The sequence below is a fragment of the Fistularia commersonii genome, chromosome 25 (assembly GCF_037954325.1).
Source record: "Fistularia commersonii isolate RoL2024-O1a breed Wild chromosome 25, RoL_Fcom_v1.0, whole genome shotgun sequence".
NCBI lineage: Eukaryota > Metazoa > Chordata > Actinopteri > Syngnathiformes > Fistulariidae > Fistularia > Fistularia commersonii.
This window is the reverse complement of record NC_141308.1, coordinates 8835914-8890313: the sequence shown is the minus strand read 5'-3', so window position 1 is coordinate 8890313 and position 54400 is coordinate 8835914. Positions and strand designations below refer to the sequence as shown.

Here is a 54400-nt window from a genome sequence, read left to right as displayed (position 1 = left end):
ACAACCCACATCCTCGAAATCAGTTGGTTCATTCCTCTTAAACAAAAAGTCATGTCACATTTTGACATTTTCCATGTCTGGAATGCATTCTTAATTATGATTTACATAAACCCCAAATTCACCCCTGAGCAAGCACAAGAGGATACAAATGCCTTTTCCGCATACAGGAACCTCAGGTGGTTCAATGTGGACGGCCTTCTGTTTTGACCGGCTGGGGTATTGAAATCTTTGAGGAGACAAATTCCCAAATTATAAATATGAAATATAATATTCCCTCTTCATCGGCGGGCCATGAGATATTCGCAACGTGAAAAAAGAGATCTCTGTATCTGCTTGTGTTGGTGAAGAGAGTTTAAACGCCCACCCTCTTCATTTTTTTGTTTCCTTAAATGAAGAATGTTCTGAAGTACATGCAGCCACTTCAAAACATCCTACACCAAATACATGCGGACAAGGATTTGCAGCCAATAAATGTGTACAAAAAATTGCCATGGGCCACGTGTACAAAATTTAAAGGCCGATGTCACGCCGCTCCGGCAAAGCACCGTATGCACGGCACGTCCTCGGAGCTGACCCGAATATCACCCGTCGCAAAAAAAAAAAATGTCCACACGATACGAGATACGATTCGTTTCTTGTCGTCCCATCCTTATTAAATTATCATGAATGAACGCGTATTGATTTTTCACTGCCCTCCAGCTTTCATGAGGTGATACCAAAGTGTCACCGTTCACCCTCTGTAACCCCCCCCCGCCCTGCAAAGAGGAAAGTCTAACATGCACATAAGCTTCTGCACTCCTGCACTCAGATCTGCAGGCAGATCTCATCAATGCCTGTAAAGACCGAAAACAGTCCGATATGAATCCAGACTCTGGGCATTATTTCCTGTTTTTCCTCCTCTTTTGCTTCTCTCTCATTCTCTCCTGCCCGCTGTATCAAGGAAGAGAAACTTTCCCTGTGTCTGGGAACCATTATTTGACATATGTTTGTATTTGTGGCATTTATTGGAAAGAAAAAATAAGAAAACCCCAATTATTACTGATTATTATTCAGAGAATAGGGAAGGGTATGCATTGGAAAGGGGGAATGAGACTGAAGACTGACCGACCTCCAGAAGAAATGTGCGTATTACCGAGTACGACCGCTCACAACAACAGATGTTTTGACTTGTGAAAGCAGCAGAGGCCCAGTTGGGATAAATAACATAAATAGACGGCTGTATTACATGTAGGTGAGCCTTTTTCCCGACTCCTGGTACGGTGCAGCTGACACGGCCCGCCGGGACACTTAATGGAGTGAAGCCACCGTGGCGCTTTTCCTGTTTTTAAGTCAGATTGCCGCCATGAATAAGGTCCTTATTTCAATTTCTCCTTTACACAGGAAGGTGGAAACACACTGGATGCCTAATACTGGGGTTACGCCTCATGATTTTTGCACTCATAATGGAGTCTTACTATTAGGGCAGTATGTATAAGAGTAATGCTGGATTTACACCTTACAATTTTCCAGTCGCCGACTTAAAACTCGCAGTCGTAAGGAAATCATAAAAGTCATGGGGCAGTCTTCGTAGAATTCAAAGATTCAAGATTCAAAGCGTTAATTGTCACATTTACAGTGTAGAAATGTGCTTCCCTGTACAGTGAAATTCCTGCTTTGCTGTTGGCAGTGCATTTGGATATGTACTGATAGGAAGAGTGTAAACATTATTATAAATATGATTATCGATATGAATAGGAACAGTGCAATAGAGCAGTGGCAGTGCAATAAGACATTTGAGTGCTGCTTGGTGTGCAACTCTCAAAGTGCAGGTGCAAGGATGAGTGCAGTTTAAATGGGCAGTAGTTACATGTGCAAGAAGAATGAGTGTCAGCTGTTTAGGAGTGCACTCCCGTCATCTCAGTCGTTAATTGTGAGCTGGTAGTCTCAAATCAGTCTTTTCCTAGTCTTAGGGCTCACAACAATATCAAACGTTTGATATTATTGCAAGCGTTGGTGTTAAGTCAATGTAGAGGCTGCATCAACAACCAATAGATGAGCTTCAACAAAAACGGAAAAAGGAAACCTTGTCGACAAACAATCACCAGAGCGGGTTTGGTGGCAGAGATGGTATTTGTTAGCGGTTTGGATGAACGGTAACTGCGGGATATCTCGATCAGTATGGAGCATCAAGAAAAAGAAGAGGATAGTGGAGCTGCGGACAGAACAGCCCAGTTTGTGCGACGTCAACTCTCCAAAATATCATGATTGAGTGGAGAAGGAAAAGCACTAATAATAATAATAATCATCATCATCATCTTCTTTTTCTTCTCCTTTCGGTTTTTCCCTTCAGGGGTCGCCACAGCAAATCAATCTTCTCCATCTAACCTTATTCTCTGTATCTTCCTCTCTAACACCAACTACCTTCATCCTCTCACTATGTCCATAAATCTTCTCTTTGGTCTTCCTCTAGACCTCCTGCCTAGCATCTCTAATTCCAGCATCCGTCTACCAGTATATTCAATATCCCTCCTCTGTGCATGACCGAACCATCTCAGCCTGGCTTCTCTGAACTTCTCTCCAAAATCATCAATCATGTGTGGTTTCTCTGATCAACTCATTCCTGATCCTATCCATCCTCATCACTCCCAAAGAGGACCTTAGCGTCTTCATCTCTGCTCTCAGTCTAGTTTCCACTACTCTTTCCCATAAATTCATTGTATGGCGAATCAACTTTATCCCTCTATAGTTGCCGCAAGTCTGCACATCCCCTTTATTCTTAAAAATGGGCACCATCACACTTCGTCTCCATTTTTCAGGCATCATCTCACTCTCTCTAAGATCCTGTTGAATAATAGCCAGAAACTCTACCGCAGCCTCTCCTAGACACTTCCACACCTCCACAGGTATATCATCAGGACCAACTGCCTTTCCACTCTTCATCCTCTTCAATGCCTTCCTCACTTCAATTTTACTTATCTCTTCTACTTTGTGGTCTACAATAGTCACGTCCTCTACCCTTGCCTCTCTTTCATTTTCCACAATCATCACCTCTTCAAAGTACACTTTCCATCTTCCCATCACTCCTCTAGCATCTGTCAATACATTTCGCTCTCTATCCTTAATCACCCGGACCTGTTGTACATCCTTCCATCATTATCTCTCTGTTTCGCCGACCTGTATAGATCATTCTCTCCCTCCTTACTGTCCAACTGAGCATTTAAGTCATCGTACGCCCTTTGTTTTGCCTTTGCTACCTCTATCTTTACCTCATGCTATAATGTCTGGCTACGCTCTCGCCTACAACGACTTTGCAGTCACTGATTTCTTTCAGGTTACCTTGTCTATACAAGATGTAGCCTGCCTGCGTGCTCCTACCTCTGCTCAAATAAGTTACCCCATGTTCCGGTCTTTTGTGGAAAAAAGTGTTCACTAAAGCCATTTCCATTCTTTTTGCAAAGTCTACATCATCTGTCCCTCTGCGTTCCTATCCTGTATACCAAATCTGCCCATCACTTCTTCATCCCTTTTATTTCCTGCACCAGCATGTCTATTGAAGTCTGCACCAATTATCACTCTTTTATCTCTGGGGAGATTCTGCATCACTTCATCTAACTCATTCCAGAACTTCTCCTTCTCTTCAGATTCACATCCCACCTGCGGGGCATAGCCACAAACAACACTGAGCATCACGCCTTCAATTTCCAGTTTCAGACTAATAAGTCGATCTGACATTCTTTTCACCTCCAGAACATTCCTTACAAACTCCTCCTTCAAGATAACTCCGATTCCATTTCTCTTCTTGTCAGTACCGTGATAGTGCAACTTAAAACCAGCTCCTGTGCTTCTGGCCTTACTACCTTTCCACCTGCTCTCCTGGACACACAATATATCCACCTTCCTTCTCTGCTTCATGTCGACCAACTCTATACCTTTTCCTGTCATTAGTCCCAATATTTAAAGTTCCTACTCTCAGTCCCAGACTCTTGCCTTTCCTCTTCTCTCTCTGCTTCCGAACACGCCTTCCTCCTCTCCTTCTTCGACCCACAGTAGCCCGATTTCCACTGGTACCCTGTAGGTCATCAATACTAACGGCGGTCATTGTCAACCCGGGCCTCGACCGATCTGGTATGAGATTGTTAGGTTTGATTTTGGCAAAAGTTTTACGCCGGATTCCCTTCCTGACGCAAGACCTCTGCATTAACCCAGGCTTGGGACCGGCTCAGCGAGGCAGTGGCCTGTGCCCCACTGAGGCTGGCTCAGGGAGACACTGGCGTGCCACCCTGAGGCTGCATTAATAATAATAATAACAACAACAACAATAATAATAGGCTCCAGCATCCCCTGTGACCCTGAGTGCAGGATAAGCGGTAGAAGATGGATGGATGGATGGATAATAATAATAATACATTTTATTTGAGGCGCCTAACTAATGCTACTTCATGTTATTTATATCTCATTTTTATGCTATCTTTATTTTGCATATTTCTATATATGCTACCTTTTGTGCCCTCCAATTGCCCATTGGGGACAAATAGAGTTTCTCTCATTCTGATGACTGGACTGAAATAGCAGAGGCTCTGCACATACCCATTGAAAACATTGCATGGTGACAAAAAAAAAATTACTGAAATAATCTAGTTTCAGCCTTGTTAACAGTGTTTGTTAAATCTCTGTCTGAGACTAGGTTGCCACGAAAAACTTTAAAAACTTGTCTTTAAATGAGCAGGTGTGAGATGATAGTTTTCCATGAGTCTTTTCCAAATCTCTTTTTATTTTATAGCTTGTAACACTTAGATAAAGTTGGCAAAGACTCTTGAACGTCATCAGATAATACACATGCACACGTGCGCTTGCGCGCACACACACACCCACAAAAAAAAAACACAAACAGGAACATCTCGGTAATTATTATAGACAGATAATGTCAAGGTCAGGGTGAACGTTTTCTAGGTGCAGATAACGGAGCCATTTAATGCAGCTAATTTTCATTCAATACATCACGTCTGCTCTGAATACTGGCCCTCGAAATATGGGAAAGGGTGTCGGGCTGACGCTGGGAGGGATTTGGGGGGTAGTCATGGCTGCCACCATTCATTACTGAATGCAGTCCTTATAACATAAAAATAACATAACAGGTGGACCAGTCACACGCGGCTACAGTGCGTCTGAAAGTAGCAAAAGGGGAGTTCTCAGTACCTCCATACAATACTGCTGGATTACAAAACACCGAGTTAAATAATAATATATTCATCACAGAACCAGTTTGACATACATATCACCGAAGACGTAATCCCTGAGGGGAACAGGAGAAAAGAAATAGGGAGGGAAATTAAAAGAAAAACACTTGTGAGTATAAAAAAGATGAAGTTATAACTGCTCGGGATTGTATTTCTGAACTTTCGTATTGACGTTCGCTCTTGATGTTTGAAAGCGCTGCGGTTCAGAATACAATCACATCACGATGCGATCAAAGGCCCAACCCCTGCTTCATTTTATTCATTTAATTGCAATCTTTACGCTTCAAATCCACTTCATTTCAACCTTTATTTCAACTTGCTACTCACCGAAGTTTCCTTTGTTTGCGGAGATGACGGGGGGGAAACATAAAAGCTCTGAAAAAGACACAAGTATATAATGAATGAAATGAATAAATAAAACAACATATCCGACGAATAACAGAAACAGGTTGACGCGCGTTAATCGCAGCGAAGAAAATAAGAGGCTGTGGTTTCAAAAAGGAAAACCCAAGAGTTGGAGGAAATGGTTGATCTCCCTGGTTTAGCTGAGGATGGAGGCAATGTTGGAATGATGCAGTGACTGGAAACCGAAAAACCTGCAGTCGGTCATTAGTTATGGTCACAACGATAGTTATTCGGTTGTATATTCATGAGTAACTAACATTTTAAAACCGCCGTCAAAAAAAAAAAAAAAAAAGATGTTTTATTTTGCATTAGTTTCCCATGCCATAAACTCTTTTATCCGTGACGGAGACATCGAACGAGCGAGGCCTGACAACTACGAGCACGGGTTCAGTGCATTCCTGTAAGATTAACCAGGAGAGGCTGCAGCACAAGCCGTGCACGCCCACGCCTGTTCATGTTTATAACACACACATGCACACGCTGTGACATACAGTTCACGGGCGCTGGACAGACTCCACGATTCTGAGAGCACTTTCCCAAGCCGTAGACAGTCTGGCTTGGTGGAGATGTTCTGTCAGCCCCTCTTGTCAGCTTAACGCTGCTGCTCCACAGAGCTCCTTCACACACCCCCACTTCAAACCCCCCCACGCCTCCCCCTCGGCTCCCCATGTCCCTTCTCTGTAAAATAGGCCTCGAGAGCTGCTAGTCAGATGAGATGACTCTCCTGAGCAGCAATTCTTTATTCCACCTGTCGCAGAAACCAACGAAGACAGTAGGGATTCCCGGTGCAGTCATTGTGAGTGTAAAGCTAGGGATTTGTCTGGACGCTGATGTGCGTGTGTGTGTGTGTGTGTGTGTGTGTCAATGGCTGACACACCTGAAGGGTGAACTCGAACTCGCATGGTTGTGTGGGGCTTCGGTTACCGGAGAGCTTGGATCTGAGTCCATCTCCGAAAAAAAAACAAAAAAAAAATAAAGAAGCTCAATCGCTGATGTTTGGGAATATTTCACCGAAACAGAAAAATGCAGAAATCATGATGGATTTTTTTTTTTTTTTAAAACCATTAGCAGGTTGAACCCCCACCCCACACACACACACACACCGTCATACTTTAAGATACTGGAGGGGATTCAAGGACTGCTGAAGGGATTAATTCACAAGCAGATTTGTAAATTAGGTCCAAAACACTCTTTTCTCTCAGGACCCTCTTAGAAAACAAACACAAACAAACAGACGCCGGAGTCAATGAGGCATTTTTTTAACAAATAAAAAATAAGCCCCGTAAGTGGTGGCGGTGGCGTCCTCCGATCTCCGCTCCGTTGCATGCCGTCACTTACATGACCCGCTCGAGATGACCGTACCGCCGCCACCGCCGCCGAGGACGCCAGGTGTCCCATCCCTTGTCTCAGTTTGAATATAGCTGGTCAAAGAGACCCGTCCATCATTGGCCCCAATCCCGTGAGTCTGACCGAGGCATGCTGGGAACTGAACTGTAGTTAATTAGTGCACAAAGACAGAAGGACAAAGGAAAGTTTGGGGGTGGGAGAGGATGTGGGTGCTTGCTGGAGTCGCAACCAAAAGAAGGGGAGGGCGAGGGTTAAAGAGAGGGGGGATGAAGTAGTGGGGATCTTGAGCTTCTGGCACAGAGAGACTTTTGGAGGGGAGAAATGTGTGTGTGTGTTCCTGTGTCGGGTTGCAGTGGGGGGTGGGGGTGCGGGAGGGCCGTCAGACAGATGAATTGGGAGTGTGAAGGGGAGCCTTGTCCCCGAGCGCCGGGGCTACAAACACACGTGCACACACATACATGCACACACACACACACATATCCCTATTAGGTCATAGCATTGACTTGCATTCATTTCTGACAACCTAACCCAAACACACGCCTCACTCCTAACCATAACCAGGACCTTTGAGATGCACTTTGTCCCACTGGGACCGACCAAATGTCCAGGAGTCTGAAAGAAAACTGTGTGGCACCAAAACATACACATGCACATGTACACACATGTGCACCTTCTGTGTGTGTGTGTGGGGGGGGGGGGGGGGGTGCAAAGGGAATCTGCTGTATGGAGGAAAAAAAAGACCTAAAATGAGACAGTCTGCAGAAAGGTCAGAGTGTGACGGGCACTAATGAGGTCAGGCAGTGTGTCAGGGCACACACACATACACACACACACTCCTGTCCTGCACTGGAGCTTTCACCTTGATGGACATTAGGCAGGAGGCTGCACATCCTCCCCGTGAAGCTCCTGCTGCACGACGATTTCACCACACCTCATGAAGATGTTTCAATAACACAATTCGAATTTTTGTTATAATTAATGAAAAATATGATATTAACACTTGGATTTACCGTGAGGTTAACTGAACGGTAAAAAAAAAAAAAATCTAGACGTTATTACGCATTATCAGCGTTAAAAGGCCACTCAATAACCCGCGGGAGGCGCTGTCTATCCTTTGTGCGCAAAGCTCGTATTGACGCCCGACCACCGCGCATTTAATGCCAGAATTGATCGACTTTTAGCGTCGGTGAGCGGAGCGGAAAGGCCGGTGTCATTTGACGCCGTGCCGGACAAACAGTGCGAACCCGGGGGCCGCAGAGCAAACCCACCTCCTCATCCTCTCATCCTTTCTCCGCGCCGCCGGCCAGAACCGTCAATCCTTCGCAGACACTGACAGGAAAGCGATGAGTCTGCAGCACCTCCTTTCAAAATAAGAGTCTCCAGGAAAGAATTATCTTTAAGTAAATTAATTTCTTGCTGGATGACCCTAGAGCAGTGTTTGGGTTGTCGATCATTCCTGCGTGGGAGGCAAAGGCTCTGCGAGCATTATGTCACGAGAGGTGAGGTCATCGCCGCGGGGTTGTCGTGCCGATGACTCACCTTTGACCTTGAGTCAACGAGGTGATTCACAACAATCAGTACTCTGATTACACACTGCGGACCGGAATCCCAGCTATCTCGCTTGGACAAGAATAGGCTAATTTGTAATCTATCGGATGAAAATTGAAGGAATAGAAATGATAAGATGTTTAGAGAGAGCAGTCGCATTCACTCTGTCCGGTCCTGAAGAATGACACTGTGACATCATAATACTTCCTGGTGCTTCGGGGATGTTGCATGACTGTCAATTAGGATGGAAACATCAGACGCGCAAATCACTTAATATATGTATAATGTTCTTTGACAGCCGAATATCAACGTGAAGAGTCCAGTGGTCCTGCTGTTCTCGCCGTTCCTGGTGTTCCTGCTGTTCCTGCGTGGCGACATCCAACACCGGCAACAGCTTGACATTCATTAGTTTTTTTTTCTTTTCAGTCCTGCATTGGAGTTTTAACTAAATTGACTCTTTAATTATCAACTCAAATTAAAAATGTGTCCAGGTTCACGTCCGACTTCATTTGGATTGGAGACTGATGACAATTGTGCCCTTTTTAAAACATCCAATGCTGTGAGACTTCTCTGGACTTGGCACATTTTTGACAGCTGGTCTGCACAAATAACATTAAATTGAGTGATAAAGCTTTTACTTGCAATCCTTTTCTTAGTCTCTCTGTTCCAATAAGCTCCCGGCCACTCAAACGCCTGCAGGAACTTAACGGCGGAGCTGATGAAGCCTAATTTTCCCTTTCTTAACTTTGGACGGCATCAAATTAAGGAAAAAGATCAGTCCTGAGGCTTTTATTAATCTCTAACACTATGAGAGAAACAGCGAGAGTCCATCCTTGAACGAATATAATTCTATCCGAAAAAAAACACACACTTTCGGACTGTTGTGTGTGATGTCTTTTTGATAGCTAATGTAATATTCTTTCACTTCCAGTCACTGAGTCTCCCCTGAAACTGTCTGGAGCCTCCCTGGGGAGGGGTGGGGGAGGGGGGATAGTCTCCTCCTCATCCCCCTCTTCCTCCCCCTCACACTTTGAAAAACCTCTGCAATGGCACATTTAGTTCTTTCTTTTAGAAGAAGTAACTTTGGAATAAAATTATGACCAGCAACCCTGGCATTGATCTGACAGCAAAGGACTCTAATTGCATGCACCCTTATTGTGTGTCTGAAGTTAAATAGATGAAACATATACTGTAACAATTTAGTGTTTAGAACCCGCACACACACACACACATGCATGTTTGAACTATAAAAGGACACAAACAAGGAAAATTAGCAGTTTATGTTTTCGGCATTATTTTGAAATATGACTTAATTTAGGTATTTATTTTTAATGAATATGGTTTTGCGATTTGTTTGAAAATGGCCACTGAAGACCTAGAGCTAAAAATGAATATTCAAATAATTGGAAAATAAAGTTAAAAAAAAAAATCTCAAATTAAACATTTTGTAAAAATTCTGGATTTTTTTGACTTATTTTTTTGCACATGTTTATATTTTTCCTTGTCTATTTTTTTGTATTTTATTAAATTTTGTCCACTACTTTTTTTAATGTATACTATTTATAACCTAACTACCTCTACTCCATTGTTCAATTTCTGCTGTGAGACTGAAATTTCCCCATTGTGAGTTGATCAAATATCTGCTCTATTCTATTCCATTTTATTTGATTCTATTCTAATAATAATTATAATAATATTAACACATTTTATTTAAGGCACCTCACTCGACACTCAAGGACACCATACAGTCATTCTCATGCAAACAAAATACAGATTTAAAAGAAACAGTTAAAACAATACAATTCTACTCTGTTCTATTCCAATCTATTTTATTTTACTAATAATAATGATAATAAGAAATTCTATTTAAGGTCCCTTACTCAACCCTTGAGGTGCTAGACATATACATATACACAAACGACCAAGAAATAATACATTTTATTCTATACAATTCTGTACTAGTTTCCAAAATGTAACTTACAAAAGATGGAACAAGGGCGCCTGGGGAAGATTAGCAGGGGATAATATTCACCTCTCATCCGAGAGGCTTTTTCATTTCTAATAACCTGTGGGGAGTTTTCAAATATAACTTCTTTGATATACTTCGAATATAACACAATACGTGCTGTGCAGCCCCTGAAGATCCCTTCATCATCCTCAGTTTTAAGCGTCTTCAAGTCCAGTTGCCACAAGAAGATTTCCACAGGCTTTACTTTGTTTTATTGTCAAAACCCTCAAGTCCAATTACAAGGAGATTTCGACAAGAATTCCCCATGACCTGGATGACTGAGACCCTCCAGATAGTGACACTTTGTTTTATTTTGAAAATCTTAACCGGAAACTCCTTGTTGATGAGGTGTGCCTTGACGCAGCCGTACCCCCCCCCCCCCCCATCTCCCCCCAAATCTCCCCCCAGCCCCCTCTGTGTCTCTCGGTGTTGCCATTCCGACGCACATCCCCGCCAGAGGAGCAACAGCCACACGGAGTTGGCTGGAAGTGGACTACAACCACCGGCAGCAGCAACCACCTCCTCCCTTTTCTGCGGACCCCAAGGCTTCCTCGGATCCGGGTCCCCCCCCCTACACACACACACACACACACACACACACACACACACTGCACCGGGAGGGCTGCAGCCGGGAGATGCGCCCCTGGTCCAGCGGCGGCGGCGGCTGAGCTGGCGAAGTCTCCCAGAGAATGAGCCAGACGAACGGCTGCGCATCCGCAACCCGCCAGGAATAACTGGACATGAACGCTTGGAAAACGGGAGGTGATCGGACGCTGGTAGGGAAAGGGGCGGTGGGAACCGTCCCGGTCGTGAGGGTATGAGAAGCGGCAGCGAAACACAAAGGTCCGCCGCGGCGCCGCGCGTCTGAGGCTCCGTCTGCGCCGCCGGGCGTCCGTCCTGCGCACCTTCCTTCATGCTGCAAGCGCCCGTTTTATGACAATGGATTACTTGCTGTGGGTGTGCAGCCTCATCGTGCCCGCGGTGCTGGCTGTTGAAGGTACGTTTGCATTTATTCATATAGAAATTGATTTTTTCATCCCCCACTTTTTGTCTTCCGCCGCTGAACAATGGTCGGTGGGGGAACCGTCAGTGGAGAAAAGTATGTGCGCGCTCCTGTGCGTTCATCTTCCAGACGTATTCGGGCCAGCGCCGGCCGGTCACTCCATCTCCCTGACTGGCTCATTCGGACTTGGCCGGGATCCGGAAGCTTCGGGCGAGATTTAATTGATCCCTCTGTTAACTGAAGTTGATCACATAATGCCAATATTAAAGAAAAAAACAGAGGGTGGGAGCTTTACGCAGGGAAACCAATGCGCCTTTTTTCTGATCCATCCGCACATGGAAAAGCAGATCCACCCCCCCCCCCCCTCAACAACCACCACCCCACTCCTCAGTGTGTTTTTGAATGCGTGTATCTGTGTGTGTGTCTGTGTGTGTGTGTGTTTATACATCCGAATACATCCTAGTGTTTCCATTGCGGCTGAAGGGCTGCCCTGTTGCTATTGTCCTTGTTGTTGTCACACCCACAAAAGAGGGTGCCCACCCACCCTCCCCTCAGAGAGCAGACCCCCTCCATCTCCCCCACTACTATGCAGAAGCGACCGAGGCCAAATGGTTGATCGGAACCCGGTGTTCGGGTTCTGCTAACGATTAGACGCGTGGAGGCTTCAACCCGGGCCGGGGCGGATCAATGGCGGCCCCCCTCCCCGGAGCGCCGCTGGGACGCCCATGTGAAACATATTAGGTGACAATTGTGAATTAAAGGTCAACGGTTTAACAAGTGTTGTGCAGCCCCTGAAGCTCTCTTCATCATCCCAGGAGTGCTGGGGAGGGGAGAAGCCCACCCTCGCCTCCACAGCTCCTCCTCTCTCTGAGCTGTGGCTACATTTCTCTGCTCCTTCTCCTTTTCTCCCTCGTCCAATCTGCCTCTCCTGGACTGTGGCCAGCCCGATCCCTCATCAATTCTGCTGTCAGCGAGTAAATCAATGCAGCGGCGGCAGCCCTCCAAGTCCCAGTGGGCTCTCGCGCCGAGATGATCAGGCCGTTTCCCAGGCCGGCCACTGACTGTTACTCAAAGCTCAAGGGTTAACTAATGTTTGTCCTCTGAGGATAAACATGAAGGGCACATCATGGGATGGGTTTAAATGAGGGGAGAAGGGAGGCCTTTTTCCAGCCGGTTGCAGGTCGTTATAAAGCCGTTACCCTCTGCGATATTTCCTCGGAAAACCCGGCGTCTTTGGGGTTGATTGGCATCTTCGCACCGCTCGAAGTGCGTGGTTATTTACAAAAGGCTCCGGCGAGAATTTATCTCTGAATCGCGCCATCAGACTGCAGTAAAAGCCTCCGCAAAGTGTGACACTTTTATGCTGTGTTCCTCTCATTTACACTCTACGTTTACTGTACAGTTATTTTAAAAGCTCATAAACCGGAGTGATGACCACTTAGAAATCCTCCCACAAAATCATCTAGAGGAAGTGTGTGTGTATGTGTGTGTGTGACTATAGAAAAAAAAAAAGCATCTTCTGTCGAACACTCCATGATTTTCACCTTAATATGAGAATACAACCATGGTGTTATATGAGGCCCTTGCCAGAGGAGAGGAGCTTTATTTATATCTAGGGAGTCGTGAAATAACATTATTGACAATAAATGTGCTGCATGATATCAAATAAGAAATCAGGTTAATGATTATACGAATCCCTACCCTTTTCACGCAGCAACCACAGGAAGCAGCACTGCTGGCTCCCAAAGTAGGAGTGAAAATCAGATTCAAGGCTAAACTTGAGTGTCGTTAGTATTTGTTTGGGTTTCTTTTTTGGAATTCGATTTATTCGGGTCGTAGTAATCACCCAGGGGTGAAACAAGGTGGCGCGGCTGCTGGAAATGAGAAACAAATGCATAGTGGAGCTGAAAAATCCATCGTGGTATCAAGTAAAAAGTGACCGGTGATTAAAAATAATGACACAGATGACCAAAAAGCGATGCAAATTAAATAACCCAAGGTTTAAAAGAAATGACCCGGAAATAAGAAATAGTGACAGTCTGATTGTTCGCGCAGGAAAAAAAAAAAGCAAAATACAAATTCTGCACCAGAAAGCAGAAACTGCTTTTCCAAACTGTTGCTCCCGAGATCTCCGCTCACGTTTGAAATATCGCTACAGCATCAAACTGCGAGACTGGGATCGGCTGCCTGTGACGCCCCCCGGCGGTCTCCGACATCAGCAGGGCCCTAATTCTCTGCTCCCTGCAGATCAGAGCGTCTCCAGAAGGAGTATTTGTTGCCCTGCACACGCAGACGCAGGCAGCCCTGAGCAGAGAGTGAATTAGGTCAGCTCGACTTGTTGAAAAGCTGCTCATCAAGCGGCAAATGAAGCATCGCGCTCATCTGTTATCAACGATTCTATAGAGAGAAACACACACTCATATACAAATCACTTCGAGGTGTAAGTTTTTTTTTTTTTTTTTTTTTTTTGCTTTACATCCCTCAATAGCCACGTATTTGATGATCACTCCGTCGCCGATGACGATGCCAATGATGATATTTGGCTGTTAATATTTCATATGTTTGCTTGTTGGCAGCGAGTGTCAGTGTACTACAAGATGAGGCCTCCCTTTCATGATGCACCCGCAATCGCAAAGTGAATAAAACATTAGCATGTATGAGCTCCCAAAAGCGTGAGCTCGCAACGCACGGACGCGTGGCATTTTGGCTCTGGCGATCAAAAAAAAAAAAAAAAAAAAAGAAGTAAATGCCAAGGGTGGTGATGTTCTAAAGTCGCCTCTGTTGCGTTGTTGTCTCACCCCGGGGGGCACAATGACTACACCACCAGAGCGGTTTTATGGTTTTATTAGCAGGGAGGGCTGGTAGGAGGGCTGGAGACAGGGTGGGGTGGGTAGGGGGGGGTCAAGATTTGAGTTATGACACAAAAGCAATCTCAGACACATTGTAAATTTAACGGGGGGGGGGGGGGGGGGGGCTAATGGGGTGTTTTACGGTCTTAACTGGGGTTTTGTAGCGATAACACAATCCGGTATATTATGTATCCAAAACAGATCAAGTCGGTACCGTGTCGATATGCGATATCGATATGTAACACAATGTGTGGTCGTGCGTCTCATCTTTCTTTTTCTTTTTAAATTAAAGTGATACTTTTCATGCAGTACCTTGATTATTCAGTTTTTTTCAGATAGTGTAGCGATGGTTATTAAGGATGTGGCTAATCGATGGCACTTAGGTGACTAATCATCAATTCGGTGTTTCGCTTCAGGCAACGGCGCCCACGTATCGCAGCGTTTTTGGGCGATAAGGAACAAAATGGGATCTTTTTTTTCCATAAATAATGCTTTTTTTTTTTTTTTTTTTTTAAAAAAAAAGGAGCTCTGCAAATGAGAAAAAAAATAGCTGCATTTGAAAGAATGGGAGTTTTAATAGACACAGTGTTACATTGAATGTGCGGAGCAAGGTCCTGCAGCAGCTTACATGTAAAATTATTATTTATACAGCACATGTCGATATATTGGCTAGCCTTGGTTTGTTTACATTGGAGTGTACATAGAGAGTTTGGATCTGTGGGACTTCTGGATGTGTCAGTATCAACAGCAAGCTTCTCGCTCATCTCGTCGGAGGTGAGCCTGGTTAAAAGGAGCTTCCAACGAGATCTGTGGTTTGCCGGCGCCGGGGCGGATCTATCTCCGTTGCCTCAGGGCACCGGGGAAAGAAAGCGGGTACGGGGACGACGCTGTGGATCAGACACCCAGGGGAGGGGGTGATACACGGATCAGCAGCGTGTAGGTCAGCAGCTGCGTGTCACTGAGTAGCCAAACACACACAGCAGCTACTGATTCCGCCGATCAGCTGCTCCTCTTTGCCTCGAGGCGTTGCTAATCAGTAAAACAAGCTTGTTCACAAGCGTGTCGTCGGGCTCGATGACTGAAGTTATTAACCGCTGTCATTCTCACACCCAGAAATATGGAGGACAAAGAATTCTTTTACGCATGATTGGCAAGACTTTATATTTAAGGCTCCGTCAGTTAATGGCATCAAATTGTTTTGTGCGATTGCTGCTTAAACAGCACGTATCGCTAAATATAATCTCCACTTTTTTTTTTTTTTTTTTTTACACATACTGAGGCAGCCACTTAATTCCCTTTAAGCCAATTTGTTTTTCTTTTTAAGAAACACTGCTCTTTATATCTTTTTCTTTACCTGCACCAGCAAGGTTATACTCTCAGTGTCTCATTTGACAGCAGGAATTTCCCGGCTGATTGTATTTTTCTATTGGAACTTGGAGGAGCGATGGGGCCTGAGGAAGAGCACATTCAATTTTGGGAATCTTTTTTTCCGCTTCTTACTCAACATTGTAAAAGTTGCACCATGACTATAAGAGAAGTCTACACTCAAAGTGAATTTAAAGAGAAATCCTCATATTTTGGATCGCATCAGATAAACAGTATCAGGATACATGATGGTATATTCTAAATAATTAATGGAGATTCATTTCTGATGGATTGACTTCTTGCTGATCTGAAGTATTTCTATCTTGAATTTTGGGGGTAAATTTCATGCTAACTGTATTTGCAAGTATAACCTTGTTAAATAATGTATTAAAGACATTTCTGGCAGATTTTCGGGTTGTGTCCTCTTCCTTTCGGAGGTGAATACTCCCGAAGGAAGCCAAGTAAAAAGGATTCATTATATGATATCGCAGTTAAAAAATCTTGAATATGAATCTATGAGCTTCCCGGGCCGTCTTTTTGAAATGTATCGGTCTTTCACCTCGATTTGTTCCAATGAAAGGGTTGGTTACTGGCCTTTGCAAAGATATGCCCCCTCTGCTACGTTATTTATTAAAATGTGAAATCAAAGCCTTGATTCATGATGATTTAATGCATGATTTAAGGCCAGATGTATTATGCATTCCCGCTGCTCAACATTAAGGAATAATCAAGTTACTGTGAATATGGAAATAGTTCATTCTAAATGAATAATCGACAATTGATTTTTCAAACATGCGAGTACTGAAGTAGCTTTTTTCCTGCTACAAAAATGGGTTATATCTGATTAGGCCCTGTGAAAGGGGTCGTAATTTACTGTTTTTTAACAAAGAGCCGGACGCGAATACTTTGTTGCATCAGTTGGCGACAGCAACACTGTTAGGATAAGCAACAGGACGGCATCATACGTCCCGGATCCACTCACGCATTAAATTACTTGTGCTTTATTTATGCGCTGCATTGCTTAAGCATGTGAGATTGAAGCCATTTATCCCCGAAGATCAAATACCCCCTTGTCTGGTCTTGTCTCCATTTACACACACAGAAGCTCATTTGCATAGGAAGTAGAACATCTTAGCAGTAGTTTGTTGCTTCCATGCAGTGACCCAAAACGAAGAGACGACCATATTTATTTCGAGCGCAATCTGTCTTGTTTCAGCAGGAGAGACAGTTGAATCCCTCAGATGTTATTTATCCTGTTAGATGTAAAGACCACTACTCGCTACCCATTAGCCATTTTGGCTCCTCTGATGAGCGCGCCGCACAGCCTGTAAACACTGCAATTTTTTTTTTTTTAAGCTCAGCAGCCACAGATGGACCGATGATCTATTCACTCAATCAAATAACTTCTCGCTCGCGCGCCAAGGACATACAGTACTTAAACCGCATTGTCTGCCCTCTTTGAAGCGAAGCACCAACCCAACAGTATGCAGTCAGAACAAAGCTTCGTCTCTTACCTCGGCTTACCACTCTGTTTATCTACCCCGTCCCGCCCCTCCCTCCTCTAGCACCATCATCAACGACTTGTGAGCAAATGGCGCACAGCAGGCGCCGTGTCATTGAGTCTCCGTGAAGAAAGTGTAATTGTTTCTGTAAATATGCACTAACAACAACATCACAATGGGAGCCAACATGGCTACGGCCGTAAACAGAGAACCAGTGTTCTAAGGTGTAATAAACCACTCCGAACTAGAAGACAAGTGATTGACAGGCTGACAACAATGTCTATTGATCTTGCTGCTTATCACATGTCACCTTTGATTGCCCCCCCTTCCACACACACACACACACACACATAGGTTGTATAAAGAAAAAACACAAAGACCACCTGTTAACTCGGGTTTGACAAATCTTCTTGTCGTGATTTGTGTTACAGTTAAAGGTGAAACGCTCCCCCCCCAAATGTGCTACATTAAATGTAATGGTGCATTTATGACCTCTGTGAACCAGCTGCAGTTAATGGGAAAACTGAAGGCATGTTGGCGGATGCTCCCTTCTTAGTGAATATTGAAAGAACTGCATTTGCATGTGCCAAATGCACATTTTTTTTTGTGTTTTTTTTTTTTTTCTGAGGGAGAGAGCCTTAATTAGGCATCACAGATATTCATGATTGTCAGTGTAGTCAGGCTTTCAAAAGCGGAGTGTATGTGGGTGGAGGTTAATAAAGAAAGGGAGAGTTTTACCTGCATCCTTTGTCTGGCGGAAGGGAATTGAGGGGCCCTTAATGTAACTATTTCGTGTTTCCAGTTTGTCAACCTGCCTCCCACTCTTTAATTTGCAGAAACCCTTATGGACAGTCGGTGGGCTACCACAGAGCTAGCCTGGACTACATTCCCAGAGAGTGGGGTGAGTAAGTGCATGTGTGTGTTTGTGTGTGTGTGTGTGTGTGTGTGTGTGTGTGTGTGTGTGTGTGTAACGTGCATGTATTTTGGTTTGTTTTTGCATTCCCCCTTTCCCCCCTTTAACGACGTTTGTTCCATTTGCTAGTTAATAGAGCCCCCGTATGCCTTGAACCGTACACCTCCCACTGTTTTATATCTTTGTTTTTGCAATGTACGTTTGCTTTTGTGGATGCTGAAAAAGCAAATTAGAAACACACCGTGTGACATTGCGGGGAAGGAATTTGAGATTTTTCAGTATTTAGAAAAACGGTAAAAGCTTGACGAACTGCGTTGAATTCGTACATGTTGTACTCGAAATAAACATATGGGTGAATATGCATATTAAAACAAACTAAATCCCCATTGTGTGCGAACTCTGCTAGGTAAGCTGTACCTTGCATGTCTCCTAGGGACAGAGAGACTGATAATTGAAAGCACGTGTCCACGTCTTTTATTGTATGGACCCAAGAGCACATTACGGGCAGAAATTAAAGTTTTCAGTTGATACCTCCTTTAGGAACGGTGAGAAAATAAAACAACATGAATTTGACCCCAGGGCTAACAGCCTGACAGACCTCCCCCACTCCCAGCCAGTGTAATTTGTCTTCGCTACGTGAGTGCAAAGTCAGTCAATGGAAATGGTGGGTTTCCATGGAAACGATCTTCGCCAGCCCAGGCTCCCTCCTTTCCCTAAAAGGGCCGACTCTGAGTGTCCTAGCATCCATGAAGTCATATGTCACGACTGCCGAGGCAGCCCCTCTTCTGATGTCTGACAAGCCCATACGTTCGGGGCCAGCAATTATCATATTTGTCAGGTAGTGCATCAACGTGTTGCTGGTGATTTACGATGTTCACCGCTGACTCTTGGTCTCATCGTTTGGGAATAAATTGCACTGGAGCTCGGAGACGTGAGATGAGTTATGCATTATTTTCTCGCTGTTGAAATAATCAATTTCTTGGAAGCTCATTTGTTATGGAAACTAAGTATCCAGTCCGAGGGGGAATTAAAAAAAAAGGAAAAGATTGACTCCTCACGAGGTTATTTTCTAATAGACAATATGTATTGACCAATTACGCCATCTTTCATTAGCTGAAATGGAAGTTACAATGCGATTATACGCAAAGATCGCCGGTTTCAATGCGGGCGCCTGGAAATCAGAGTGTCTGCCACACGTCAACGCGCCGACAGACGTCGTCATCATATATCAGTCTAAGACTTTCCGAGGCACGTCTTGTGTCGGGGCAGGTCGACCCTAAACAAAACAGACGCAAATATCTGCTCGGTAATTTGCGCCCGCAGCAAAGGTACCGTGGTATATTCAATTTACCTTGAAGTGGAGTGGAAACGTGGCGCAATCCACCTGACAGCACCGAATTTAGATGGCCAGTTGAATAAATAACTCAATATTCCTATTATAGATTTACAAGGAATGTTTCAATTAAAAATGCCCAGCTTTATATTCTTTTCAGCTCATATGACGAATTCATGTTATAGCCGGCCAATTCTAGTTTGAGAGGCAGTGATCTCAATGTCGCACATCATCAGCATGTGTCTAGGGAGGGCTGATATAGAAAAAAAATAATATCACAATATGTATGCGGCTGTATTTCCGTGTTTTGAATTACTGCATCTGCTTAGGCATGAAAAATAACATGGGCGCCTGGCATGATAAAAATGTGTTTGCTATTTCTTTTATTGAAATAGAAATTGAATGCGAGAATTCTTGAACATTTAAATGCAAAACCAAATCATTTTCCAGCGCTTAGTAAATTCGGATCGATTTTAAGGTCATTTCTGGCAATAAATATATAGATAAAAGAAAAAGTGTGAGCTCTCAGCTGACTTTTAGTTAATATCTTTATGAATGTAGGTAATGTTCGGCTGGTTCATGTCACTGACTAACTGTCCACGAAATCAGAGTGTTTTCCCATTATTCCTGAAATAATCAAGTTAACTCACTGAGAGAACTTATTGTGCATATTAGCAAGTAATTCTCAAAATTAGCGAAACAATAACAATACTTTTACTCAATGACAGACGTTTTTTTTTTAACATGTGGAGCACAATTGTTCATCGCCATTTTTTAGGGATAATACTAAATCACACTTAGTGACGTCCAAAAAAATTGATACATTTTCTCAGCGCTTTGTCTTGCACACTGCAAGTTTATTCTTACGTTTGCGATGATTCCGAATGTTGTCGTTAGCTGCAGTCACGTGACCCTCGTCAGAACTGTCAAATCGGGATATCGCGTGAAATGCATTTTAATGTGAAAATGTTTCTATTAATAGACCGTAATGAATGTAATTTTCTGAGTGATTCATGCAATTAGAAACATTTTAACTGCCAATTATGCCCGTAAAGTACACAACACGATGCGCGGATGTGTGTTTTCTTTTTCTTTTTCCTTCGCATCCGATGTCAGTTTGTGGTTTTTGAACGTCCTCTATGCTTGAGCGGTTCGTATTAGGTTGCTCTGCATTTAACATTACTCGATCCTAATTAACAACATATTAGATAAGTGAGTCTCCGCTGCGGCTCAGTTGTTGCCGAATGATTAATAGACCTGTTGTCAAATTCAGAAAAGCATTAGATTATCATTTTAAATGCGTCTAATTTCACTTGCATCCGCGCACATCGACTTATCGGTTTCCCCCCGGCTGCCGCGATTCGGTTTCTCACAGCTTCTGTGTTGCCTCCACAGTGGGAGGAGGTCAGCGGCTACGACGACTCCATGAGCCCAATTAGAACCTACCAGGTGTGTAATGTTCGACAGCCCAACCAGAACAACTGGCTTAGGACAGACTTTATCCCCCGCAAGGGCGTGCTGCGCGTCTACGTGGAGCTCAAGTTCTCCGTCCGTGACTGCGCCAGCATCCCCAACATCCCCGGCTCTTGTAAAGAGACATTTAATCTGTTTTATTATGAGACTGAGGGGGACACGGCCACAGACAGCAGCCCTCTCTGGAGGGAGAACCCTTATGTGAAGGTGGACACTATAGCCCCGGATGAGAGCTTCTCGCTGCTGGAGGCGGGAAGGATCAACACTAAAGTGCGCAGCTTCGGCCCTCTGTCCAAGGCGGGCTTCTACCTGGCGTTCCAGGACCTCGGCGCCTGCATGTCTCTCATCTCCGTCAGGGTGTTCTTCAAGAAGTGCTCCACCACCATCGCCAATTTCGCCGTCTTCCCCGAGACCGCCACGGGAGCAGAAGCTACCTCCTTGGTGATAGCGCCGGGCGCCTGCGTGACGAACGCCATGGAGGTGTCCGTCCCCCTGAAGCTTTACTGCAACGGCGACGGCGAGTGGATGGTTCCCGTAGGCTCGTGCACCTGCGTAGCTGGCTTTGAACCTTCCGCAGATGGCACTCAGTGCCAGGGTATGTATATTTAACATGAAAATTGGACCATTATTTAACCAAACCTCCTTTGTATTCTCATTGCACGTCACCTCGGTTTGTGCCCTCTCCTCTGCATTTATTGTGTGGCTCCTGAAAGGAGGTGAAGGAGGGTGGAGGAGAGTATGAATTAATGAGGTGTTGCAGAGAGGAGCAGCATACAAATACTGTGAGAGCAGGACAGGAGGAAGAGGAAGATAGCGGGGAAGGCTCAAAAAAGAGAGCCAATAGATTTGTGTGAGGAAAATGCAGATAACAGTCGAGAGCGGCGTTTGAAGCCCAGAGAAGAGAGATATTAGCAGGAAAAAAAAAGGAGGGAGAGAGAGAGAGAGAGAGAATTGCCAAAGATGGGACAGCAACAGCATCCAAGAAAGGAAGAATGAAAAGTGTGTGTGTGGGGGTGGGGAAGGGGCGGGGGCGGCGAGGGTGTTGCTGCAGGAATTTTAAAGACAAGCAAACAAAGCCTTCTCTCACCTGGGTGTGAGAAATAGTGTCCAACACGCGCCGGAGAGATCCGTCGTTGCTATTCGGCGGCTCAAGGTTAAAAGCTTGCCGTCGCCGTTGATAAGAAGCTCTCCAGGGCCTCGGCCAGCGGTTGCAATGAGGAAGTGTAATTTCCTCTGCGTCCTCCTGTTAGTTAATCTACAGGCCGCCACACTCATTAACACCGTTCAGACCAACGCGAGCCAACACCGCCACCCTAACATTAATCACTCAGACGTTTCATTTCTTACCTCGGCGTTGCCGCTTGCGCTCGCAGCCAAAAGCCGCATGAGATGGAGAGACGCCGGAGAGGAGGAGGAGGAGGAGGAGGAGGAGAGAGTCAAGAAAGACGACAGACAATAGGGGAGAAGAGGGAAACATTAGCGTATCAAAAGCAGGGAAATCATTGTGCCCTCCAGAGAGGTTAATGGATTGAGGCCAGACCGTGGGGTGATTCAGCACCTTCTGGAAAGAGGCGAGGAAAATGAAAACAAATAAAATAAAATGACGCCGCACTGTATATTAGGAGAAAAATAAATCAGATCAGGGAGTGTCGAGCCTAAAGGAGTCGCTGTATCGCGGGACAAACCGAAGTACGTTTCCCCCCCCCCCCACCCCCCGTCTTCCTTTTGGCTTTTTATTGCACAGTTTTTTAAGAGGTACAATGCGGGGCCATTAGCCGCACTGATTTTCCTAAAAGTGCCATTGTTGTGAGCGCGGGGTGGAACTCCAGTTCAAACCCAAAGACCACTTAGCCCCACCAGTTAATCACATTCTCTCTCACTGGCGGGGTTTTATGGGCCCTCATGCTGACAGGACAGATGTTTGCCAGAGCCCCCCACTTTTTACACCACCACTTAGGAATGTGGCAAACAGTAAAATGTGGGGCTCTGGAGGCTGATATATCCAGATCTTTTGCTGCTAATCCCCTTTATCTGAATCCTTCTTTAGTCTAGGCTTATGCCGGTTTATCCTTACGGCTCAATATCAGCCGAGCTTAGCGTGACACCGGAATTCAAATGAGTGGCTCGGACATATCATCGCCGCGGATTTCAGTTAGTATATTTTTTTTCCGATAACTCCTCTCACGTAATTTATGTCTGAGCTGATGTCCGTTGTTTTGAATTGATTTAACGGCTTATTACGGGGCCGCTCCGCATGCATCGGGTGGCGTTGTTTGTATTCGGCGTTGTATTTTAGAGCGTGGCGGACAGCGCAGACTGATTGATAGGTTTAGGGTACATCCCTCTCCACAGAAGCTTTCTCTATCTACTGTATGTTTGAGAACAGCAGTCTCCTGTCAGCAGTCTATCTTCTTTGTTATCCTGTCTTTCCTTCTCTTGAATATAAAACTTTGCAAACTTTTTTTTTTCTGGGAAATAAATGTCACCCAGAGAGGTTCAGTGAAGAGGAGCGACTAGACACGGCTCAAGTAGCTTGTCTGTAAGCACCGCGGTTTCATAGGAATACTGTTTTAGTTCTGTGCCAGATGTGATTGCCGCTCTTATCTCCCTCTAATCCAGCTTGTATCCCCGGGACTTTTAAATCCAAATTCGGGGAGGGGTCCTGCGCTCCCTGTCCTTCCAACAGTCGGACCAGTGCCAGAGGAGCCAACATTTGTCCTTGCCAGAGTGGCTTCTACCGCGCTGACAGCGACCCCCTCGACTCTCCCTGCACCAGTAAGTCCGATTCCCAGCGAAAACCCACGCATTCTTACGCCGATTACCTCTCGACAAATATATCCACTGCGAATGATCGGATCTAAGTGTGAAATCCGTGGTCACTTGTTTTTTTTTTTTTTTTTGGTTGTTTTCCCAAAGGAAATTGTGCGTTTGTTGATAACAAAGCCGAGCTCGTTCTGCACGGCTCGGCCTCACAGGAAGGTCCGGGCATTTGTGCTGATGGAGAGCGATCTGTGCTGCCTTGACCGCGTAAAATCACCCCCGGCGGCTTTTCGCCAAGTTTAATGACACACGCGGCCCCGCAACTGTCTTCCCCGGATCCTGGTCACAGGAACACTGTGGACTCTGACATTGACCAGCGCGCACACATGCAGGCAGGCGGTGACTCAAGCACCACCTCCGACTAAACACACAAACACACAGGCCTGACAGTTCTGTCCCTGCGGTCTGTCAGAGCCAGTGCCAGGCAGCCTGTGCTTTGTGTTGGAAGCCGAGCGTTGCGCATTGGAGGTTCAGCCAGTCGATGGCCGGCAGCTTGGGCTCAGCGTGTGTTTTACTTGGGTGTCCAATTAGAAGAGCTTCCACTCTGAACTGTCTCTGCGTAATTAGAAAGGACGGGGTGAATGAAAAGTGGCCGGGGGCGAGCCGGCCGAAGAGCCGAATACAGCGAACCGGCGTTTGAAACCGAAACAAGCCCCCTCTACCGCTCTCGCTCTACTCTTTTTCACTTTAATAGGGTGAATTGCACATTTGCAAAACCAATCTTTGTTGCCTCCCTCTGCGGTTATCATACTTTACCCAGGTCTCAAACAACCCTCACTCAAAATGCGACGCTGCTTATTGAAACTCGGGGGCCCTGGGTTACTGATACATGAACATGAATTTCTGTCAGAGTGGATTAGCCAACTTCCACAAGCACCAAGAGGTGTTATGCATAGAAATGAATGTGTATCACACTAGAGTTACACGGGACTGTGCTGTTGTATAGGGAGCATTACTTAGCGATGAAGAGAGGTGCTCTGCTTGCGCATGACAAGATGTATTTATCTTCCTGTTTCAGACCATCTTGAGTTATTTATTTGTACCACCAAAAGACTCTCTGCTCTCGTGACGTTTTCAATGTTTACACCAGTTAAGCATTTTTTTTTTCCCGAATTCATTTACGACAAAGAGCTCGTGAAACCGAAACCGCGGTAGCCGGGGTGCTACCGCTACATGAAAAATGTATTTCATTTAGAACGACCGTTGCCCCCCCCCCCCCCCCCCCGCTCTGGACACCGACGTATGTTTGTATGCACGTGCAGCGATCCCGTCGGCGCCTCGAAACGTTATATCCAGTGTGAATGAGACCTCGCTGTCCCTGGAGTGGGAGGAGCCTGAGGACACCGGCGGGAGGAGTGACCTCGTGTATAATGTGGTGTGCAAAAAATGCCTGCGGGACCGAAGCCCCTGCACGCGTTGCGACGATAATGTGGACATCGCCCCGCGGAGGCTGGGACTGAGGCAGAGGAAGGTGGTGGTCAGGAACCTGCAAGCTCACACTCGCTACAGCTTTGAGGTGCAGGCTGTCAACGGCGTCTCCGGGAAGAACCCCACCTCCCCCAGCTACTCCACCGTCAACATCACCACCAACCAAGCCGGTTAGTAGATCCATCAATGACATCGTATGTGTCCACAAACCCAGTTAATTCATATAGCTTCCCCGATCAATACCACTTAGCGTCACAATGAAAGAGGCTGGTTAGACAATCCTACGTTCAGTCAATGTCAATGAGTGTCTTAATGATCTCTTAGCATCCGGACCAGCATTAACACCAACAGCAAACATTGTAGTAGCAGATCAGCGAGAGCGACATGCGGAGACACGCTCGGTCGGCGCGCCGATTCCCCGACAGGGGTTGCCGTGAAAGTTAGATAAGATGTAAAGTGCGCTTGAGCTCGGCTCTCGGCGCGCCGTCGAACGCCTATTTCCTATATTGCATCCGTTTCTGTCACCTTTCAATGCATCCGTCACACATTTGCAGCGTCATCACCAACCAAACTTCTCAGCACCTTTTACAGACTGTAATTACTCCCCTAGTTAACCTGCACTTAATCCGCCTTACTGCAGTTTATGGTGCCTGGACAATGAGTCACTTTCAGGCCTCACAAATCAATAAACCGCAGAACGGTGAAGGTGAAACATGTCGCCGTCGGTTTTTCTAAAACTGTTCGGGTGGAAGAATTCTGAATAATAATTTTCTCACGCCGGCAACTTCAAAAGGGAACATCTCGGTGACACCGAGCTTAAAAGTTACAATCCCCGATCTCATAAATGAAGCAATTTCGCGGTGCCTCGTAGTAAAATATAAATTGCATCTTATGCTCACCTGCAGCACCCTCGGCAGTGCCGACAGTCCATCTGATGCGCTCCACCTCAGACACTCTGAGCCTGTCTTGGCTGCCCCCCGAGAAACCCAATGGGGTCATTCTCGACTACGAGATTAAATACCACGAGAGGGTAAGCACTGACTTTTTCCCCCCCTCCACCATTTTCTGAATTTATGTCGCGCCGTAAGCTTTCCCGAAGAGGCTTTTCTGCTCTCCGAGGCTGCGCAAAGGGAGAACGGAAGTCGAAAACTAGGATATTTAATGACGTGTGCGGGAGACTGAAGGGAGATTTCTATTGTTGGAAAAATTGCGCCGAGCCGATCTCGTGTTCAACCGGCGGTATTTATTACAAGTATTATGTCCTGCAGATGTACTCTAATGATTATTGTAATTATCACCTTTAATGGTTAAATGATTATTACAGAATCGACCTAACGGGACTGTTGACGGTGCGATGAAAAGGGTTTTTTTTTTTTCTTTAACAGTGTTAATATCTGATACCCATTGGATTATAAAGTTACAGCCGGGGCTTTGAGTGAAATAAGTGAATTCATATTTTATTGCACGCGTATTCAACGCCTTGTAATGAGAAAATCACGCCAACAGCATCAGCCGCTCATCCGAAAAAAAAAACCTCTCTCGTACTTCAGGGCCAAGCGATGTCACACACCGTCACGTCTCAGCACAGCTCGGCCAAGGTGGAGGGCCTGAGGGCCGCCACACCTTACGTAGTGCAGGTCAGGGCTCGCACCGTGGCCGGATACGGACGCTACAGCAACCCCATGGACTTCAGCACCAGCCTGCACAGTACGAACTTCTCCGCTTTCCGCTCTTGATGACAGTTTTCTTGATGAGGGGTTGAAGCTTAATAGGTTTTATGGCTCTCTTAATTGGCAGTTATTACCATGCAGGACACTCTCTAATCCCTGGAGTAGTGCTTTGGCTGTTATTTAGTCATTTTTCCTCTGTGTTATTTGGTCCAGGTGACCCTCAGAAGTCTGTGCAAGACCAGCTGCCTCTCATCATTGGCTCGGCCTCCGCGGGTCTGGTGGTCATTGTTGCCTTGGTGGTAATCGCTGTTGTCTGCCTTAAGTAAGTGTTTTTTTGTTTTTTTTTTCTTTTTATTAGATGGCCTGAACTACATACTACATGTTTCATTTGGTTAATTAGAGCCCGAACAAAGAGGCTCATTAAATTTTTACATGCCTTCAAAGAGTTCATGCACAGTCCTTACCTTCAAAAGGACTAGAGGAAAAACAGAGCGCTTCTGTGCGTTCCCTGCCAGGATCTCGGTTTATCAGATAGCGAAAGATTCTCTACCTGGAAGGATGGCGACTGATGAACTCCATGTGACTTTGTTTATGTTCGCCTGTTTTACAGGAAGCAGCGCAGCGGCTCCGAGCTGGAATACACGGAGAAACTACAGCAATACAGTGAGTTCATGTGACGCGCTTGGGAACCGTGTCCTCTACGGTTTGTTGGTCATGTCTGAAATATTAACCCACTGATTCAATCAATTATCCGATCACCTGATCGAGGCAGGAAACAGTCTGTTTTTTACAGAGTCCTGAGAGCATAGCGTCCTCTAGAACATTAACTTTCCCCACTGCGGTCTTTCGGGGTTTTTCTAAACATTCGGTTCGAGACAACGTGAATCCTGGCACGATTTCATCCCCTTTATTGTTGTTTTAAATAAGCATATTATTATGCTGGAAAAAGTCCAACAGTATAGCTGCATTAAAAAAAAAAAAAAAATCACATTTTTATCACTGATCAAAATCATTATCCCTGAGAAAAGAGTCAAAAGGAAAAGAGAAAAATACTCCATATGCATATGTCTAAGAATCAGCAATACTGTAGGAAAATGAGTGATCTCAGATGCCCCATAGAGGAAGAAACATAATAAATACATTGGAAGATATTAGTAGGAATTATGCATCTTAATAATTTTGTCTGAAAATATGCTGTAAGCTCATTAGAGAGGTTGTGTCTTCACATGTGGCCCTGTGAATCCCTGGCAAATTATTTCCTACATTTTTGTACCGTGAATTCATGAAATAAAACTTATTCTTTTTAACCAATTGTGATGGCGGATCCATCGCCGCCATCCTTTGTGTCCGATTTCTCACAGCTACGTACTCGGACATGTCCGTTACGTAGTTCTTCTGCACTTCGAGATGATATATTTAAGATGACAAAGTTACGTTTGGCCGGGGAGGGTTGACTCGAGGTCCGCTAAGGACCGAAGAAGCGGGTGAAACATCCTCGGGCTCGAGCGTGCCCCGGATAAATAGGACCTTTTTTTTTTTCTTTTTCCAAGGAAAAGTCCTGTAAACGCCAAGTTTGACACAAAAAGTTACCTTTGCTTCGTGTTAAGCCGCTACCGTGCGGGCTAGCAGCCCTTAAACCCAAGGATTATTATGGTGTCTATTCAAAAAAACGAACACAGAGGCCGAGCCAGCTACTTACTAATTAGTTACAACATGTTATATTAATGAGGTGATTAGTATGCTATGATAACTGGTTGCAGGCTCTGCAGGCATGCAGCTGACTCATTACTGAAGTGATCTAACTTCTCCACTAATGCTATTCAAAATAATACGTTTCATCAAACGTCTTTTTTTCACATGCAGATTTCTTAATCTATTTGTCGGCAGGACATGATTATACTGTTTCTTATTAATTTGTGCTCCTTTTCCCGCCCGCCAGTCTCTCCGGGGGTTAAAGTGTACATCGACCCCTTCACTTACGAGGACCCCAATGACGCCATCCACGAGTTCGCCAAAGAAATAGACATCTCCTGCGTGAAGATTGAAGAAGTCATTGGCGCAGGTGAGCCATCACAATGTTTTTGTCCAGGGGGAAGGAGAATGATTCAGGTTTATTAATCATTTATTTGTAGGAGAGTGTGCCATTGGGCCCTGAGGTCTGTTCTGTAAGAAGTCTCAGAGGGAGCAGAGAGTTAGGTTTCAGAGAGTGCACAAGAGCTACAGTGAATAGTTGCTCTATATGTTTCTCCCCCTTAGTCTGTTTTTATTTCTCTCCAGTGGCATGTTTGTCCTAACTTCACCTCAAATAACAGTCTGCTCCTGCTTGTTCAACCTTCCTCCTCTCTTTCTTTTCTGTCTCTTCCTCTGTCCCTGTGTAAACATTTGTACTCAGGCACCAAATATAAACCTCCCAAGTTCCTCTCCCGTCCCCTCTCTCCCTGCACCGCACCCAGGTTACACACTCGATCAATACCAGCCACTCCCTCGCTCCCCAACATCTTTGACCCTTGACATCCCCCGTTTCCTCTCCTCTCATCGGTTTTGATCCTTCTCCACAGCGCGAGCCGACCGGCAGCTTTTTCAAACGTGCCTCTTCACTCCCGCGTCTGACCGTTCAAGATCCCTCTCCCCGCACTTTCTCCCGATTTCCTCCTCTCCCCGAACCGTCCTCTTCTTTCCTTTGCTCACTCGACCCTTCTCCCTCATCACCCCCCCCCCCTCCCCCAACCCCTCCCCTCCGCCCCACCCCCGACCCCCCTCCACCCCCCCACCACATCCAATTGTCTCACCCCAGGTGAATTTGGCGAGGTGTGCCGCGGACGCCTCAAACAGCCCGGCCGCAGGGAGATGGTGGTGGCGATAAAGACACTAAAAGCCGGCTACACCGAGCGCCAGAGGCGGGACTTCCTGGCGGAGGCGTCAATCATGGGCCAGTTTGACCATCCCAACGTGATACGGCTGGAGGGCGTGCTCACGCGGAGCTGTCCGGTCCTGATCATCACAGAATTCATGGAGAACGGAGCACTCGATTCCTTCCTCAGGGTAAGCTCGGCGGGAGGCGCGTGCCGCGACACCCCTGACAAAGAAGATTGCTTTCTGTTTGTATCAAAGCCGAGAGGAACACACACACACTGACAGTCACCGGTGACACCTCTGGGTTATCAGAATGTTTTACTCTCTGTAAAACACCCCGAGGCGCTCACTTGCTGAGTGATAGAGATTAAATGTGCAATATAACAGCTGCAGACAGGCATCGTCTGCTTGACGTAACTGACTGATGCTGACAGGTTTTCCGATGCACACCCTCCTGGTGGAAAACCGTTTGCAGACCGGCGGATGGGTCTGGACTGGAGAGCATTCGGGAGTCTTTGTACGACGACAGAATACATTAGCGATAAGAGTTTCGCCGTTCATCCCATGTCCACCACCTACACAAAATCCTGAACAACGGCGAGATGAGAAATGAGGTGTCGCGTAGTATATTTCCAGCAATATGGGGGCTTTTACATTTACATTCAATAAAAAGTGTTTTTTTGCTGCACGGTGAAGATGTGTAGCCACCGTAGCTTTAGGCTGGATGAAGTTACTTATTGCGGTGCTATTGGCGGCGTTCTGGATTCAACATAAAATTACATTTTTCATGTCTGTGACGCATCTTTTGCGAGGAAAGACAACAAAAAAAAAAAAACAGAAATCAAAAGGGGAGAAATTCATATTTGAGAACGGTTAGTCTCATGTCATCACCCCTGAGTTTTGCATTCATGCCATGAAATACCTGCTCCGTTATCTGCCTTCATGGGTGGAGACCTTATTCGATTCGGTGTATTAATTCATGCATAAAGTGTGAAATGTGGGGTTATAACACAGGCGGGGGAGACGGGGGAAAAAAAAAAAAAAGAATCCTCCCTTCCTATCTTCCTCGCAAACATTAACTTGCAGAACAAGCCGGCGAGCCGACATTAAGCACAGACGTCGTGCCTAATTAGCTGCGTGTAAACACGCCTGTGCCGCCCGTCCCTCTGAGTGCCGGTTCGGTCACCGCTCTTCAAAATCCCCGCTAGCAAAACAAAAAACGGACTCCTGTTTTTTTGTTTGGTTTGCGTCCTCACCGCGGCGAAGCGGCAGCAGTCGGGCGGCCCGCCAGCCCGCGGTTCGCCATGCAGCCAGCATTCATGTTCATTCACACCAACGCAGTCGGTAAAATGCACGCCTTATTTTTGACGTCGAACAAGGTTGAACGGGGACGTGGTTCGAAAGCGCTGACAAATACTGTTTATCCGTGATACAGGCCAGCTTTGACAATGAGTGTGTTTGCTAAAAAACGACAACAGATACACAGCCAATCACCAATTGACACTAATATGATGTGGAAATGTTGAGACTGAAAATCCTTTTTTTTTTTTTTTGGTAGAATTAAATCAGCCGTTTAAGTTATGAAACTGAAAATAGTCCCATTACTTTTTGCGATAGCTGTTAATTTTACACCACAAAGGATCATTTTTTGGCATTGGTTTTTTCAGCTTTGGCAGCAGAAAAAATGAATAAGAGAAAGAAAAAAAAAAATGGAGTGCCATCCCAATGTGTTTTTATTCCTATTTATGGAGTTTTCAATGAATGTGTGATTTTTAGGTTTGAAGAAAATCAAAACTTAGAGAGAATTAAAATTGGACTTTGTATTTAACCCATATTAAACCCAAATAGTTATTACACACCACATTTGTCTTTGTCTTAACTTATTTGGATAGTCAAGATGCTATGAAATTTATTAATTTTTCACATAAACCAAAGTAAAGGAAAATGTGTGGAAACAGCTGGAATGATTATTTAGTTGCCGTGAGGATAATGTGTAACAGCGAATTTAATCAGAGTACTTGTTGACTGAACCATAGTGTTTTATTTGTGCGTTTCCTCACCTCGACTAAACAAGACGTCTTGAAAATTAAGCCATTGGATTCTCTTTCCTCGTTTTTAATCAATTCATTAAGAAAGTAATCCCAAGACAAATCGATGGAAATAATGTTATCCAGCCTCCCTGTCAGCAACTCCTGTCGTCAGCCGTCCCACAAATAACGTGGGAAAAAAATAAAAATAAAATAAAACGTGCCGTCCTGTGTCGCACCTCCCCTCCCTCCCCCTCGGCTCCCCTTCATTCTGCCTGTGACTCAGAAGAACTCAGTGTTCCGGTTTAATGAGAGGACGATACAGTTAAGTCCCCAAACATGCAACAGTCCGTGAATGTAGACAAAGTGTATACTTTGGCTCCCCGGAGACGCAAATACACATGCGACATATGCGCGGGGAGACGCATCGCAGATAAATAGAAATACACATCGCGAAGTCCTCCGTGGCTGCAAGGGCCTGATGTGAATCACGACTGTTTAAACATCCATCTATCCCGGCTTATTTTGCTGCCAGACTTCACCCCAGTGTGCAGAATACAAAGCAGAGTGTTTATGGTTTTGTCATGTCACATCTCGCGTTCCCCGCCTTTGTGGGGGAAATTAGAGGATCGATTATTATTTCTTTTTCTCCTCCCCCCCCCCCCTTCAAACTCAGCTCTGTAGAAATACTATTTTGTTCATCAGCTAATTGCATATTGGCGTTCCGTTTATTAGTTTTAGTTTAATTTGCCAAGATCAGGCTTCATAAAAGGGGGTGATTTATTGCATTCTGGAGGTTACCCTCCCCGTTACAGTCTTCATAGATGTGGTGAATTGTAATTAAGTGCCTAAAAAGCCCCCAGTTCATGCTTGAAATCTGGGCTTTGTTTCGGGCTTTCAGAAGTGCTAACCTAAAAAGTCGGATCCTGCGAACCTTGGATTTTAAAATAGAAAGATTAGCCCGGAGCCCATTGTAATTCAGCCGATGGAGCCGCATGTAGACAAGGGGTCATGTTAACATCCGAGCGCCGCCTCTACCTGCAACGAGCTCCAGCGGCTGAGGGAGAATTCATGCTGCTGCTGCTTTGGATTTGAGTGTCACGACGACTCCCGTCTTTGTTTCTTCTTCTGGGCTCGATATTTACCCCTAATGGTTTAAACGGGATGCTAAATCGTCTAATTAATCAGCTAATTGGACAGAATGTTTAAAAAGGTCAGCTGTCATCGACTGTCGAGAGCAGCCGTGAAGCATTATGACAGATGTCATGTTTATGAACCCCTTCGTGATCGATCGGCTGTCGCCGACGCTTTCTAGCTCCCTTTATCCCTCCTACCCCTTCCCATCTCCCACTTCCCCCCGCATCGCCACACATGCTTTTGTTTTACCACTTTTTCCACTCTTTCGCTCTCCCTGCCGCTCATTAACCCCCCTCCTCTGCACTTATCTTTGGTTTTCATAGCTCAACGACGGGCGCTTCACAATGACACAACTGGTTGGGATGCTGCGCGGCATCGCCGCGGGGATGAAGTACCTGTCAGACATGAACTATGTTCACAGAGACCTCGCCGCCCGGAATATTCTGGTCAACAGCAATTTGGTCTGCAAGGTCTCTGACTTTGGCCTTTCACGCTTTCTGGATGACACTTCTGCTGACCCCACTTACACAAGCTCCCTGGTTAGTACATGTATGTGTGTGTGTGTGTGTCTGTGTTTGTAGACTGTGCATGTACAAATGAGATAATTCTATCCACGTCACTCATTCCTCATGCGCATCTGGATTAGGGGCTTAGAATTGTATAGCCTTGTATAAATAATTAAGGACTTGGTATATAATCATACATAACTGTGATAAATGACTTGATAAATGTTTTTTTTCTATGTCAAATATTGTGATCGCGTGTTTTCCTGCAAGAACCTGCACAGTGGTTAGCGCTTCGGCCTCACCGCATGAAGGACCCTGGTTCGATTGCGACAAGGGGACTTTTCAGTGTGGAGTTTGCATGTTCTTCCCGTGTCTGTGTGGGTTTCCTCCAGGTTCTCCAAAAGTATGCAGTAGTTTATTTGGAAAAAAAATTTGGAAAAATTGAGCGAATGATGATGTCTGTATATGTGGCCCTGCAATTGACCGGCAGTCCAGGGTGTACCCCGCCTCTCGCCCAGTGACCCCTGGGAAAGGCGTCAGCATCCCCTATGACCCTGAGTGCAGGATAAACAGCAGATGATGGATGGATGCATTTGTTTTTCTTTTTCTTCATTTTTGTTTTTGCTTGATTCCAGTTTTTTACATTTGCAATAAATAAGATTATATATCAGAGAGATCAGATTCTCTGTGTCAGACTTGAAATCAAAGGCCTTTTTCTATTTATTTTCTCTTTATTTTTGCAGACAAAATACATTTCAGACGCTGTGTTTTATATCTCACGTGATTATTCATACATAATATGATGGATGATTTTTTTTTTTATCATATCTCCACACCCTGGAAGAATATGATTTTTCCTTTGTGTGCAAGACGCTCCATGAAATCTGAATTAGCCCCTGCAAGTATGCATGCACGCTGTCTGTTGCCCACGGCTGTCGTTACATTACTGCGTCCCAGGTGTTGATGCCTCTCCGCCCCCAATATATGTGTGTTTGTGTGCTTGCGTGTGAACAGGGAGGCAAGATTCCCATCCGCTGGACGGCGCCGGAGGCCATCGCCTTCAGGAAGTTCACTTCAGCAAGCGATGTGTGGAGTTATGGCATCGTGATGTGGGAGGTGGTGTCATACGGCGAGAGGCCATACTGGGACATGAGCAACCAGGATGTGAGTTGGCTGCACCGTCTCATGAGCAAACACATATCTATAGACTGAAAGGTCTTTTACATCTAAGTTTAGTGCTAGCTGGAAGCTCCGCTGTTTGATTCCCCGAGTCTCACCAGACCTCGGCCCATTCTGTCGTATTTATCTCCTCACCGCAGATGCCGGTGCAGCTGCGAGCCTGTGTTTTAGTTTTTACCACCTTATTTATAACCCTAGACTGCCTAGCCTCCACAAATCCATACTGCTAAGTTCCCTCTGGACACACTCACAGACACTCACACACACACACACACACACACACACTCACACACACACAAAGGCATACCATTTTTTTATTTATTTTTTATTACCTTAAGGCTATCTGCGCTGCACACTGTACACTATGCAGTTGCAGTGGTGAGCTTGCAGGAAAAGAAAAAGAAATTTGCTCCCAGAGCAGAGCAATGAAACACTGTATACACCTTTGCTGTATTCTCTGTGGAATAGCTCTTCTGTATTTTACTTCAAAAACACAGTTGTAACACTGATAGCAATAAAGCGAGGGGGAAGACGAAGAAAAAAAAAAAGGTGCAGGAATGAAAAATGGCAACAACGTATGTATAACTTTCATAACAAAAGCCACATGCAGTAATGAAAGAATCAAAGTGGGCCCTCTATTGTTCCCGCTATCCTTTGTGCCACAGTCATCGCTCAATAAGCAACAGAGTCAACAAATACAAGATATAAACAGAGACACTCGCCAACGAGAAGCACAACATAAAAATGAAACGACGAGCGTCAGGAGAGGAGCGCGGCAGAAAAACACTTTATTTCTCCCGAATGGCATTTTTAAATTGTACGGGGGAGCTGGAACCCACACAGATCTTAGAGATGGAAATGCGGCTTCTCGAGCAAAACCCAATGAACGAGTGAACATTTTGAGCCTCCACTTATTGTCTATGCTTTCAATCACCGCCAGACGCGCAGCGTATGGTTTTTTTGAAAGATGCTACAGGGGAGATTGGAATATATGACACCGCTAGGACAGAAGGGTCTCGTGTGGGACATAATACTGTGAATGCGGAATATTTTGCGCCGCACAAACAAAGGAGGAATGCTGCGCAGATGAGTCAGAGGAAGCATCACATGAAATGTGCTTGTGTAGATGATGTCCTGGGTTGATATATTGTGCGATAACTATGATACAACTCCATAAATGTCAGCCGGAATACGACTTTTGCCGTTGTTTCCGAAGCCGGTGCGAGACGATCAATAAATTCCCGTGCCTCACAATAAATATAAGATCATCGTTGAGCCTGACTGACATATCGCTCAGACTATTTTATCAGCTGATATCATTCTTTTACAGGCTAACTGTTGCACTAAAATTTTAACTTTGCATTAACAGCGCGCCCCCACCTGCATGTTCTCCCCGTCTCCACATGGGATTCCTCCCACATTCCAAAAATATGCCGAATGTTAACCGGAAACCCTAAATTTCCCAAAAAATTACAGTGAGTGGTTGTTTGTGTTTTTATCACTTGCCTCTCAACCAGTGACTGCTGGGATAGGCTCCAGCACCCCCACGCCCCTTGGAGCAAGACACACTGTATAGATAATGAATGATTATAAAACGCAGAGTATGCACAGGTTGTTGCATCTACATTCCAAGCTGACATTTACTTAGTTAGACACCATTTTTTTAATTAGATACAGTGGAAACTGGTGGTGACATGAATGTCCACACGATGTGCTGGCATTGAAATTTGGTTGTTTGACAACATGATTAGCTTTTCCAGATAAAAATTTCACCAGCTCCTGGTTAGCACATACCGTTTATTCAAATCACATCTTCTTATGAGATTTGCAATGTCAATATTCATTAATTCGTTCATGCAGGCGGGTTTCACCCTGGACCGGTCAGCAGTCAATCACAGGGCCAAATATAGGACATACAACTATTCACTCTCATTTGCACGTTAAATAGAGACAAACAACTATTCACTCTCATTCACACATTTGGGAAATTTAGTGCCTCCACGAGCTTTCGATCTGTTTTTGGGCAGTGCAAACTCCACACAGAAATCATCAGAATTGAACCAGGGACCGTCTTGCTTTGTTATCCATCATGCACCCCAGTGATATTCATCAAATTTTAAACCCCTAAATATCAGCCTCAATATCAGTCCTAAAAGTTCAGTAACCATCAGGAATGTCGTGCACTGGGGATTCAATATTCTAACTGAGGGCCCCCCCCCCCCCAGGTGATGACGGCAGTAGAGCAGGACTACCGGCTTCCCCCGCCCATGGACTGTCCCATGGTGCTGCACCAGCTGATGCTGGAGTGCTGGATGAAGGAGAGGAACCTGCGGCCCAAGTTCTCACGCATCGTCAGCACCCTGGACAAGCTGCTGCGCAACGCCGGCAGCCTGAAGGTTGTGACCAGCACCTACTCAGGGTGAGTCCGTACAGAAATGGAAGCAGAGCAACCTTTCGCTTCTCCTGATGCGTCGCCGTGTGCCGACAGACGTCCCGATGGAATTGAAATGAGACTGAACCGTGGCATCGCAGATATTCCGATATTGCTCATGATTTTTAGCATGGAGGAGGCATCCTGCATCCTGCATTTGAGATGAAAAAAAATGTTCAGTTATTCATATATTCTGGGATATGTAATGAAAGGGAAGGAATGTGTGCCTTTAAAAGGATTTGGATTGGGAAATTATTTATTTCTTTAATTTATTTAATTTATTTATTTTATCTAAAAAACATCAGGCGCGGGGCACGACTTACCGGAGCAGTTTTATATGCTGTAATGCATTTGTGGAGACAATTTTGTAATAAAAAAAAAAAGAGTTTTTGCTGGGCGGATGGAACGTTTCTGCCTTTTGAAATATGGTCTATTTTTAAAAAAAGACCGAAACACTTTGCTGTTGTCTCCTTTGTTGCCAGACTTTTCAGCACTGGGTTCAGAGGCTACACAAAACTATTAGGAATAGCTGTTCTACTGGCAATTAGTGCATCGCTATCCCCCAGCATCCTGTCTCTCTCTTTTTTTAAAAGAGAAACCATCAGAAAACCTGGTGCGTTTTAATCGCTTCCGCCAGCAAACCAGGATTTAAATTCATAAGAGTGGGTTGTTGTTCTTCTTTTAGTTGTGAATATATTCACTGAATCTGTAATAAAAGCTTTCAAACGGCTGTCTGGGTATCAGTATTTGGAGAAAATACAGAAAGTGGGTGCTGTAATACTTTAAGCTGTCGCAAAGTCAGGAAAATGTTCCTAACTTTGCAAGTTAATATTGATTGACACTCGCTTGTTCTGCATTAATGTGGGCTCCTTACGTTCCCGTATTCTCCTTTTAAGCTCCCTATCTTCGCATTTCGACTCTCACTGAAATTTTTTCTATGTTTACTTCCCCATATGGAAAAAAAATGTATTCATTAAGTCGTCATCTCCGCCGCTTATCCTGCACTCGGGGTTACGGGGCGGGGGGGCTGGAACCCGTCCCAGCTGTCATTGGTTGAGAGGTACATCGATCACAGGGCCGCATATAGAGACATACAACCATTCAACCTCTCATTCACGCACCATACCGGAACATATGACCATCCACTCTGTCATGGTCAATTCAGGGTCTCCAAGGAACCTCCTGCACTTGGATTGCGGGAGGAAACCAGAGAAACCAAGGGTAGTCGTACAGAGATGGGGAAAACATGCAAACTCCACACAAAAAGGCCCCGTGGAAATCGAATCTTCTTGTTGCGAGGCGGAAGTGCTAACCTCCGCGCCGCCGTGCCACCCATGGAGTTAATTACTGCAAAAAAAATTGAAAAAAATCTGATTTTGGTCTTCCAGAGACATGTTGGTATCGCTGTACGTGCCGGCCGATACAGGGGGGAAGCCGGGATCGATATTTTGAATGTAAAAAATCCCAACGGTTTGTTAAATCCAGCCTCCCAGCAGGCACAAGCTGGACAGCGGCGTTGTTTAGACCTTAATCCATTTTCAGTCAGGCTCTGAGACACAGAGTTTAGCAAAAAAAAAAAAACCTACCAGATCTAAGCCTCCTTCTGATGTTCAGGTTGCAGGGGTTTAAATCCAGCTGCCACACCAGGACTTTGTTTCACTCAGTGCATGAGTTTCCCTAATTGATAGCCGGAGACAGTCGGCTCACAAACTCCGCTGCCTGGTGTGTGACCGCAAAATATAATGATCACTTTTCAGTACTTCGCAGTAGGATTGGTGACTATTCTCTTATATTACGGTCAGAAAGAGGTTTTCCTTTTTTTTTTTGGCTTCTTCTTCTTCCTTTGCTATCCACAGCAACGGGAATCGTTGCACAAACATGTCAATCAAAGCGCCGACTGCTTGTTACCAGTAACAAGCAAGAACAAGAAGAAGAAATATGCATTTCTGTCACGTTTTATTTATTTTTTTATTTATTTCTTCTTCTTCTTTTTCTTTTTTATCGCTCTCTCAAATTCAGATCCGGGCACATCCTTCTTCTCTTATCATAAAGTCAGCCTTTATTGTCCATGTTGTCGCGGTTGGTGTTTGTTTGCTGTTTGTGTTTGTGAGCCCGCGCTGGCTGACTTGGCAGCTACTTTAAACAGTCTTTGTGGAAAATATGCATAATGCTTTTGAAGTTGTTTTTTTTTTTTTTTCTTCTTTTTTTTTTTCCACGAGAGCAGCAGAACTGTGCAAACACAAGAAAAAGGGATGATGCAATTCCCTCTCTTTCACCTTGTGTGAAATTGTCCCCTGTATTGCATATGACAGCTGTGAAGTGGAGGATGAAGACTCCTCCTCGAGGAAAAAAAAAATATCGAGACGAGCGAGCGAGCGGCGCCGCCGCCGGCTTGTTGGAATAAGATGTCACTGTGAAAAAAATTACGGCTGGCCTAAAGAGGCACAACAAGGTTCATGCTTGTTGGGTTTGTTTTGTTTTACGCTTCCACTCGATTGGGAAGAAAACTCCTCTGAGCAGAAAGGTTTCGTCGGCAGACGGACGCCGGCCTCTTCGGCCTCCAACACTTCTCCGGGCGCGGCGGATGCCGACGCCTTCGCAGGTTAGCCGCCCTAAAGTTCATCGTTGGCTTTTTTTTTTTTTTTCCTCCTCATTTCCCTCCTCGGCGACTCCGAACGTTCCAGCCGGCCCCGCCGATGTGTTTGTTCTGAGTTTTGTTTAGCCTGGCAAACCCTCAACAGTTTGATTGCCGCTGCTGTAGGATGCCTCATCCCCGGCGCCACAGTGATGTATAATGAATCAAGCGCACGTCCTCGAATCCGAAGCGCCGACTATGTAATGGTTTCCTGCTTCCGACGGGCAGAAAAGGCAGAAATTACACATAAGAGTATCCAGGTCTTGTGCCAGCTCCTTGGCTCGCAGTTTCACTCCACCACTGAGCCCCAAGGGTAACTCCTATGCCAGGATTGGAGCTCAGTGAAGCTAATTGTGTGTGGAAATCTAATGGCCGACCTCGGTTTAATTCCCTCAATACTTGGCTAGATGCTGGAATGTGGGTGATAGGACAGACAGCAGCCAGAGCTGCTGATGTGGAAAAGCAGGAGGTGATGAAGTGTGAGTAATAAGGGAGATTGAAGAGAAGCTAAAAGAGAGGAATGTGTTTAATTAGGTTGCTAATGAGCTTTTTAATGCATCGGGGGAGGGTGCGCCCAATGCTGTGATGGGCAAATAGGAGAGGGGTGTGTGTGTATGTGTGTGTACCTGATGCCTGCGCGTCAGTGTGTATGCATGTTAAGCTATGTGTCGCTGTGAGCAGATGACATGCCAATGATTAATTTATGGCCTCATCTGTATGCAATAGCGGGAGATGTACGGAGGTAGAGCGGGAGGAAGAGCGGGAGAGAGAAAGGATCATGTTGTCAGAGCAAGATTTAGAGAGCGTCTCCGGCGCGCGCCAATGCTCGCGCGTGTGTTGCCGCTGCTCCTCACCTGCCATTGGCTGCTCAATGATGTTTGGGCAGATAGCAGAGCCGGAGGGGGGGGAGGAGGGAGGATATGCAGGGTTATCTGTAACACATCTTCAGCCACGAGGGCCTTTAAACAAGGATGCCGGCCCCCCCGGAACAAAGGACACAGATGCTGCGGCGCTTTCGCCCGAGAGAGCCGAGAAATACGTTGAGCTTTTTATTAAAACTGACGATGAAAAAAAAAAAAGGACGATGAAAAGATTCGATGTGGCATTTGCATCGGGATCAACACGGACCCGCGGTCCTCCGACTGTTTTTTTTTTTTTTTTGCGACGCCGCTCGCAGCCTCGGTGCGTAGACCGAAGAATTCCGAGTTGGAGTTTTCTTATCCGAGGAGTTATAATGAGCTGCGGCTTTTTTTTTTTTCCCGCTTCAAATGGTTCTCGAGCTGCCGCTGACCCGTGTGCCTTTGTGTTGCCAGGGACTTGCTGCGGCTCGGAGGGACGCTGCCGGGACACAACAGGAAAAGTCCGGACAGCAGTCAGGAAATCGTGAGGCAACAGATGAGCCAAACTCTTCCCATCAGAGTTTGAGCGGCTGCAAACCGGAGGACGCGACCGAAATAAACTACCTAGAAACTCTGACGTGAAGAGCCCGATGTAAAATAAATAAAAAAGAAGAAGATAAAAGAAGGATGCTCCAGCTGCGGAGAGAGCGGACCGCTTTGGAGATTCGGTTTCCCTCGGCGACTGGGGATTTAATGTCCGTTAAAAGAGAACGTTCCATTGCAGTGTGTGTGTTCATTATTTGACACTTGTGGATTCGTGACTGTTGACATAAAGCCAAACTTCTTATTGCCCCTCTCAGGTTGTGTTTGCATGTCTGCATGTGTTTTCTGCCGGTTGGGAATCAGTCTTTCCCCTCTTCTTACTCCAACCGAGGACGGAAGAGCTCTCGCTCACGAGGAGAATCTGTGTCAAGAAAAGACACGACGGTGCCAAGAGCAAAGCAAAGATTTGCTTAAAGCGAACTCTTAAGACAGCTCGACATCTGTAGACCTACGATACAGTCGTCCTTTTTTTTCTTTCACCCAACCTACTGTGTTCTTTCTGTTACCGATTTTGCTTTTTTGGAAACGATAAGAAAAAAAAAAGGAGACACTTTAACCGCTTCCTCTTAAATACTGTCTTCCACATGTATTGGGAGATGTACGTGTTACAATTCTGTACAAAGCATCCAAGTCTTCATCTGGTCTCTCTGCCGCAGGGGGGGGGACGTATCTGACACTGTGCGGGACACGCCATGTGCATGCCAAAGTGGAAACTCAATGAGAAAAACAAGCAGACATACCGACATGTTCCACGTTCAGTGTTGCTTTGACGGCATTCGCAGAGTGGACTTTTAATGTCCATGTTTTTTCTTAATCTTAGTTGATTCATAAACGCATTGTTCTGAATGCTAAGTTATGACTGATTAATGCAGAGAGGGGTTTTTGTGCGAGCGTGTGTGCGTGCGTGCGTGTGCGTGCGTGTGTGTGCGTGTCCTTTTTGTTTGTTGGTTTTTTACAAGTACCGGAGCTTAATGTTTTTTTATGGCAATGCTCGTTGGGTTTGTTTGTTTTTTTTTCCACACTTAAACAAGACAGACATGAATGACAAATGAGAAGGAGAAGTTCTGCTCAGACAGAACCTTTTTAAAAAAAATGTCACAAGACGCAGGCGAGAATTTCTGTTACGCTTTGTTACTTTCTTTGTTTGTTTTTTTTTTAGAATGAAAAGCACCCGTGATTATGCTGAGTTGTGTATCTTTACTTTGGCAAGCGCAGCGCGGATCAGCGGGAATTAAAAAGGTCATTATAGAGATGATAGCTTTACGACCTTAATATTGACCTGACCTACAAACATTGTAAAACACATCGGTCATCGGTTCATTTTTCATGACGCGTCATCAGTGCAGTTCCTATTTAAAACCACCGCCGGTTACACTTTATTTCTATTAGACCAATCAACATTTAAAACTATCTGACCTGCCTTCGGCCTCTCTGTGACCCCTGTTTACATGCTTATTTGTTGATTGTTGAAGAGCAAACCACGGGCGGGATCGCAGTGTAACGGTCATTACATACCTGAAACTATATGTCTCGACGAAAGAAGAAAACGTGTCTGTTAGGGCGGCCTTTTTTTTTTTTCCTGTGCAATTAAGGTGTATTAGATTGTAAAAAATGCCAGAAAAACTAGAACAAAAATAAGCATTGCTCTTTCAGTATTTTTACGATAATCATATGCAAATAAATTATTAAACAGACCTCTGGTATTCTCTTTGATTTCTCCGCGTGTTCACCAGGCTGAAGTTCCAGGTCTCCTCTCATCCGGCCGAGGGATGAAAAGAGGGAATAGCAAGTGTGTTTTACCTCCTCAGTCGGAATATTACAGCAGCTTTGCATGGACTCATTAAGTTTTAAGATTAATCAAAGACCGGCCCGCGCCGCTCGCCAATTAATGAGGGGGATTTTAGTCCGTGTTGCCGACGAGGCGTCAAGGGGGCAAATTTAATCTGGCTTCGCACCAAATGTCAGCGTTGTTCAGCTTTAAACTGTCAGTCTGGACGTGAAGCTCGGCGCAGGTGAGCCGGATGCCGCCTCCCGCTTTTTTAACAGCCGACGGGGGAGATCATCTATCGGTTAAACATTCTCCGTTTGCCGTTCAGACGGCAGGAGGGAGGACGGGCTGGCTCATGTTCTCTGTATGTTCTCTAAATAGTGTTGCAGCTTTCACAGAATGTTTGACGCCGGGTCAACACGCAGCCCTCCTTCTCATCCCGCACCTCAACCCCCCGCAAGCACACAGATAGAAATGTGCAATGTATGCAGACGTGTAATTTCAGCGGGCGACCTGTGAAGTGTGGCGTTTCTCATGGGTTCTACAGACAGATGACGGAAACATTCTATGTGTGTGTGTGTGTGTGTCTATGTGTGTATTAGAGCTGCATCCCCCCCACACACTTTTTTTCAAAAGGGAAAGAGGACGTGTAGAAATGTTTGACCTTGCGTACGAGTCTGCTGAAAAGTGAGTCTTCCAGTGAAAAGCTGTATATTTTAAGGCCTATTTTAAGAAAGCCCGGGATGAAAAAAAAAAGACAAAAAAAACGGAAGGGCAAATTTTAAATGTTTCCTCTGTGTTTTGTGTTGCATCTGAGATCTGACACCGTGTCAAAAATGAGAGTTTGCATCCTGTTTGCTATTAAATAGTTGAAGCGTTTCCAGCATCGGGAAAAAAAAAAGAAAAAGAAAAAAATCAGCCCTCCATCTCGGCAGAACTGGATACGCAATATTTTTCTCCGCCGTGTCTTAAAGATGATGCAAAATGGCAGCAAACCTAAAGGAAAACATGTCATCAATGTATTACGGACCAATAAGTGACGAGAAATCAGTCGAGACAGTCTGCCACGGACATTTTAATGAGGATGCTTGGCAGAGAGGAGACTGAGGATGCGATGGCGGGGATGACAGACAGACAGTTTTTATTTCATGGCTGCCGGTTGCTCGGCGGTGACCTGACAGTTTGCAGTCGGACATCAAATCCGCACGTCACCAGTATGATCTCCATGATTACTGCTAGATTAACAGCAGCCCGCCTGTTATACTGGATGTACATAATCGCACGCACGCGTGAGCAAAGGCGGAAAAAAAAAAAAAACGCACACTGCAAACAGGCATGCAAATTCACACGTTTAAGTACACACTCGTACTGCCCTCCTCCCCCCTCCCCGACTCACTCATGCACACACACACAGACATACAAGGCTAGTGGATTGGCAGTGATTTGTCAGATTTAGCTGCATCTCCTTGTATACCCTCCTGAATGCACCAGTTAGTTCTCTTCCAAGCCCAAAACACTCATTCGCCATCCTGTCCAAAGCAAGTTTAATGCCTCCAATTACAGGGGGGTCTGCAAGCAGGCAGATTTGGAGCGAGAGCTCTGGCAGGAGAGTTCGCTACGCATCAGGGCCTTTTAACAGAGTAGTGATTTGCTGCTACTGGTGCTGAACCTGCCTGTGCCGGCTCATCAATGGAAAACTACCCTCTTTAGGATGAGGCGTGCGCAGTTCGAAGCCAAAACTGTGACAAGAGACACAAAAATATCACGCTTTTAATGACTTACCACCGGCCCCGTTTTTTTTTTTTTGTGACAGGATTTCTGCATCTCTGCACCTCCAGCACAAATGGAAATCAAAGTCTTTTCAGGAATAATTTGTATGTAAACCTGACTCGGTTTTTTAATTGAATATTCTGACACCCTGTGTACCAGCTGCCACGGTGGAATGGCAGCAAATTGAAGGAACATAGCAAACAGACGATCTTCAGAAATGAGGAAACGTCGATGCATTTCCACAGCTCTCCGGTGAAAAGTTTTATCGGCAAACGTGAACTTTCGACTGAACTCGTCTTTGCTGTGACCACTGAAGTCGGTTGACCCGTTTTTTTTTTTTGAGTTGCAACATCTTTGGTTAACCGAGGCTGTGTCGAGGGCCGGGGGCAAGTGATTGACACAAGTGGACCCTTCAGATACTTTCAACACAAATGTTTTTTCAACTGTGGATTAACAATGCATGTAACATTGTGCATTTTTAATTAGTAAAATTGTATATTTATAAATCATTCTAATGTTGCACTGCAAAAAATGGGTTAATTTTCAAAAATAATCCAAAAGAAATAGCAGAAAATACCTATCCCAATATGCAAAAAATATCCGTGACGTATTCATCTCTCAAAACATCCAGCTCCAAAATCACAGAGGATGTATTTGAGTATTAAAATATTAGAGTATCAAAATTCATATCGAAATTGCTTCAGAAAACAAAAATCACTAGAAAGTATCAGTGATCCAATATTTTAGGATCAGATCCGTGATGGTTTTTCCATTTGGAGTTAGAGGGGACGGCACTCCCATGTGTGGTCACTCTGGGATGGCAAAGTGTTAATCTACACCAGCGGTTTAACCCTCATATTATGTTAAGGGTCAATTTGACCCATTTCACCCATTGATCCAATGGGTCAAATTGACCCTTAACATAATATGAGGGTTAACTCCTAATTTTAGGTTGTAAGCAGTTTTCCATCATGTCTGATCATATCCACTACGATGGCCATCGACAAGGTCGATAGTTTCCTCATCCCTTGGCCTAAACCTCCATGTGCTTGTACTCTGAGAAAGAAATTCCCAAATCTGTCATCTGTTACGATCACAGTTCATTATTTCTTCAATGCAGAGGCTAATTATACATAAAGACACCTTAGTAAATGCTCTGTAATTTTCTAATCATCCACTTATTCATATTAAACTCTGCAATTTGGAATAAAAACTAAAAGTTACACAGCGCGCTTCTCTTTACAATCCAAATTAATAGATTATGTTTTCCATTTCTTGTAACCAGATTATGTTAATCTTGTTAAAGATAATCCGCTACTCTTTAACCCCAGTCTCCAAGTGTTATTTATTCTGAATTTTTGAGTAAAAGCACCACCACTAAATACAAGCGTAATCTTTGCAGCAGCATCTAATGAAAAATATAAATGGGGGGCTGCAAAACATCTCATTACAGAAACACTCAATTTTCCCCTCAAATGATTTGTTCACATTTAATTAAAAAAGGCGCCTCGCAGAAGCACCTTTACTTATACGCACATGAACACACACACAAACTAATTTCACTGACACGTGTGCCGAGGTAAATAACTTTTCACAGCCGGCAACAACCCCCCCCACCACCACCAACACCGCCACCACCAACCTACCCCACTGTGTGAGCCTGGTGTTTAGCATGACACCGCACTTTGTGCACAGAAGTGCCTCGTTCGGTTCGCTTTCTGCTGCTGGCTGCTTCTCCGCAGTGTGCGATCCATTAAATGGCCTCTGAAGCCTCATCCATTGATTAATGGCTGACGCCAGCCCGTTAGGTTTGAAGGCTATGTGCATCTGAGAAGTGGCTACCAGCTGCTACGCCACCACCACCCCCCCCCCCCACACACACACACACACACACCCGCCCCTCAGCGCTTTCCTCTCACCCCTCCTTAGACAGTTACTAGAGGGGCTGCTGATCCCTCGGCCACCGTTTGAGTAGAATCAGCAGGGACAGAACAGCAAATGAGCTCAGGAGGGAGAGGAGGGGAGCGAAGCAAGGGGGAGGCGGGGGAGGGATGTAGATGCATGGATGAGAGGGGAATAATCATTGCTTAGCTCAGAGATGCCTTGCACTAAAGAAATAGGTGCCGGACGTTTCGGGAAAATATATCTCAAATTGCGCTACGGGATGAAAATAGCTTTCTGCCATTGCGTCCATGCCATTAATTTTTGCGGGCGATTTTTTTTCGAGGGTTTTTTTGTGACTTTTCCCTAATTTAATTGTCCGCCCCCTAGAAAAATTCAGCTCGGTAACATAATTAACCTGAAGTCCAATCGACGAGAAAAGTGGCTGTCGCCAGCCGGGTAAGCAAAGTAATCTACGCCGGAAAGGACGCGAGAGCGAGGCTCGGTCGGACGTGGTCTTTGAACACATCGCCGCTGCTGGCGAGATGACGCAACACAAAGTCCACTCTGAGAGTGTCATGGAGACATAAATGCGTAAGTGAGCAAAGTGTGATGTCCTCCAAACCCTACTCTGCGCCAATTCAATAGCTTAGCAAAAAGAAGCACTCAGTCTGTAGAGGCAGTACATCGCTTGCAGAGTTTTAACACTAAAAGTTGTGTTAAGTTGTGTTAAGGCTCTGCAGTGAAAAGCGCTTTAAAGATGGAGACCATTTAAAAGACTTTTAAAGTATGGATGAAAACATCTTGTATGAATAATGTTTTTTTTTTTTTTGCGCACCGCCCACAAATGGAAACAAGCAAATAGTCCTAATAGCGAAATATCGAATGCAAAATCGTTCACTAGGATGAAATCATCATGTTCTTTCGAGAGCCTTGGAAGAGTTTTTTAAATGGGTTTTAATTTGAGCGGGCCTCCCGAGGGGACAGCACCTGACTTTGAACTCAGTTTGACGTACGATGTGCAAGATAAGCGTTAAAATGGAGGATATCTTTTTTCGCGAGCATCAAAACTATCACATTCTTTACTCGCCCGTCATTTATTGCATCCAGTAAAATTTGGAATTTCAAGAAGAGTCATAAAAATTAAAGATTTGCGTTGCTGCTCAGTTTAGCTTAGGGTTGAAATAGGAATTACGCCAAGGCTGGTGGAGGGATCTATAGCCTGCACAATGTCGGAGTCTGCAACAATAGATTACATTTTTTTTTGGTTTTTTGTTTTTTTTTGGCCGAAATTTTTTTAGGTTTTCCATAGTTCAATCGTGAAGCTTCATCTCCTGGATTTTTATGAGTTTTTTGAATAGGTAAAGCCATGAATCCGGTTTTAGCTGTTGGTAAGCTGAGAAACATTTACCACTTTTCCCCCTACCTTACATTCAGCAGAGGAACAGAGACATTTTTCTCCACGTTAATTTGCATCGTGTTGCACTGGGGACTAAAAACAGATCTGAAAGTACAGAGGTGAAACAACACAGAGCCGGTTTCGGCAGCTAAAAGAGCACATGTGATTGTCTGGGTGAGTTTCAAAGCGGTGCTGCCGAGCGCTCGGTCAAAAAGTGGGGCCGGCAAAGTTTCATTTGCATGCGTGTGAATGGCTGGGAGAGAAAGAAAGAGAAGATTATGCATTTGTATGTTTGCTGGTGAGATAGAGGGGTTTAGGTGCCCCAACCCAGTTTGAATCCCAAATCCTCACCAGGGAGAGAGAAAGGCAGTGGACAGAGAAGAGCAGGAAGAAACAGACTTAAGGCTTTTGAATAAACGTGGTGGGGGTGCGCGACGCTCGGGTCTCAGAACAGATGTCCCGAATCGTCAAAGAAAAGAATAGCGGACCGAAAGGGATCGCTGGATCTGAGCTCAAGTCCTATCTCTGTAAATCTGCAAAGCATCAATGTGGAGCATCGGGGCGGATCTCCCCGCCGGGCTGCCACTCAAAGTTTCGAGAGGTTGTTTTCAGAGCCGCTTTTGTTGTGGCCTGCGGGGCGTGTTAGCAGCAAGGCTGAGAGTGAGAGGGCCGGCTGACTGGCTTCGGGGACTCCTCTACATGTGGAGGGCCTTTACAGTTCACTGAGAAGATGAGGAGAGACAAGGAACAAAAACACTTTCTTGCCGTCCCGGTTTGCGAACGGTGGTAACCCAATATGTCGCACTGCCGCTGTCCTGTTAGCGAGGTCAATGTGGATGATGTTGACAGTGGTGTGTGTCACTGCAGCTTCGTAATTAAATAGGACGGGGGCTCTTTGACTGGAATGTCACATGATTTGCTTTTGTCTGTATTACAAACAAGCTCACATTCACAGAGGCAGATTCTTATCACCTGGAACTACCTGTATATTTGAAATAAATGGCCTGCCAAGCATTTGATGGGTTGGCTGGAAATCCCAAATGCTTATACTGCCTTGGCTGCCTCCAAGTAATCATCCCCATGGTAACACCTGACACCGGCTATTCATCATGCAGCCCATATAAACTCCGGCATATTCACAACAACAAGTCACACAGTCAACTTTTTATGCCCTCCACTGACAAATAGCCGTACAAAACATGTCTGTGCATGTTGATGAATTCAAAATCAAAGAGATTACCAGTGGCTCGCGTCCTCCCACGTGCGCATGTCTGGTTGTGTCATGCGGTTTCCTCAACAGTAATTGTCAGTTGTGAGTGTTAATGTGACTGTTGGAAGTGAAATTGTTAAGATGCATTGACTCTAATGAGTTGCTAGAGTTTCTATCAGCCGCTCCAGCGTGCAACATGAAACCATGAATATTCACGAATCAGAGCCTCATTTAGCATCAACAGAGAATGGAAACGTTGGCTTCAAATTAGATGAGGATGCACATGTGCACATGTAGCACAAATACAGCACGGCCGTATGTGCAGTTGAAGTTTTTTTTTCTTTTTTCCTTTTTTCTTATTTTCTCTCCGTATTTCAACCATCGTTCGGCCATATTGATGTTTATTCGCAAAGGGCCGCCGGATTCAGAATGAGGGAACAAAGAGATCGAGTAAAAATATCGGCGGGGATGTAGCGCGATCCCCATCTTCTCATTGCTCCGCCGCACAGTCTGGAGACATTCAAAAGTACTCCAACCCGAACTCTCACGGAGAGGCCAAGCCATATGTTACTCTGCCGGGACCAAACTAGGTGAGAGCAGAAACAGCAGCCGAAGATAAAATACGTTGCCTGTAGCCGCTTTGAAAAATTCACATTTTTGTTATGCCAAAGGGTTATCTCAAAATCGGAAGTCCAAGAGAATTGGAAGAATTGGAATTGACAGAATCAGAACAGACTTGCTAAAACCTTTTTTTTACTTTCCTGCAAGAATCTTTCCACTGGATGATAATTCAACAAAACAAAGATCAAAAAAAATGTTTTACTCTTCTGTTAGCCTCTGCCCCAGCTTATTCATTCATATCTAATAATAATAATAATAGTAATAATAATAATAATCGAGGCACATAACCTGAGATTTATCAAAATGACTTGTGTTTTCTCCGGATCCCATCAGAGGCTGACATCTGGGTGGAGTGTCTCAGCAACCGGCGGGTTGATGATCATAAAATGCGTTTCACATATTCATTAGTCGCCCTGAGGATGAAGGGTATTTGTTCTGTTGATTCTTCAAGCTTCCATCAGGTTTCATTAGCATGCTGAAATGATCATTTGTGCAGTGGTCTGCTCAGGATCCTCTGAAAACCAAACACATTGAGGGCATCCAGTGTAATTACAAACTTTCTGCATGATAACAATGAAACTTTTAAGCCAATTGGACTTTCAGTTTGATATTAGTTTGTGGTTTAGGTCATTTCTTTCTGACTTAAGGATCTTTTCTCTCTACTATTAGCTTTTTTGAAATATATAATTTCATATTTTCTTGCCAGTTTTTGTTTATTTAAGGGGGGTGGGTTGATGTCTTCTTGCTTTCTTTTCCATCATTTTAATTAGCGTAAATTTACTGAAGATAACAAATAAATAAAGAAAACAGAGGAAAAAATCTGTACTAAAGGTTTCGGGGGAAAAATTATTTCTTCATGCCTAGCTTCGATAATAATTATGCCAAACATGGGCTGTTGTTCATCGAGTTTTCTGAGAATCGCATCGCAGCTTCCATCAGTCTTATATCACTCTGGGGGTTCTGACGCCCTCGGTGGGAAGCCCCGGTGTAAATGACCCTTCTTGACTACTGGATGTTTGTATCCTCGTTGTTTCCTGCCAGTGAAGTGATAGAAATATTAACAGCACACCCACATACTTGCCATGAATTCTACGAATAATGACCTTCTCCGCTCACACAGGAGATCTCTTGTGCGTGACATGAACTTCGTAGTAGGCTGTAAGTCTTTATAACGTCCATCGAATTCAACCTTTGTACATTTGTGTGTGCATATTTTAAGCTCCTCCGGCCAGCGATGCATTTTTAGTGCGTCAACATTCTCCAAGCTCAAGTTAGAATTTGGGGAAAAAAAAAGAAAAAAGACTACTCCTCTTTTAAAAGTCCTTCATCAAGCAGTAATCTGAAGTTCATTGTTTTTATCGTCGCTTCAGAAAGTGGTGTGGAAGAAAGCTTTGCTCCTGAGTATTGTGGGGTTCGCTATCTGCGGAGTGGAGATAATGAGGCGGTAGCTGGAGGACAGCAGCCCGGCTGGACCAGAGCATCAGTCTGGGGAGAATCGACATATCTCTACTCAAACAAAAGCAAGAAAAAAAAAAAAAAGAAGAAAAAAGATGGAACGTTCTTCCTGAATACCTTCAGGTTTAATGTCTCCATCAGAAAAAGATCAAAAGGAAAGGATTAGATTAACATAATAGAGGTAAGTGTGGAGAGGAGTCTTTGCTAAACTCCATAGTGGTTTTGATACCACTCATCCCTGCCAAATAGTAGCCATGGCAACTGTTGAGAGGGAAGTGTGCGGCATTGATAAGAATGCGACAGGGGATGAAGGGGTTGACAGATCATTTTGGAGAAGTCTGACCCTTCTGCAGAAGGACCGTCGTCTTGTCTGGGAAATTAATACCGTACGCAGATGGTGTGTAGAGATTGACAGTCTCAGACCCGGTTCTCTCTGTGGGAGCAATTTAACACATCATACTACAAAGTGTTAACTTCAGACACTAGAGAGAGTATTTTCACACTGTAAATGTCTGTGACTGTGGGTCTCTTCTTCAAGTCCTTTAGGATTTATCTGCTGTGCCAAGCTTACTGCACTTCACATTGTTGGGAAAATATGCATGAAACTCCACTACCCCTGCTTTTGGCTGGGCTTTAACACGGTGCTTCAATGACGGCTGCCGAGCGGAAGCAGACGCCGGGCTTTAGAATGACACCGGGAAAGAAAATGAATACACACGCTTGATCCCCCCCCCCCGTCGCCCCGTCGCCCCTCTCCTTCACTAATTTGTTAAAATTGCTTGCAAGTAGGATTTTTGTAAACAAGTTTGGGAAAAGCGGCAAAAAAAAAAAAAAAAAAAAAAACACGCTTTGGAAAACCACTGGGAATGTCTCGTTTCCTCTTCTCATCTTGGAACACACACGGAGAGAAAGGGGGGAGAGGAAGAGCAGTGTACAGTAGAAAGGCCTGAAGCCTGCCTCAGGGGCAACAAGCCGGAGACGGCATATGATTTGACAAACAACGTTAGTTTTTGCACCAGTGATTCAGGCAGAGTGTGCTTAATTAGTAAAAGTGGACACTAATTGAGCCCCAGCTGTATGTGAAAAAAAAAAAAAAAGAAAAGAAAACGAATCTCCAAGCAGACACCAACCCAAGAGCTCCGAGTCTCTCTGATCCTCCTCTCCCCCTGAGCTCCGTCTGTTCACTCACTGAGCGTAGCGGCTTGTTAGCACACTGGGAGATTTGTAAGGATAATGAAAAGTCGGGAGACGATGGGAGATTCGGTAGGAAGAAGGGGAACTGCAGGACTCTCCCTCTCCCTGAACAACATGTCCAAAGATGCTTGAAAATACATGATGCAAACTCTAAATATAGCATCCTCCGTCAAAAATCGAGCCGCGGCAATGCAGGCGGGGAATTTTTTTATTTTTTGTTTGATGAAGAAAAGTAAATATGATTTCAGGAATTCTGCCAGGCCGACTGAACAGCAGTTGCTAAATGAATGAAAAAAAAAGAAAAACAATTTGAAAGCTGACTTCACTAAAGCATGCAAATGAGCTATGCTAATGAAAATGTAAAAAATAAACTACACAGCCAGAAGGCAAAGCAGAATTAGTCAAATACAATGAATATGGCTCTGTGGGATTCATTTCTTTTCAGTCAGTTTTCGCATCTTTGTGCAAATTTCGTTCACTTCATGTTAACTTTACAGTGATAATTGCCTCAATTATGTGGATGTTGGTGCACAGACAAAATGACTGCATGCACAGATGCTTTAGCATGTCATACATTGCGATCACGATCATTTAATTCGTGTGCAAGTTTTTGTTCGCCACCGTAACGTCTCCCTTTGGTCCCGAAGACGGATATATCATTTGAAACCAATCCCGCGAAACCATTAAATTCCAGACACTTTGGTCAAGCAAAGTTATGATATTGTCCTCAAACAAACCTCAACGATCACCGCCGTCCCTCTCCTCCAAGGTATCCTCTTTTTAATATTCATATTCATTTCACACATATCACACAGCGGCCCATTTTGAGGAAGGTCAAACGGCTAATCCAATCAGTGCTCCCAAAATGGCAAAATGTTTCAGAAAACAAAATATGAGGCAAGTTTCCACTTGATAACCTATTTAACTCCTACACAAGAGGTTATGCGGGATGAGCAACATGCAAGCAATCGTGTTAAATCTGTTCTGACGAGTATAATTAAAGTAATTTAAGTGTTAAGGGTGAATTATTTATACTCGGAGTGCTGCGGATGGTGCACCGACAGACGCTTCCTCTTGCAGCGAAGCTTGTTGTACGTTTGTTCTGTAAACTTCCTGCATTAAACCCGTAAATGATGTCCAGTCTGAAGGGCGGCCGCTCAGCCTCGGTGACTGTGACCGCTGATAGCCTTTCAGCTTGTATTTGACTCTTTCCTTTAACAAGGTGCGATTAGACGTCGCCTCTGTCTCCGCCACTCCTGAAGAGGATCAAAAAATAAATCTTATCTCTTATGTTTTTGCATCAACATCGTGTCCTGATCATCAAAGAGCTGGAGGGAAATCTGACTCACCGCGATCTGATTTTACAGACAGGGAGATACTTCCCTGCTGGTTTTGGGACAAATGGTTGAAAAAAACATGGGGGGAATGTTTGTGTGCATTTGTGGCGGAGGTTATGCAGTAACTGAAGAAAGCCGGTGAAGAAATAACCCTGATTATTTTACAGTGATGTCACAGAGGCTACACAAAATGAGGTGTAATAAACATTCGAAGCAGGTAGCCATGAAATTCAGCCACGATAAAATATCAAATCAGAAGGGAAGAGAGACGCACAGGTAGAGCAGTTTCAAGGCTGCAGTCCAAGGACTGCGGTTTCTGCAGATACATATGTAGGTCCCCGATGTGTTGTTTAGCTGGTTTGTTTGTTTGGCAAAGTTCTGTTATTTTAGCCAAATGTGTTGTTTGAGTCACACAAATGACATAAACAGTGAGAAACATGCGCCATGCATTTTGGTACTTGACCACATCAACCCCCATCAAGCTGAAGAAAAAAAGATTAAAAAAAAGAAATAATTGTCAAGCATTCTCCCCGGTTGATTGTGGCACTCCTTGGTGCGGTACCACCAGCTCGCCGTGACGGTTCCTGGAATCTCGGGAGAAGAAAGGAGACAGCCTGCAGCTCCCAGTACTGGCTCGAGTGCATCCTCCCTGAGAGAGCCTAAACATCTAGCAAC

The 54400-nt window shown here is 44.9% G+C and overlaps 1 protein-coding gene across 1 annotated transcript; it reads left to right on the top strand.

The window, feature by feature from the left end:
- Nucleotides 1-10952: 10952 nt before the first annotated feature.
- Nucleotides 10953-42784, top strand: ephb3a (eph receptor B3a). The gene is made up of 15 exons (XM_086172404.1): nucleotides 10953-11521; nucleotides 18080-18144; nucleotides 20885-21557; nucleotides 23582-23737; nucleotides 25045-25380; nucleotides 26116-26240; nucleotides 26761-26917; nucleotides 27094-27202; nucleotides 27491-27543; nucleotides 28820-28942; nucleotides 29675-29922; nucleotides 33221-33436; nucleotides 34418-34567; nucleotides 36808-37001; nucleotides 40962-42784. Exons 1-15 carry the CDS (start codon nucleotides 11458-11460, stop codon nucleotides 41071-41073), a joined length of 2781 nt encoding a protein of 926 aa, XP_086028530.1. The 5' UTR covers nucleotides 10953-11457; the 3' UTR covers nucleotides 41074-42784.
- Nucleotides 42785-54400: the final 11616 nt, after the last annotated feature.

Excerpts from the sequence above, each read along its gene's own strand:
- ephb3a (XM_086172404.1), top strand. The coding sequence starts at position 11,458 with ATGACAATGGATTACTTGCTGTGGGTGTGCAGCCTCATCGTGCCCGCG. Across the intron at positions 21,558-23,581 it reads AGATGGCACTCAGTGCCAGG|CTTGTATCCCCGGGACTTTT; the intron begins GTATGTATATTT and ends CCTCTAATCCAG. Across the intron at positions 28,943-29,674 it reads TGAAGAAGTCATTGGCGCAG|GTGAATTTGGCGAGGTGTGC; the intron begins GTGAGCCATCAC and ends GTCTCACCCCAG.